The 72,089-nt window shown below is 39.0% G+C and overlaps 2 protein-coding genes across 7 annotated transcripts; one reads left to right on the plus strand and one right to left on the minus strand.

Annotated features, from left to right (window-relative positions):
* Positions 1–19,829: 19,829 nt before the first annotated feature.
* On the minus strand, positions 19,830–33,116 carry trhra (thyrotropin-releasing hormone receptor a). Its single transcript, XM_035399301.1, has 2 exons — positions 31,375–33,116; positions 19,830–25,038 (listed from the first exon to the last, which is right to left on the minus strand). Exons 1-2 carry the CDS (start codon positions 32,161–32,163, stop codon positions 24,613–24,615), a joined length of 1,215 nt encoding a protein of 404 aa, XP_035255192.1. The 5' UTR covers positions 32,164–33,116; the 3' UTR covers positions 19,830–24,612.
* A 25,791-nt stretch (positions 33,117–58,907) lies between these two features.
* LOC118223329 (transmembrane protein 74) lies at positions 58,908–61,696 on the plus strand. 6 transcript variants are annotated; one of them, XM_035409738.1, is made up of 3 exons: positions 58,908–58,949; positions 59,428–59,590; positions 60,336–61,696. In XM_035409738.1, the coding sequence occupies exon 3, from the start codon at positions 60,405–60,407 to the stop codon at positions 61,257–61,259; it is 855 nt and encodes a 284-aa protein (XP_035265629.1). In that variant the 5' UTR covers positions 58,908–58,949; positions 59,428–59,590; positions 60,336–60,404; the 3' UTR covers positions 61,260–61,696. The 6 variants fall into 6 exon arrangements, with proteins under 6 accessions (XP_035265629.1, XP_035265620.1, XP_035265639.1 ...); XM_035409748.1 differs by lacking the exon at positions 58,908–58,949 and adding an exon at positions 58,968–59,283; XM_035409721.1 differs by lacking the exon at positions 58,908–58,949 and adding an exon at positions 58,968–59,279.
* Positions 61,697–72,089: the final 10,393 nt, after the last annotated feature.

Raw genomic sequence — 72,089 nt, forward strand, 5'->3', positions numbered from 1 at the left:
AAATGTTGCCTATTAAAGCAATTGCATGTGTAGCCTACTTTCAATTATGAAATAAAGGACAACTGTAATGCTGCCTTTTTTCCATCGATGCTTGTTATAAAATGTTAACTGTACCACATATGTCTCTCTCCCTTCTTGACAGTAGCTGTACCCTACACTTTCAGCTTTCAGCAGACAGGTCAGAGCTAGTAGGAGAGAGGGGGAAGAGTGAACCCAAGGGTTATGATACTGAATGTACTCTATTAATCTTTTTTATGGCGGTACAAATACAACTAATGTTGATTTTAAGAGGCAGACCATACAGATTCAGCAAACAGCCTGTTCATATTTTTGTCCTGCAAAAACACTATGAAGTCATCTTGTTTCGATATTGTGGTGGTGGGAACCATTTGCTTTCAATGGAAAAACGAGTGAGGAAATATATGTGTATTTGTGCTATCAGCAGTTCTGATTACATACCAGTAGTGGGGGGCAGATGAGAGAATTGCAATAGCATGAATTGCAATTGTGGCACAACAGTAGCCCATTGGCCCAAAAGTGAACCAACCCACCTGGCAACCCCCCAGAATTTCCCAATGGCCTGTCTGGCCAAGGTGGAAGTATGTGCTTAAGCAGAAGAGTGATCAGTACATCTGAACAAGTACATCTGACTGCAGGATGCAGGAGGGGCGGGGCTGGAATGTTTCTGAGTGGGGTATGACATTCATCATCACCCATCGACACGTGCAGTTGGTTAAGAACAGCTCTCTCTTTCAAAGCTCTGGATTAGACTAGGGGGTAGGGTGGCACATCAAGTCCTACCCTCCCGCAGCCTTTTTTAAAAGTCAACTCGTTGCTTCCATGATTATTGGTGGCCACAATCCCCCCCTGACCACCGTGCCCCACACCATGGTCCGCAGTCATACTGAGGGCAGCAGAAAGGCTACAGTCATGCCTGAGTGAAATAATACAACCCACAGATGGGGATTGAATCTGGACCACGATGGTGGTGACTGGCACTGAAGGGTGCCATGCAATTAACTGTGTGCATCTGTCTGACCTGTTTGGAGCTTCAGAGCCCTGGGCTAATAACTGGATTAGTTAAATAGAGACTACAGCCTCAATGTTCCATGGCAGCCAATGCTTCAGAAAATGATAAGGGGCAATTTGCCATCTGAGCAGCTGCAGATTATGCAGGGAATTCAGCTGCCTCTGAAGGAGTTGCAAATTAAGTGGTTTGTTACCAAATGTCAGATATCTGCATCTGCTCAGATTTGGGCAATACTGATTTATCTTGAGTTTGATCTGTTCTCCTTCAACCCCTTGCACATCCCCCCATGGCATGCTCTTGGCAAAGCATTCTAAATGTAACAGTAAAAGAAGATGATGAAGCGTTAAGTTTCCTGGTCTCGCTCAAGCTGGCCTAGGTGGCTGGAATCACCTTGTTGGACGGAGAGTTTGTGAGGAGAGAGGATCTGGTTTGATTTTAACCAATGTTGACTTTGTAAGATGTGCTGCAGCTCGTGAGCCTGTGAGGCTGTTCATTAAACCTCTCTGCCAGGTGGGCATAGGAGGCCCCAGCTGACTGGGAAGTGGCAGGTGAGAAAGAGCGAACTAGCAGGTCTGATGAGTTCACTGCCGATGGAAGGAGCCTAAGGAGCCATCGCCTCAAGGTCAGTGATTATAGGCCAACGTGGGCAGCATGCTAGCGCTCTCTTTCAAACACCTGTGATTGTAATACATTCTCATGATACACAGACCTGCGTTCAGCAGTGACATTTTGATTTGCTCCTTGATAAGCAAGCAGTTATGAAGAGTGTGAATGACCAGCTCTTTATAGGGTCATTGACATGTCACACTCTTCATGCTCTTGTGAAAATTTTTTTGATTTTAGTCAGTGAGGGCTATGAGAACCAAATCTTCTCCCCCGTTTATCTGGTTCCATCTGAAAGCCGGGGTATGTCAAAACTTTTTATTCAGGGTTTTGAGTCAAGTTTATTCACTTCTTGTGTTTTGTATAATCAACTGAAGTAGTACCATATGGCCTTGTTATGTGAACATCATGTACGTCCCTTCTGATTTTTCATCCATATATTCTGAGATATGAAAGAGTGAATGATGACTATATATTCAATTTTTCTTATTTAATTTTGTCTCAGTTCTTTTCTTAGCATACTTCACTCTCTATTATTAGATGGATGGATATCAATCCTGTAATACTTATTCTTGAAGACAAAAGACAAAATAAATTGAAGACAAAAATGGTTTTATGAATTCATATCTTCTCCAACAAATAAATGGAGTCATGATTGCAATTATTATGAGTCTAGGTTTTTCCTTTGAGTCCTTTCTATTCATGAGCTAGCTAATAGATTTTGTCAAGGCTACTCATTTTTCAGTAATATATTTAGAAGAATGGAGGATGAGATAGGGAGTGACAGCCTGACCCCTGATAAGTACTGTTTCTAACAACGGTCTTCTGTTTATGAATTCTATTTTTGGAGACACTACTCCTATCTATCTATCTATCTATCTATCTATCTATCTATCTGTCTGTCTGTCTATCTATCTATCTATCTATCTATCTATCTATCTATCTATCTATCTATCTATCTATCTATCTATCTATCTATCTATCTATCTATCTATCTATCTATCTATCTATCTATCTATCTATCGTCTTACAAAGATTTTTTGCCACAATCCACACACAGAGTAAAGTTAAAATGCAATTTAGAAGGATAACTTATTAGTTACACTATACACCTTTTTCGGATATCATATGAGTGTGTTCCTGGTTTAAATAAAAAAGGTATCTTCATTACTCTTGACACAGTTAAAGAGACAGGCATTTAATTGTGTTTTCTGCTTTTACTTTCCCTTCAGCATGGTCAGAGAGCCACAGTGTTATGGTTTCATAGTAGGTAGGTGCAGTGGTCAATTTACATCATAATGTATTTACACCATTTACATCGACAATATTTGGGGAATTTTACACAAGGCAAACTGCGATTCATTATTTTCTTTTCTCCACTGTTTGAATTTCCAAGGCTGCAATGCATGATTTATGAATAGATGTTGGTACAACAGAAAATAGATAGTGGCAGTCTGTGGTTTCCATTAAGCTGAATGTGAAATTGTGATTGTGATTTTTTGTTGTCTCTTTAGGTTAAATGCTTTTTGTGTCTGCAAAAGAATAGGTATATACCATAGTATTCATTTTTACAGTAAGGAGAAATGTCATCATACTGCATTAAATAAGGATATGGTAAAAATGATCCTTTCATTTCAATCATTGCTGAACTTGCCACATAGAAAATAGCTGTCAACATTCAAGGCAAAATGCTGACTGAATCCTGGTCACTATTTATTTGTCTATCCATCTATTTTTAGAAGGGCCCACTATAAATAATACTGTAGGTAGGAGAAACAGTTCAAACCTGTAAGCCTACTGTTACTTGGTGGTCATGTCCTACATAACAAGATATATTTCCAGTTTTTCTGTAAAACATCTTTGTGACTGTGTCTCTGTAAACTGTGCTATGCAAATAAAATTGAATTGAATTGAACTTGCAGTTCCATCATTTGACAGATGCTTTTTAGACAGTGACTTATAAAAGTGCACTTAACATGGTAACATCACTAAAACTAGAGATGAAAGTTATAATCAGTCAGAAAAATTGAGGTGTCGTCCAAAAGCATGAGTATTCAGACATCTGAATCTGTGGGTTTGGATTTGCATAGCTGACTGATTGGGGAAGATAATTCCAGAATTGTGGGATGAGGGGAGAAAAGACTGAGGCTGCAAGGAGTGGCTGCCGGTGACTGAAGAGATGGACCAGCTGCTGACAGGATGCTGAATTCAGAGGTCTGTTTAGAGCATATGGCATGATCATTGCCTGAAGATAAGGGGGGACAGTTTGCCATTTTGTAGCCTGTTGTGCCAAAGTGAGTGATATGAATTGAATTTTGCCAGCCACCAGATGCCAGTGAAGAGTGTTCAAAAGTGGCATGGAATTAATGAATTGAGTGAGGCTGACGATCAGGCAGGCGGCTGCATTCTGGACCAGTTGTAGTGGGCTGTGCTTACTCTCCATCATTCCCACTGAGTTAATTAAATGTACCCAGTGAAATCGAAATTATTGCAAAATGATTGAAATTGTCGTGCCATTGTACAGGTAGTAAACCAAAAAGTTGAAGGATTCTAATAGTTCCCATATATTCACATATGACCTTCACAGTCATCAGACTTGACCCAGTTGATTAAAACAGTACCTCCCAGAGAATTCCTAACTCTTGCAGACTGTATGCCATGGCAGAAACAGGCTGTATTTGCCATACTGGATGGCTGGACACCATTTTAAGGTACCTCCCATTGTTGTTTCAATTATTTGGTTTGGATAATTCATAAGGTTCCGGTCTCAATATCAATATTTCAATACAGAAAAAGAAAGGGCCATATTACACTGCATATACAGTACATACAGTACAGCCTGCATAATGTACATTTCAAGAAAATGAAAACATATATTTGTATACTCTCTCTACGGGGTCAGATGGAGGCCATATCATCTGTGCCACTCGATTCAAAGAATGGCAGTCATTCCACATTGTAATGCAAACGAAAAAGGATGTAAACATGTTGCGCCAGCCAATGTGGTACGAAGGAAGCCTGCGGGTTATGTTGTTGTTGACAGGTCCTTTGATTATTAGATTAGAAAATTTGCTGATTGCAGAAATTAAATGATGGCTTGTGTGGCCCTGAGAGGGTTTCTGATATATCCACACAGTGAATTACAAAGTAATAGATTTTTAAATAGTAAATTATGTCGGTATGCATGCTTTACAGCATATTGTAATAATGTTCGTTTTGATAGATCCCTGACATTGGTTTGTAAAAGAAATGTTGGTTGAATGAAGTTACTGTATGTGGACTGCTTCATTGTTTGAGCAGTTGTGTCTAGCTTACATTCACTAGTTAGATAACAAATGTATGTTTAATTTTTTGGTTTTCTGAAGAGAGGGTGTCTGAGTGGCATTTCAGACCTGTGGAACACAGACAACAATTTTGTTTGAGCCAAGATGAGACATCCTATACTATACTCATCTATCTTCAAGTCTGTTTCTATTTTTCTCACTTTTAATTTAGCAAATTATCCATATGGAAATTTCCTTTCTCCTGGTTGAGTGCTTATCAGCTTTTATGCAAATCCCTGAATTTAATCAACCTTACATCAGTTGTATTTTAATTAACTTGAATAAATTGTACAAAGGTTATCTATTGTGGATGAGTTTTATGAAAAATGAGTAATATGGCATTGCATTCTAAGGTGCTTAGCTGAACCGGGGGGATTTACATTAAAATATTTGAAAACAGGGATCGACTAACTCAAGTTAACTGCACTGAAATGGACCCTGAAATAACGAACTACTGAATTTACGGAGTCATCATCCTGTATTTCTCCTAAACTATATCCATCCATCAGTGCAATCTAGACACTGTATGTGTTAGATGATGTATAACAGCTATACTGTCATATATATGTGTAATCCCATAGAAATATTGTGGAAAACAGTGTATCAAATATGTGTGTGCATGCATGAATGTGTCTATTTGGCCTTCTTCCCATTCAGTTGTGCGAAATTACATCCTCCCTTCTTCCCTTTCACTTTAATGGGCATGCCCTAAAAGTTACTGTAATTTGCTGGCAGCAATTAGCTTGTAAATTGCAGTAGTATATTTCACAGCATGTCTACTGTAATAACAATTCATTGGACTGTGGGGAAAACTGGAGTATCTAGAGGAAACCCACACAAACTCCAAGCAAAAATCCCACCTGAGATCCCCACATAATGCTGTCCACTGCACCATTGTGCTGCCCCCCATTATTTATATAAATCAATTATACATAATAAGCAAACAATCCACCATCTTTGATCAGTAAGGGGGACTTCTTGGTAGGGTTTGAACCACTCCTGTAATGTATTTTGAAAGGAGGGTTTGCATTATTATTATAATTTTGTCAGGGTAGATGTGTGATGACATGGAAGCAAAATTGCAAGCTACAGTGGTTTTTTAATTTACGTCAGCCTTGTACCGTGAGAAGCTGGTTGGCCTTCAAACATGGAAAGTTAGATGACCAATTGAACTGTTATTTCCTTTTTTGTCATCAATCATGCGCTTACAAGAAGAAAATGTTAAATCAAATGTACAGATTTGATGTTTTCCATTTGCATTTTAATTATTATGCGGTTGTGGTATGGAAAATGGAAAGTCAAATGGACATTAAAATTGTCAGATAAAGTGTGTACGAAAATGAAATTGTAAACTGGGCTTTTGCATTAGAATTTTAAATATATCATGATTTTTGCACACATTGAATGGAAACGAAATGCAATTGCCAATTTTAGTTTGAAATATGACCAAGCTATGGTTCCACAACCCACCTCTAAGTGTGATGTAGTATGATCACACAACAAACATTTTTTCATGTTACTGCCACCTGCTGGTAGAATACTGAAATTGCCTATAGGTCTGGAAAGTGTTATTACAGTTGCACAAAATCTGTCTGTACACAAAAACAGAAAAAAAGAAAAAATATATTTACAGTAAATTTAACCCACCATCAAAGTTTTACCAGAATGCTTAGCAGATCTACATCAACTTACTGTATACAGATTCTACAGTAAGGATTTGTTTATTATACAATTATATTGCTCTGAAAACTACAGAAATAATTTACAGCGTTACAGCTAATTTTTTGTTTTACATGCGGCATTCACAAATATTCCATGCCCTGTCACTTAGTGTTCTGTGTGATTTGTATAATCCTTTCAATCTGTGCTAGAGGAGAACACAAAAACTGTGTGGGAAGGCTGAAATGTCAATTAAACAAATTCATTAACTGCCTGAAAAGTAACAAAAAATTTTTAATAAAAGCTGTCAAACCCATTTTATCTCTCTTATGGGTGACAGGTCTCTTGAAAGATGATTGGTTCTGTGCATGTTTGTGTTTGTATGTTTTGCAACACAATGTAAGCATAAACTTCACAAGTCTTTGTTGTGGTAAATTTAAAAGTTTTTAATTTAAATGTATCATTCTTGTGTCAAAAGCAAGGGCAACAATATGTGACATGCATTTAAACTCAGCTATTGGAACCTATCCTTTTCAGTGTTTTTTCAATATTTTTATAAGAATAAATGTTGAAAATACAGTTTATTGCTTACTGACAATATCAGCTAAAATTCGATTCATAATTTAAAGTTGCCCCAAGAACTTTCATCATTACAATAATGATTGCAAGAGATTTGGTTAATTTCTGATTTCTATTTTGTTGCATCAGACTCAAATAGTTGAATGGATGAGCATGCAATAATTCGGTGGTTCCCAACCAACCCTGAGTATGCTGGGTTTTTTTTCCAACCTCAATTGGAATCGCTGAATTTTAACAAGCTGTTACATAATATTTCTTAATTTGGTGCTTTTCATGTTTAGAGGGATTATTTACCTTCTTGAGCCACATTATATCAGAAACATTTATGCATGCCATGAAGAATACAGTAAAAGTCACATTGTGATATATTGCTAGCAATTACATAAACTGCATTTCCAAAAGTATAGGTCACCCCTTCTTATTAGTGGTTTCAGCTATTTCAGCCACACCCATTGCAAACAGCTGCATAAAATCAAGCACAGCCATGCAATTTCCATTGATAAAACATTGTCAGTAGAATGGGTCATTCTGAAGAGCTCAGTGACTTTCAATGTGGCAGTGTCATAGGACGCCACCCTTCCAACAAATCAGTTAATTGAATTTCTGCCCAGCTAGAGTTGCCCCAGTGAACTGTAAATGCTGTTATTGTGAAGTGAATACATAGAGGAGCAACAACAGCTCAGCCACGAAACAGTAGGCCACACTAGCTCACAGAATGCTGAAGTGTGTACCACGTACAAATAATCTGTCCTCGGTTGCAACACTCACGACAGAGTTCCATACTACCTCTGGGAACAACTGCTGGTCAAGAGCTTCATGAAATGGGTTTCCATGGAAAAGCAGCCATACACAAGCCTAAGATCTCCATGTGCAATGCCGAGCATCAGCTGGAGTGATGTAAAGCACACCATCATTGGACTCTGGAGCAGGGGAAATGTGTTCTCTTCAGTGATGAATCACTCTTCACTATCTGACAGTCTGATGGACAAATCTGGGTTTGTTGAAATGCATAGTGCCAGCTGTACTGGCCCGAATAGTGCCAACAGTAAAGTTTAGTGGAGGAGGAATAATGGTCTCGAGCTGTTTTTCATGGTTTGGGCTAGGCCTGTTAGTTCCAGTGAAGAGAAATCTTAATGATGCAGTATACCATGACATTCTAGAGAATTGTGTGCTTCCAACTTTGTGGCAACAGTTTGGGTAAGGCCCATTTCTGTTTCACAAAGCAGAAGCAAGGTCCATAAAGAAATGATTTACTGAGTTTGGTGGGGTAAAAGTTGACTGGCCTGCACAGAGCCCTGACCTCTACCACATCAAACACCTTTGGGATGAATTGGAATACCAACTGCGAGCCAGGCCTTATGCCAAACATCACTGCCCAACCTCACTAATGCTTTTTGTGGCTGAATGGAAGTGAATCCCTGCTATCATGTTCCAAAGTCTAGTGGAAAGCCTTCCCAAAAGAATGGAGGCTGTTCAGCAAAGGGGGGGGGGGGGGGTTCCAACTTCATATTAATGCCCATGGTTTTTGAATTAGATGTTCAACAAGTACATATGGGTGTGATGTTCAGGTGTTCACATATTTTTGGAAATGTAGTGTAAAAAGAGGTTAAAAAATATATATTTAACTCATCAAATTAAAGACTGGGGTGAATCATTAGATTCGTAATTCAAGTGTGGACACATGGCCACTAAAACTAATCATTTGTTCAAAGACAACGCAAATGATAATGAGCCAAATAACTGCAGATCAAGGAAAAATTATGAAAGAACACGTTCAACCCAATTAGGAGCCATCTGCTCCATGTCAGACTTTAATTTGATCAGTTAAAAAATTTGGTCTCATTTTAAGTAATTATGAGCAAAGCACAATGTGAATATGGGATTTTTATTTGCATAGGTATTTCTGACACTATGAGGCTTAAGCGGGTAAATAATTCCACTAAATATGAAGAGCACCTAATTAAGACAAATTAAGAGCTTGTTATAATTCTGGGACTGCAACTGTGCAGCTGTGGTCGGAACGAAAACCGGCATACACAGGGGTCCCCCAGGACCGAGTTTAGGAACCACTGTAATAATTAAACAAAATTATTTCCTTATTTAAACAGTAATTACAAACACAGATGCTTGGATGGAACCATATTTTTGGTAAGCTACTCAGCTGGGACATTTATCCAGGGTACGGTCAATTTATACATCTGGCTCTTTTAGGCCTGCTCTGTAAATACATGCTTATCACATTGCTCAAGGGTGCAGTGACTCCACCTGGAAATCAAAGTAGCAATCTTCGGTTAAAGTAAACCCATCCATTCTGGTGCATCAGAACTTATAATCTAATTTCCGCAATTAAACTGTATAACAAATATTAATGGTCTGTGTTTATGTGTCAATGTCTGTGTGTGCATATGTGTGTGTGAGTGTGTAAAAATCTCTTCACTGGTTGTGGCTTAGGTGTCATTCAACACGGGGATGACCACAGAGAGAACACCATATCCATGCCACTACTCTACTCTACTCTAATCACCAGGGCAATGACCCATACCTGCATTCCTTGTTTATAATGTACCGCCTATATATAATCTTCAATGCTCACTCTATTGCACGATCTCACACCAACCAATTGTTTAAGAAAGCACATAATAATTTTACTGATACGTGAAATATCCTAAGCACTACTAACATTGAATATTTTTCACTGGAACAGGAATGTTAATTTAAGTGGGTGAGTCACCGAATATCCATCACACTCTGACTTTGCTATAATGAAAAAATTAATTCAATTAAAATAATTCACTGTCAGGCTTTATTCAAAGGCTCAAAGCATGGACCACGCTGATATTCAATACTACAGTAAATAGAAGAAACATCAAAATTATGCGAAACATTTGACTGTATTATAGCATTTCACTCATTGCAATTGTAGTACATTAAATTAATTCTCAATAAGAAAATTGTATGTCATAGCACAGCCAGATTGTATAGAGTGTGGGGTGAGTCATGATATGGAATGGTATCGCAGTATATGACCTTGGGCACAGCAGCAAAGCAACACAAACCACCCATTCAGAAAATTCATTTTTGGAGGCTTCATAGAAATGGAAGTTCTTTTCATACCGTGAAGCTTGCATTGTCATCTCAAAGCTGTTTTCTCTGTCTGCTCTCATTTAATTTAATGTCCCACCATTCTCAGTATTTCGGCAAATCGTAGAACATAAAAAATTTTCTGCCCCGGTAAGTTTGAAAAATGAAAAAAAGATTTCAAGTAATTTTTATTTTAATGATTTCCTCACAGATGACAAAGACAAAGTGCTCTCACTCACCACATCCAAGGTAATGGGTCGTATTATGATGAACAGTAATGCTGAACAAAGTGTCCTCCATCCACCTACGGAGCACCCCAGTATGTGTGCTTGGCGAAGGGGGTGGGCAGTGGCCGCTGGTGACTAAGACTGAGGTGTGTGTCAGGCGGTGTGGGTGGTGAGCTGACAGATGAAGCTGCAGCATCTCTTATCTCTGCTCTCCAGTGGAGACGAGGAAGATGCTCTGCTCTCCCACCTTCCTCCCCCTCCCCAACCTCCTCAATCAGTATTGAATTGTCATGCTGTATGAAGTAGACAAAGGGCACACAGACAAATATTATATGGACCCGCAAGACACTTAGACCTGTCTGTCCCCTTACCAATCAAGACAATACATTCCAATTTGATGCATCTTATAAATATACGCTAATGCTAAGGGATGTGTTGAAGGACAGTACTGTAGCAATTGATTTTATTTATTGTAATATAGCACTCCTGTTAACAACCTCCCGTTGTTAGGAAGAAGCCTGGATGAACGGAACAGAAGGGCTGGCCATCTGGTTACTCTTTATAATCTTTGGTGCCAGTCTGGGTCGATACTCTTCCTGTACATGTCACTTTTACTGTCTCTATCCAGATGCTCAGATTCGTGGCCTAAGCAGGTGGAGATGGGATTTCTATTAAAAGGAAGCTTTTAGAGAGTTTCATGCTACATTAGCTTCCACAACCAGTCTTGATTTATTTTTCTGCTTTGGATACCCGGCTCCCAAAAAGTAACACAAGTAAACTACACTGAGGATGCTTATTCCCCACCATACTGTACACTTCTATGCAAATAATCACATGCTGTCACTGGTGATCGCTGAGGCATGGGCTACCCTGATTTAAGCGCTGACGTCCGCCCATTACGTGACACCCCCTGGGACCAAGCACTGCCATGGTCTGACTTTGCTGAAAGATGAATGCTCAGAAATGCCCAATGGACACAGACAGTTCCTCTGCAATAAATTCATAAACTGAACTGTCTTTGTTGCTGGTTCTGAGGCAGTGGTTTTAACATGGCTGATACTGCTATTCATCCACGAAAATGTACCATTACAGAGGGACATGTTCTCGATATGACAGGCCTTAAAATAAATGTTGCCTCTCTTCCATTATGAAGTACATTTGCCTCTTATCAGAATATTACTGATGGCAGCAGTTTTCTTCTCTCCCCGGAGCAAAGGGTAATTAATCAAGAGACAGGCCCATAAATTGAGATGAAAATTAAAGGTCTACATTAATACTTGTCAAATATGTATTTTAGAAGCTATCGTATTTGCGAGGCAGTAGGTAGAAAGAAACAAGGACTGGACTGTGAGTTCAAAGCTCGGGATGATATGTCCCCACGCTAAAAAGAAAAGGAAAAAGCAGTGCAGTTCATATTACTTCATGTTTTTCTGTGTACATTGCAAAATTTTTCAGGATTTTTGTTTTTATTAATTTTCAAATTTACTAAAATTGATTGAATCATTGCTAACTTAATTCACACAATGTATGCTCACTCTAATGGCAGGGAAAGTTGTATATTCGTTGGTTTTATATTGCGTTCAGTAACTACTGGCTAATGTGACAATGTACCAAATATCTACAGTACCCTCCAAAAGTATGGGAAGCATAGAGCAAAATCATTTTTTTTGCTGTATACTTAAGGTATTTATACATGCCCAAGCAGTTGTACTGTACATGCCCAAGCCATGACATTACCTCATCCATATTCCACAGATGAGGGAAGCAGCTTTGGGTCAGGGGCTGCTCCTTCTTTTTTCCATACTTTCGGCATTCCATTGCTTTGGTAATGGTCTCATCTGTCCATAAAATGTTGGTCTCATCTATTTGTGATATTTTGTTCCAGAACTCTTCTGGCTTGTCACAGTATTTTATTTGGCAAATTCTAATCCGGCCTTTCAATTCTTGCTGCTGATTAGACGTTTGCATCTAGCACTATAGCCTCACACAATTCAAATGCAATCTCCACATATGAAAACAAAGGCTAAATTGGCTGTTCTTTCATGTGAACAATCTATGCAAAAGCAAATGCCTGAGCGACACCTGTCTGTCATATGTTAACTTATTTTTCCACCGCTGAACATGGAGGGGCTCAACACTAAAACAGCTGCTTCTATTAAATGGTAAAACATACAGTATTTTCATCTAAATACCATGAAAAAGAAAGCTGATTATCTGTACTTTTATCTCAAATTCATCTTTTGGTCACAAAACAAAATGCCTTAAGTTTAGCCCAGAAATAATGAAATTTCGTTTAATGTTCCCATGCTTTTTGAGAGCACTGTAGCTTGCTAGATTCACAAAATTAATTTTATTTAGCACTAACGCTAACTTTACACATGCTTACTGGAAATGGCAATGACTGACTTCACCGTTTCTAACTGGATAGCGAACAGTGATAAAGCTGCAGGAAATAATGGATGGCCATCTATTCTCGTTGTCAGTGTATCATAGGGAAACATTAGCTAAATCTATTTTGAGTACAAAGTCTTTGTGTGGCTGCACCCTTAAATTGCTTCTAGCATGGTTAAATGCATTGGTGGCGTTCAGTGGAGGACATTTGGCAGAGATATAAAAGAACTCCAGCCCCAGTGCCTCTGGAGATAAGAAGACGGCAGGCGGAAGTTTACTGTAATATACAGAACTTGGCTGTACAGGAAGGCCACGACATGACCTCATCAGCTATGCCTGCCCTTTAATTCAAAGTTGTATTCAACTATGAATGGGTCCAGCAGTTTTGACTGAGTTCAATGATTGTATGAAACATTAGGGGAAGAAATTATATTTACATGGAATTGTTTATGATGGCAAACGGTGGGCAAGGTCTGACTGAAGCATCAACCTGCTTCATTTTATAAAGGCCTGTAAGTGGCCTTGGATTTCATTCAAATCTGCCCTTACAAACATACGACCTATTTTTCTTCAATTTGTTGATGTAATTTCAGTGATCACAATACTGTGTCTGTGAAGGAAAGTACAAACAATTGTATTGACTCATATGCCAAACTTAATGATACATGTTAACTGCATCCAGGCCAAAGGCTAGACAGAACCGCTCCAGACTATAGCACAAGATTCAAAGTAAGACACCTATTTCTGGATCTGAACTGCATAGACAAGTTTGGAGTACATTTGTGTGCTCATATATTTCACCTCAGGTTATTTTTTCACATCCAGAGAATGCCATGTCTGATGAGTGTGCTAGAGTGGCATTCAGCGTCAGCATCAGGCAGGCAGCAGGGTGATGAATGAACTTGTGCTGGTGTATTAACTGGGTATCAAATAAAAATCTCTTCCAAGCTTTTTTTGATATATAGACAAGGCTGGCTATAGATGGCGGTAAAGGAAATGTGGTCTGTGACATGAAAGAAAATAGAGCGCACATTATAGACTGCCCTGCCAGTGTGCTGCAGCGACAATAATTGATGAGCAGAAAGAGGGGGAAGCTTTTAAAGGATGATCAATCAGGGCAGAATGTGATGCCAAATTCGTGTCGGTGTATTTGCTCTACAAATGGCTTTTTAAACGCGCTGACTTTCCACTGCCTGACAACAGGCCGTGGGATACGGACACTCTGCAACAGCTGTGTAAGGTGCCCGTTGCCCCCACCGCTTTCCAAGTGCTTGGTTCATCCTGCGGTGCTGTGTTTGTGAAAGCAGGTGATGACTTCTTATTTTTTATTTTTTTTTGTAGAATGTGGACTTTGATCTGCTACAGCAGGAAGGAAATGGTTTTAGTAAATAAACCAGGATCCAGGGCTTACAACTAATGGTGCTATTGAAGTAGGATATTGACTGCCCCTACTGTTGCAGCTTTGACTGTCCCCTCCACCACTGCTCCAACCTGCACTGTCCCCACTCCTACCATCCCAGCTTCCACTGTCCCTGGCTGATTTTTGGTTGAATACATAATGAAATGGTTGCTGCATGTTGTTACATGAGGTTAAATGTATCTATAGTTAGGACTTGGAGAGGACTAGATGAGGGTTAGTTATGCCCTAATATGTACAAACATAGAATTTAAAGAGTATGTACTTTTTCACCTCATTGTACCTAATAGCCAAAAACCAGAAATGGCACCATAGAAATTAAAGAAAGGCCTAGAACAGGCTTATCCATGCACTTGACATGTCCAACCAAACCCTTTCCTTGAGTTGTTTTTTTCACATAGAATTCCCCTGGTTCCCCTGCAACATCAACTATTGTCATCTGAACCTAATGTAATTATTATTTTTTATTATTAAACCTTTATTTAACCAGGAAGGTCCCATTGAGATACAATATCTCTTCTGCCAGGGAGTCCTGGTCAAGATGGCAGCAGGAAAATAAAAGTTTCATATTAAAAACATACCAAAGAAAATAAAAAATAAAAATATATAATAAAAAACAGACATACAAGGATCAGGAGCTAAAAGGCACTTGTTGCTAAAAGCAATAACATTGTTCAGTAAAAACAGATTTTAACATATTTTTATACATGTCAAGAGAGGGTAAGGATTTTAGATTAAGAATGCCTTGTAACTCATTCCAGACATGCGGGGCATGAAAGGAAAAGGCTGATTTACCCAGTTCTGTTCGAATACTTGGGACCATGAGGAGAATTTTCTCTGAGGATCTAGTGTTATGGCTACTGGAGTAATATTTCAGTAAGCCGGATATGTACTGCGGTAGTTTACCCAGTAAAGCTTTAAAAATAAAAATTAACATATGGGTTTTTCTCCTTGAATACAATGAAGTCCATTGAACCATTTCATATAAGTTACAATGGTGCGTATGTACACTTGCACAAGTTACAAACCGCAGGGCAGCATGATAGACTACATCCAGTTTTTTCAACAGAGATGAAGATGCATGCATATAAATTTCATCACCATAGTCTAATACTGACAAAAAAGTACTTTGAACCAATCTTTTTCTAGCAGTAAAAGGAAAACATTTTTTTAAACGAAAATAAAAACCTAACTTTGGTCGAAGTTTTTTTTAGAAGGCTATCAATATGGACGCTAAAGGTCATCTTGTCATCAATCCAGATGCCGAGATATTTGTAAGAGCTAACCCTCTCTAGCTGAGTACCATCTAGTGTTAGAACTGTACAGTCAGTGGGTGATGAACGGGAACGTGAAAAAATCATAAATTTAGTCTTTTTAGAATTTAAAACCAATTTTAAATTAACAAGTGACATCTGCAATAAATTAAGAGCAGTCTGTAGGGAATCCATTGCCACTTTTAAAGATGGCGCTATAGTATAAATAATTGTGTCATCTGCATAAAGATGTACCTTTGCTGGATTTAACCCTACCCCAAGATCATTTATATAAATAGAAAATAAAATCGGTCCCAAAATAGATCCTTGCGGAACACCTGCCTTTACAGTTAGAGGTACAGAATTATAATTGTCAATAGACACACACTGAGTTCTCCCTGTCAGATAATTTGAGAACCAACTTAGCACAGGGTTACTAAATCCTATACAATTGAGTCTTTGCAGGAGAAGACCATGATCCACTGAGTCAAACGCTTTGGATAGATCAATAAAAAGTGCAGCAAATGATTTTTTATCATCCAGAGCAGTAATAATATCATTTGTAACTGACATGGCTGCAGTTATAGTGCTATGGCCTTGTCTAAAACCTGACTGAGTTTGACTTAAAATTTTATTATCAGGCAAAAAATGTTTTAGCTGTTCGTTTACTAGGGATTCAAATACTTTAGCTATAACGGATAGTCTGGAAATAGGGCGATAATTATCCAGAACAGAGGGATCTCCTCCTTTTAATAAAGGAAGGACAAATGCTGACTTCCAGGAGCTGGGGATCAAACCGCTGGTTAGACTAAGATTAAAAATTGAGGCAATGGGTCCCGCAATCAGATCTGCTGCTATTTAAAAAAAATAAGGCTCAATTTGGTCAGGACCAGCAGACTTTTTACAATCAAGACTCGATAGAGCTTTATAAACTTGAATGGGAGAAATAGGGGAAAAATTTAAATTAAAAATTAAAATTAAGTTCATAGTGTAGCACTCTGGTGCTCCTTCATGGTGTGATACATTTCTTTTACTTATTTATGCTGACACATTCTCAATTCAAGCAACTCTGAAAATTAGGTGAGATGGTTGACTGATCAAAATGATTGAGACAACAACAAAAAAGAGTAACAGTAGAACAAAAACATATTTCTATATATTTCCATGAGGCCTTATCCTGAGATGCTGATACCACTGAATAGAAACAATGCATTTCATTGATTGTGGTTCTTCGACAGGAGAGAAAATAGAGTTGTGCAAAAAAAAAAACACATTGAGAAGGACCAGGTGGCTTGGTTCAGTCTCTTCTTCCCAGCTAATCGACATAGACAGGCTTATCAATCATACCACATGTGGCTACATGTGGCACATACGGTTATAAGGGATATGCATGGGGGTCTGGGTGTGCGTGGAACTAAATACTGTATGCCGCTGCTAATGACCAGATATTTACTCATATGTGAACATGGTTCTCAGACAGCGAAAACACAGAGAAGAAATACTTTTCTTTGCCTCTGAGAAATATCATGATGACAGGCACAGGTCATAACCAGCAAAGAAAAAGTTGAAGCAAAATAAAAAAGGCAGGATGGAAGAGCCCTTTGCCCTTGACAGGTATTTAAAACAATGCTAACAAAAAGTGAATAAATGTATTCTGCTCTAAGGAATGACAGGCTAGTATACTAGAAATGCTATTGGTTATGACAATGCATATGCATGCCTTTCAGAGCACTCTACAATATTTACTTCTCTAGACATCTAGGGTGATTTACAGAACTTGCACAAATACCTGTTGACAACTTCACCAAGATGTGAAGTGAAGAAATAATTGTGAAGAAAGGTATATAAAAAAAGCCAAACACTTGGGTTTAATGGCGGGTCCATTTAATTGTATTTGACAACCACACTGCAGGAAATGACGTTGCTTGTATGCAATGTATGTTGAAATAAACGTAAGAGCATTTCTTTTTACATGACCTCAAAGCCCAAGGCTGACAGCATCAAGGCCCAGAAGGGTCATAGCAATTTCATTACAGATTCTGCCCAGAGCATCATAGTTATGTGTATGTGTTCTTGGAACCTCACTTCAGTGAAACATTTCTTTTCACACCCAGGCCCAGCACTGGTGCCAGATCAACGTGTCCCATCTCTGTTTGTTAAGGATAGCCTCAATGCATCTGCTGTGGGTATATGGCCACATTTATTTTCCTAAAGAGATTTGAGCCTGGGCAGGCAGAAGAAAAATTTATAAGCATCTTGGACCATTTCATTTTGGGAAGTAACATTATTACTTTTCTTTTCTCTGAATCATTTTTATCATAATGAAAGAACATTATTTTCCAATATTCTCAGCATCTTATACAGGCTTTCCCCCTCAACTTTATCAAGCCTGCATGTACTTTTGGCGGTGACGTGTATAGAGTCTTTTGACCTTTGTTTATTTAAGTCCTAAAACTATCGGTCTGTACAGTGTATGATATTAAGTAATTGCAGAGTGTAATAGTACTCTCTCACATTTAATCAGTTCTCTTGCTCTCTCTCTCTCTCTCTCTCTCTCTGTCTTACACACACACATACATACACACACAACATCAATATCATTATAATGTCAGCACATGACAATAAATAATTAATAACCGTGCAGCTACAGTACCCCAGATCAATCAAATGTTATTTACAGTATGTTGTGCATTTTACAAAGAATTTGTCACAATATGCTTCACTGTATACTTTGGCCTAAACCTTGCATGTGCAAAAGGGGTCACAGCTATTGAGAGCTGACAGTAATCAAAGTGTATTGCTCCATAATACACTATGGCTACACATTTCTCCAGGCTTGTGTCTGGATTATAACTGATTACAGGCTTCACTCTAGAGGAAAATTCTAGATTTCAATTTTGGGACTGTCATGAGGAGGCACCAAGCTTTGTTTTGGGGATGTTCTCTTGAGAAAAATCTCATGAAATAGGCACATTTCTGAAATACAGTTGTGGCTTATGCAGAAACCACAGTGTTTTTAATACCCTGACTGTATTACCCTCAGTACACTAAAATGCTAATAGGACATTTGTTTTTACTTAATATATCTTAATTTAATATATCACATAACATAATCATTTTCATTTGAAACATATGGTTAAATAAAGATACAAAAAAATTCATTTTACATTAAAAAAAAAAATTAATAACACAGTCGGCTGGGCTTGAACAGTTGTCTAAAATTGATTAAAGCAATGAAGGTTGTTGTGTACATCTCCATGTGTCCTTCCCTTGTCTTCTCTGACCTTCCATCTTAGCTGGCCAATTGTGCACTTCTTACGTCAGACAGCTGTGTTCTGTGTCTTCAGAAAAATCCTTCACAGAAACCTGCATCTCTCTGAAGGCATATTATTCAAGTCTATGCTTGCAGGCTTTGCCCTCCTCTTTCCCCTTGACCCTTGTACCATCTAAAATTATATTGATTAGCTGCTTCTCTGCAAAGACTGTGCACTGTACATGTAAATGCAAGGAATCTTGAGGGCTGGGGTGGTGACAGGAAGCATCACTGGGGTTGTCTGCTAAATGTACTACCAATTAGAAAGAGAGCTCCAGTACACTCCTGGGACCAATTCTTAAACATCCAAAACAAATTTGTAAAAGTAAAATCACCATTGCTCTCATAAAAAGGACAGATTCAGTTATGCCTTGATGGTCTGAAACGTTTTTATTTCTTTCTGCCCGATCAATGTTTTGATTTATGGCTGTGTTCCATATATATGTTATCAAAGTTAATAGCTTATGCCTCAGTAGGCACTATATCCACCAAAATAATGATCCACTAATATAAATGAGGCCAGATAAGGAAAGAGACAACATGTTGTTCAATAGCATATGCCCCAAATGTAAAAGTGAAAAGTACTTAATTATTAAATCTCCTGAGTTATATACAATTCAGTATCAAAGAAAATATAAAAACTAGGGAAAATCTGTTGTCTATCACCTGAGTCAAGAAAGTTGTATCCTAGCTACCCTTTGTGATAACTGGCATTTAAAACCCAATTATACTGAATGCTGTCTCATGAGGGGATTAAAATTATATATAATGTTGCAATGAAAGCTGTTACTTACAAAATTGCAATATGTAAATTATTACTCAGTAAATAAAATGGTTTTCATCTTATTATGCTCCCAGATCAAATTATCATTATCTCAATGGGAGGTTGCCAACCACAATCTCCATTTGCATCTCCTATGTACTGTATAGTATGCATGAAAATGACAGGGAACTCCAAAACATTAAGAATTTATTAAAGCTTGCTTACAAAATATAAAACACCAACCAACAAAGCAACAAAGATGTACCTATGATGCACAAAATGTTTGAGCACTAGACAGGCATGACTTTTAATTGGTTATACAAATTATTTGTTTCACAAAGACATTTCCATTTATCATAATGTTTTTTTTTAAATGTGCCAGTCCATCCTTGAGCTATTGCATTAAAACCCAAGATTTGCTGCAACCTATTTCCAGGGTTATGTATTTTCTCCCAAAGAAACAAAAGAAAACATCACAGCACGTCCTTTATGCATGAAGAAAACTTTGAATGGTGTGGGCAAATAGAAAGAGGAAAGTTCTGGGCCAGCAACTGCAGCTTGTCCTCATTGCACGAAAGAAAAGCAGAAAAGAAATGATTTCTTCAAAAGTTTTTTTTTTGACATCTCAAAAATGCTGTTGAATAGCTTGAAATATTCAGAATTCTGCCCCTAGAAAAATTCAATGACTGCCACAAAAACACATCTGGCTTACATCACTCTTAGTTTAGAACACAGACTGCAATTTAAACACCACAATGAAACATTACAATGACTTTTTCCATTATAACACTACAGGAAAACAGTTGTACTGGATTTGAAAAACCTTTACATCAGTTCTAGATTGTACAGCACAATCAACAATAAAAAATGGGACAGTGCAGTAAACACATTTTATTTCTCTTTTTTTAAACAGCTAAATTAATACTGAGTGGTAGAATTCCAATTACTATTTATCCTCTAAATATAATAAATGACTGATGATGCTTCTACAGACTGCAGCATATTATTGTGTAAATGATTTGTTTTTGGCCATGTTAATATAAGCTTGATTATAATGCTATAACTCATCCCATGCCTGTTTGTCATTCAGATACTCTATCTTGGTGCTGAAGCATTATTTGTGCTGACACCAGTGTTTAGTGAGATGTGTTTAGAATACATGTCAGCAGAGAGATCAATCACTTTGATGATGTCTACAATGCATCTTAAAATAATGCATATCTACTGGGCCAGCCGGCAGAGAAGTATCCATATGTCAAAGTGATCCATGTTAGTCTGCTCCCCTGCAAAAACATTTCAAAACCACATTTAATATTGTGTACAGGTGTACAAATTGTTGATCTATTCACGGCCCACTGATGTTTTTAAACAAAGGAGTTAAAAATGATTACTGAGGCTTTTAACTGTGTTATGGCAGGGGTAACCCAAACCTTTTAATGTCTAGGAATCCTTACAAAGATAACCATCCTCTGCCCAAAGACAAGCCGTGGGCTAATATGCAGTGGCAATGTTGTGTCAAATATGAAATTATGTATTATCAGATACGTGTTAAGCACAATAGGACACAATACATTATGAACTGAAAAAAAGTGTTTAATCACTTACAGTGACAATAATGTTAGAAATTGCATGTAAACTTTATATACTTTGTTTTATTTGTAAATCTAAAATATGTACTCTATAAAACTGAGTGCTATTCAAAGGGGAATTATTTTTCCACTTTGCTAATGACTCCTGTGGTGTCCCTGTCCACCAGTTTAGGGAACCCTGTCTTTTGGTGTCTGCAACCATGTTCTGTTGCACCAGGAACAGCTGACTTGTATGCATTGCTAACTGATCTCCCACTGTAAGGGAACTTTGACCAAATCTACTGTATGTAAATACAAATACAAAAACAAAATAATAAATAGTTAACAGATTGTAACCATCTCTGAGTCACTACATTATCTCCACACAGTTAAGCCGCTGAAACATCCAAAGCTTATATGACAGACCCATTGACACAGAGCATTCAAAATTACCTGTGGGGCAGTTTTCTGACTGCCAAGTTCCGATCAGCAGTCCTAACCTGTGTCACAGTATTTTTTCTATAGATAAATACTGGATGTTCCTGGCCGTGCTTCATCATGGCATCTACCACACTGTTCAGAATCCCTTCCTGAATGGTGTTTGCTCAGTCTGTGTCCCATTAGCCTCAGGTAATCTAGGCCCTGCTATTGAAGACTTGAGCTCTCTGACTCTTTCCAGCCTTGCAGAGATGCGTCTGCAAAACATTTTGGCTGCTGAGGTGTAGGCTTGGATGCGGAAAAACAAATGAAGCTGGCAAACTGTACGGTGTGCAGTGAGAAAGTCACACTGTTATTCATCACAGAGACAACTGTGAAGCTCATTCCATGTCCCAGTCCCAGAATTTGCTGCAGTCAAAGGAAATGAGTGATCCAACGTTGTCCTCCAGTTAAGAGTGTGGTAGTTCAATCAGGGTTCATTCAACAAACATCTAAAATGAAACATTTTAGCAGTAATCTGCAAGCAGACCATGCACCACGTCTCAGGCTTATAGGTCAGGACAGTTAATAGTTGTTTAAGCTTCTCCCTGATTTTTTTCTTGAATTTGCTTTGAAGTTTTCTGTTTGAAATGCACACGTGTGGTTCCTCCTTCAGCCCTGTGTGCAAGCCTAACGCCCACATGGGGGATGAGAGCTTCACCTCATCTCCTGGCTTGAGTGCCTTTGTGGCCGCAGTAGGCTGTTTCTCTGTCCTTAAATTGCACGAGGATTGAGAGTGCAGTGTTCCGCACGAGTGACACCTGGGGTTGCCAACCATCTGTAAATAAACGGTCTGCCCATAAAAAATATGGAACTCACAGTCCACAAAACAGCTAATTTTGAAAGAAAAAAATAGCTATTTAAAAGACTTGTACATTTACTCCTTGCCTCTGTTAATGTGATATGAAAGATATTGACCATTAGCCACATTTTATGTTTCCTGAGCATTTTCTAAATCCCATTCACAAAATCTACAAAACTACAAAAACTGTACAATATTATAGACCACTTTTATTTAGTGTCATTATTGACGTAAACTGTGTTATTCACAGATGACAGGTAGACAATGTCACTTAACAAACCTCAAAGAGCACAGCTATGGACATAAATAACAAATGTAGCCTATTTCAAATGTATATGGATAAGCTTGTTTATAAATAAAAGTTCAAGATGCTATTTCAAACACAACTGAAAGAATAAATATTCATCTTGTCTTTTGCGATTTGAGTCTCTCAACAGAAAGGCTTTGATAACAGAAACTATCTAAAGACTTAAGAATGTAAATAAGTTCAAGAATAAAAAGGATAAAAAGTCCTATAGACAAAAATGAAAAAAATTCACTATTAGCTCTGAGGTAATTTCTCGTTTTTCTCTTTGCCTTCTACCCAACGCAGCTTCACCTCCCAAACATGTAAGACCACCCTTCAACTGTAACACAAACAGTGGGAGGAATCTCAGAAATCACAACAGTGAAGGTAATATGATATAAATGACCAAAACAGAGAGTGGAGCTGACCATCCGAGTGCCACAGCAGTATAACCCAACACTCAGATAACTGTGCTGGCTAGTACAGTCGTTAGTATTTCTTCAATATTAGTATTGAAAGTGGCAGAAACATCTCCAAACTCTTCCCACTCCTGTTCATTTTGTCATAAAATAGTAATCAACGACCCCATGTGTACCCTGGTACAGTCCTTTACTCTTTAGTTTTGAGTTTTCACATACAAGACTAGGAGTGATGCATGATTTTCCTTTTTTAAATTTGTATTATTCAGTATTCATTACGATTCAGCCTCTAATAAGACACTGAATACCAGGATAAAATTTAATGTAATTGGAGCAGTAACTAGTGACCATGAGCAATAAAAATCAGTACAAGTAAATAAAGATTTTTTTTCTTTGAATACTATATTTTTCGGTAAGAACAACACTGTAATGTTGCCAACCGGTTTGAGCAGTTTTTGGATAAGACCCATTGGTGAGTCAAATTCAGGCTCCTTTTTCTGGTCCCATGTGCTGTATCTCTACAAAAAACTGTTCACCTTACAGGTCACATGACCCCTAGGGCAGGATGATCACTCATGGGACTTCGATTCATTCTCTTCAATGACCCTGAACTCAGTTTCACATCAATGATTGTTTTTTTCAACATATACAGATGAAAATATATATTTAAACATTCAATTCAAGTTACACTTCTCTTTTTTTCTTCTTTTTTACAAAACTGCAATTAAAACATCACCAAAAAATAAAATATTTACCATCTTAAATATGTACCTGAATGAATCATCATGTTAAAGCAAAATACGCAACACCATTCCCATTCGTCGGGCATTGTGTGGTACAATGCAACACATGCACACCGGTTTTCAGAATGTGAAATTGGTAGTCTTTTGCATGCAATTAGATAAATCTGGCACAATGACAACTGATGGAATCCATGTAATACAAAACTATAATTTTGTCCGTATTTTGATTTAAATCAGAACGGGAACATTGGGTTGAACTTTTTATAATTGCAGGATAGTGAAGCAATTCCCTGTGAGAAACAAGAACACTGTCTTTGTGATTGAACAGCAAACCCTCACCATAATTTATCAGTCTATCTTGCTTTTCAAATGGGATCTTTGCCACATGGCCTTAGCCCCATGGACATTTACAGACCCAGCAGATCAGTAATTTTATTAATCATAAATGCATGAATGCACACAAAGACACAATATAAATTGTACCTTCTACGTACACAGCCGACAAACATGATCAGTAGCAAAAAAAAAACAATGTCTACGATTCATACACTCCTAAACTACCACCAGCTGGCTTTAAAAAAATCAGCAGAAGAAAGCTCCTAAGTAGAGCTAAGATACTGATCACAAGACAGTGACACTTGGGCAGGATACATTTTAATGGCCACCCCTTCCCCCAAATCAGGCATTGCTGAAAGTAACCTTGCCTGACAGGTGACTGTCATCAAACGACAGTCTTTTGCTGGGAAGAAACTCCTCAGTGGCTGTGAGGTCATCCAGCTCAGTGGTGTAGTGGTCAGGGCTCTCCCCATTGGAGGTCTCCTTGATGACGCTGTAGGTGAGGGCCACGCTATAGGCTGCAGGCTTCTCCGAGCGCTGTGGCCCGCAGTTGCACAGCTTCTTGAAGGCGGCACGGAACTTCTGTGACATGGCGTTGTAGATGACGGGGTTGATGGCGCTGTTCAGGTAGATGCAGAGGCGGCAGAAGAGTATGAACCACAGGTCCAGGTATGCCGGATCCAGGAAGGAGTTCACCACCACCAGTGTCCGGTAAGGCATCCAGAGCAGGGCAAAGAGGATCACCACTACAGCCAGCATCTTTGTAACCTACACACAGAGGAAAATAATCACTCCAATCAAGACAAAACAGCAAAAAAGCTACAAATTACAGTAGCAACAAGCCCAACTAACAAAGTTGTAAAAAAAATAACACTGAGGAGCATTCTGGCAAGATTCACATTTGGTTCTTAGATAATACATTGAGAATATTTCACAAATACATACCCCTACCACCAGTCCCAGAGGGGTACTTCTGCACCTGCACCACCTTCCCAGACCTTATATGCTACATTTACACATTTGTAATTTGTCTTTTTAATGATATTAATTAATTTTAAAAAATACTTTTCCTCTCCACAGTTTTAGGCCAAGACACAAAAATAAACAGAACCCACGGCTGAAAAGCTGAAAAGCTGGCCAGCTATGAACGGTGAGCTGAAAAACTGCCCCTCGGTTTTGCTTTTTTTGGTCTATATTATTTCAGTTTGTTATTTTAGTTCAATGTTTTTGCCGGGAAACCGTGAGGGGGAAGGGTGAAGGTATTTGTTTATTTTATTTTGTGTCGGTGTGGGGGCGCTATCTCCCTCTCTCCATGCGACTAATGACTATCCACTCCTGGAATTGCCGCTTCTCCCAGGCGTGTCATACCGCCGCATTTTTATGCTTCCATCCTCTTTTTCACCCCAATTCAGAATACCCAATCTTATTTTTATTCACACTCATTGCTGCAGCCTCCACCATCAGTTTGGGAGAGCACAAGTATGTAGTGTCCATGTAATGTCATCTAACACAAGATGCAAGATGATTTATTATTTAAAGCTGGGACATCATAACAATAATAATAATAATAATAATAATAATAATAATAGGCATTCTTCAAAATGAGTGATATTTTGGACTGACTCTTCTTCTCATCTAAGCCAAAGTACCTCCATGGCAATTTACTTTATGTGTAGAATGGACCATGGCCAAGTAAACTTGGTTACTTTTACAGAAATGGTTCAATTTTTACTGCACTCTCATTTAAGTCTTAAGGTTAAATTTGATAAAAGCTATATTCAAACTGTGAGATGAAAGCTAAATAAAACATATCCATCCAAAGCAAAACAATGCAGCCCAATGAAAGCTCCAGTTGTATTGCAGTTTTGAATTATTATCATTAATACAGGGATTTTTTTTTTTTTTTTAGCAAAATGGCAAGACATGACCCTTTGTCTTGCCATTTTGTTACACAACAGATTATATATTTTTATGTTTACAACTGGTAATACATTTTTTGAATAGAAATGTGAGAAGAAATGATGACCAATGCTAAGACTTGAAAATTTGAAAGCTTGATGACTCAAAATTATACTATCTGCAGATAGAACTCTATAGTTATAAACTTCTTATTTCTGAATGTTGCCTGGAATTTACCTTAAAAATACAATTTTTTGCAGGCTTAAATCTACACAATATGAGTACCTGATGTAAATTCAGAAAAAGTAAACAAGCAAATATTAGGCTAGCCATCAAAGTACTGAAGCTGAATTGACTGATGCAATGGGAACATCTAAGATTGATACAATAATTACTACAAAGATGAACCTAGTCGGCTTTCCAAGAACAGAGCAAATATTGAATCTGGGTGAATGTTGATTTTATGCTAAGGCCTGACCAATATATTGGTCAGCAGATAATGTCAGCTGATATAGGGCATCCATAGATATATCTGAATTTGGGGAAATCAAAACGATAAAGCACCAATAAAGTCTCTTGATATGTCATTAAAGAAAAACCGCCTTCATGAGCATGACAGGCTAATATGGGGTATTAGAGGGTCCATCTGTTATCACACTGAATAGATTTGGTGAGTTAGAGACAACTAGGCTGGCAGAGTTGCATCACGTGGTGACTGCACTGCCCACTTGAGATGAGTACAACTTTAAACAGTAACCAGATCAGCAATGTTGGTAGCCAAGATATGTGATGTCTGACAGCATATCAAGCAGCCAACACAGAAAGACACGAACATAACTTTCATTTGTTCAAAGTGTTAGTCACTTGCATGGTAGGGTTGGGCAATATACCGTATAAATTCACACAACAGTATGCAGTTTTGCAATAGGCCACTGTCATCAACAGTATTTTATAGTTTTTAAACCAATTAATATTAAAGACTGTACATTGCAACAGAACAATAAGAATTTGCAAAAAAACTTTTTAATCATGGAATACCTTGAAGTAGGGCTGCGTGAACCATATTGATGATTATCAAATGTTTTTTAAGCGTAATAACAAATGTAATTTCTTTTTTGTAATCATGTGATGGGTTTTTGTCAATCACATCGAAGCTGCAAGGCCTCACTGTGGAGTGGATGTCATATCAACACCACAAACTAAAAAATACAGACAAAATGACTGTGATGCCACCCATTGAATGTCCATGGGCTTGCAAAAAGCACTTTGAAGCCACAGAAGTGCAGTTTTTGTGAAAATTGAAGTCAGAGACTGAACGGTAAGAAAAGGGGGGACCCTTATATGATCACAAAATCCAGGCCGGGTCCAGGTCATCCACTACAGTGTAAGTGTGCAAGATACTGCCCCCCCAAAGTGATGCACAGTGACTCGGCTGTCACTGTCCCTGATTGGCCCACTAAATATGAAAATATTGTCCAACTGCACTGGAGTGAACCGCGCTGGCATTAGAGAACGTTTCTCAACAAGACCAGGAAGTGAACTTCAAAAATAAAAGCTGGTTATGGCCCCTGGATCGACATCCAATAGATAGGAATGGCATTTTGTGAACTCTGAAGTTTGCATGTTTACTACCGCATCAGGTATGTTTAAACAAAAAGACAAAAGAAAGCCGATACGGCACATGGCGATGATTGTTTTTGCTTTTAAAAAAACATTAGATAGTCATCAATATGGTTTATTGCCCAGCCCTACCTGGAAGTATATTTTTCCATTTAATTTCAAACCTATATGCTTGAATATTTTGTATAGTAACATTTGCAGGTTGCACATTAGTGTTTTTGATGATCACTAACCAATTTTTGAACACTCTTCAATATTTCAGACCAGTTCAGTGTTCATGTTAAATAGGAGCATTTATTACTGTTTTGATGTATTCTTATTTTTCTAGAATTACTATATATTTCATTTCACTTCTGGTGTAATCTGTATTGGAAAGTCAAATACCATCAAATACTGTCATACCTTCAATAAAATCAGTCAATAATATAAAATATTGGCCTGGCCCTATTTTAAGCATTCCAAAACCCAATCAGATCTGAAGAATATCTATGTTTTGAAATTCACTGAGAGTCAGTGTAATGCATTGCTTGGGAAAGAGGCTGATGGCTGAGGGGCATTCTAGAATGGGTCCCATATTAAATCATGATGACCTTTGGTAATTTGATAAATTCCCAGCATAAGTGGTATAGATTACTGCCATGTTCTAAAGTCTTCAACCTCTGTGAATTCTCTAATGTCATTCCAAAGGCATATTGTGTGCCTGCAGTTCCCCCAGCCCCACCTCCACAGGACTAGGGGCTATGTCTCAACCTCATTTGTCTTATCAACTGAATCAAGGTGTGGAATAAGGCCACAGAGACAGTCCACTGTCTGGACAACCTATGGACAGATGACCTTCTGAGACATTACAGCCCAGGAGAATCAGACAGCTGATGTGCTCACATGGGGCTTAAGGTGGGAGTATGCTTGAACATCCAAAAACGGGAAACATAGAAGTGACTACATTCGCCACATCAAACACAACAATGGCTGCGGTAAAGATGCAGAAACTTCAACAAATGGACATTATTTTAAAGTTACTGTATTCTGTGCTGCAAAAATAAGAAAAGAAAAAGACGGTATGTTTGTTCGCTAGACCAACTGCAGGGACCTCCACATTGACATTGGTGTGCGAACACTCGGCTAGTTTGACCAGCAGGGATGTGCACACTATGGTGGCCAAAATTAATGCAGAGTTTTGTTGGTTTTTCCACAAGCATTTTACATCATTTAGTTAATACGAACTAGTCAAATTTTGTGTCTGCAACAAATGCACCCCCAAGGTTATACTCTATCTGATAATCGCAAGTCTGGTAGATCCTAACATAAGACTTCTCCAGAAACCTCTGCCAGCTGTTTAGATCCTGGCAAATACAGGAAATTGGCTCTCTCTCCATAACTAACTGTTTGTATTTAAATTCAATACAGAGCTGCTGAATATCTCCTCTTCTTTGTCGAATCAAATAATGGCAATTCATTCAAGAAATTTTAGTTTATTTATTTTTCATCAGGAAAGGAACATTTAGGAAAATATTGTATGGCACGCTGCAACAAGAACCATTATTCCTATTACTTATGTATAACAAGAGTATTCAATTAATTCTATGGCTGCTGTAATTGTAATCATATAATAAAACTAAAGTAAATAAATATAGGCTATAACTAAATAATCACATCGATTAATAAATGGAAAAGGTTACCAGACCATGTCACTCTCTGTGACCTTTCATTGGCACTTCAGTAGCAATAATGCAGTGTCTATTACTGGCTAACACGTGGAACTTTTCACGACATAATACTTATCTTCAATAGGTAAGCGCTAAGCAACGAAGTTCCTAGTTGGCATTCACATCCTTATGTTATCGCTCAGATGTCAAATTCCGACAAAGATTACAGCCAAGAGAAATAGACTGAGTTTCAGTCATGTATGGTAGAAACATTTTAGCCGAAAAGAATTTAGACCTACATTACCCATATAGTAGCAATATCTGAGTTGCCTATGCAACTTCCAAGTGCCACAACTAATATCTCTAGGTATCCAGCATACAATCTTCATCATATACGAGTTAAATGCAAAAGTATTGGGACAGTGACATAATTGTTGTTGTTTTGGCTTTGTAATCCAGCACATTGTATTTAAAATAAAGCAATGAGTACGTGATTAAAGTGCAGACTGCTTGAGGGTATTCCATACTGGGTGATCCCTGTAGGAATTATAACCTTTTTTATATGTAGTCCGCCAATTTTAGGGGAGCAAATGTAATGGGACAAATTCACATAATCTGAAATAAAGTTATCACATTTAGTACTTGGCTGCAAATCCTTTGTATTCAATGACTGCCTGAAGACCGCGACCCATAGACATCACTAAAGAAGGTCATAATTCACTGAAGTCGGCCCACTATCCATTTTTATCACCTTGCATTGGCACACTTTAGCATGACGTTCGCACAATAAACATTTCATTTTAAAAATAAAATGTATTTTTATTATTTTTTTAAATACCTTGCCATTTGTTTCTTTTTTGGGGATGTTCCATTTTGCATTTATCGGTGTGAAAGTCCCTTTTTCCCTACGTTGAGGCCTATACTGCAGCCATCTTCAGTTCCTGTTCATTTCTGGATCCTTCGGCCTTCACTCTTGCCTTCAGCAAGTGGAACACATGTTCAGTTGGATTCAGGATGAGTGATTGACTTGGCCAGTGAAGATCATTAAGTTTTCTGGCATTAAAAAACTTGTTTGTGGTCATTGTCCTGCTGCAAGCTGAAGTATCATCCAATGATAGTTTTCAGGCAGTTGGTTGTATCTGAGTAGATAAGATGGTTTCATGCACTTTAGAATTCATCCTGCTGCTCTGCCATCAGCAGTTACATCATCAATGAAGACGAGTGAGCCAGTTCCTGTGGCAGTCCTGAATGCCCAAGCCATAACACTCCCACCACCATGCTTCACAGATGGGAGGAGGGTGCTTTGGATCATGACCAGTTCCTTTCTTTCTCCACACTTTCCTCTTTCCTTCACTGTGGTACAGGTTAATTCTCATCTTTGTCCCAGAACTATACCGTTTTTTAAGTATACATTTGTTATTGCTGAGCTAACCAGTGCATTCTTGCTTCCTAACAATGTATCACACAGTTGATTTTGACATGATACGAAGACACATAGCTTGCCAAGAAACAGCTGAGCAGCCAACCGTCCCATTACTTTTGGTCCCCTAAAATGGGGGACTATGTATAAGAAGTGCTGCACAGATCGCCCAAACACGGATGCACATATCCTGAAATGAAAGCCAACGGGCTTTAACCTCATATTGTTTTATTTAAAAACTCCGTGTCACCGTCCCAAAACTTGTACGTTAGATTTCCAATATGCACCGAATTTAGGATGTAACGAATGTATGAATTTGGTCATACTTTGTGGTTTTAATGAGGCTCGGATATCAGCTGGGGCTTGGTAATAAAAAATTAAGAAAAAGATTATGACTTGCAATCCTGTTGCGATTTAAACCTAACCACAGACGATTCTAGTGACCAACAGATTTCCACAACAAACAAAATAATAATAATAATGGAATGGTTCAGTATTTGTAAAACACCAGTATCTTACCTGTCTCCGCGAGGCAGCTGTCGTGCTGCTGGTGCAATTGGAGTTTTTAGAACTAATTCCCATATTTCCTTGACTGGAATCCTTTTTCAACTTTTTTTTGTTTTCTTTGGGGTCCGAAGGTAGCGGGTTTAGAATAAGAATTCTTGCGATAAGACCATACAGTATAGTGGCTAGCATTAAGGGCAGTACATAAAATACCGCAAAATCCGTGAAGTATATTGGCCAGTAGAAGTTTCGGGACACTTTATAAGCGCAGTTGACAGTCGTAACGTTACCCGCGTAAACATTCTGTTCAATGCCCGACAGGTAGAACCACATGACACAGTAGAGGGATGTGAAAGCCCACACAAGCACGATTATCTTCTTCGCCCTGGAAAGTGTACAGAGAAATTGGGCTTTTATCGGGTGACAAATGGCGATATACCTTTCTATAGTGAATGCCGTGATTGAGCACGAGGACGCATTTATGCCCAAGTACTGGAAATAAGTAATGCAGAGGCATCCGGTATATCCGTACACCCAATGTCCGTACAGGCTGTCGGTGATGTTCGGTAAACCCGCTGCGATCAACACCATAAGGTCAGCGACTGCTAGGCTCACCAGATAACAGTTTGTGGGTGTCCGCATGTGCTTGGTCGTGAGGACCACTAAAATGACCATAACGTTGCCCACAATCCCAACCCCACAGATAAGGGTAACTAACAATATGCTCACCACTTTGTATTTAATACTGTATTCGGTCCAGTTGCCAAAAGTCTGATTCCCTGGAATGGAAGTAACATTCTCCATATTTTCGTTTTTTTATCTGATGTTCTCAGCGAATAATTTCAGAATGTAATGTTAGGACCGTAAAGTTGACGGAAACAATGAGCACACATTAGATGACTTGAAAAAAGCCTGGTCTTGCAAAAGAAGAAAAAAAGTGAACTAACTTTTTTTAAAATAAGGACAAATTACGAAAATGCTTTGAAACAACATTAAATCTAGACGCGCTTCAGGTGACGCTTCGTTTGTTTGTAGACTACATGCAGTTATACAACGTTTCGCCTACTCGCTTAGCTATTCCCTGTGTTTGGGAAAGCGATAATTGTACTTACTGCACGTTCTTGTAAAGCAGAGATTACTTGTTAAAACGTTGTATTAATTTCCCTGCCTCGTAACTCGAAAACACAAAAGCGCATCAAACTTGAAAATTGGCACGCGGAGAGACAAGGTGAATCAGAATGAACTATTTATGTTTCAAGTCCCAAAAGGTTTTTGACAGTCGGAGAAAGCGATGCTGTGAAGGCAAGATCTGACGTCTTTGTAAATCGCAGAGAGTGGTTAGGGCGGACTGAGACAGCCGAAGAGAGTGCGTCGGATCTGCTCTTGAGGGTAAAGGCGCTCCGTGCTCAGCGTGCACAATACACCACTCAGATGCATTCTGAAATTAGACGATGGAACAAGCCATTCGTCATCAGGGTAGTGGTACAGCGTTACCAGCAAAACAGTGTAGGCTGTCTGCAGAACTGTAATACATGTAGCCTATGATTACCATATTTACATACCGCGACCGCATTTCCAATAATAGTAGCCTACTTGACTACTTCTACTGTTACCGTTAAATGGTCACCGATACTACAAATAATGATTCATTTTAATTCTTCTCTCTGACAAGCACATAGGGATTATTCCTGGCAGTAGGGTCAGCACTAGTGAAAATACTAATAGTCAACTCAATGTATACAATGTTTCATAATTAATCTTCTGTCCACACTGAAACTGAAAATAAATGCAATGCACAGAAATGGTCTACGTGCTTCATTCATTCATTCATCCATTCATTCAGTCTTTTTTTTCTGCTGGGATTTTCATTATCATCACTGCTGTCAAAAAAGGATTTTTAAACCAAGGACTGTATCTTTCCTGTATGGTTTTACAGCAGATAGTTGCAATCATGTGATGCCATTCTAATGGCGTATTTTAGGAAAGCTGTAGTAAATTTGTCTCTGCACTGACTGAACATATTGATGGTGGTTTTCAGTTCCCACCCCAACCCCCGAACACACTTTTTACTTATAACCAACAACACCACTGCCAATGGTTTGTTGAACTGTGAATTTGAATAGGATAAATTCAGCAGAGTGATGTAAATATGCATGCTCATTTTCATACCATTTGTTATAATGGCAATGAGATAAGAGCTGCGGTAATGGGCGTGAGTCATTTCGCCTTTGCGAAGTTCTCTCATGTGTCATTATTAAATGTTAAGCTGTACTTCGGTTTAAAAAAATGAAAGGAAATGGCAACTGTGCTTATAATGGACTATCGTCATAATGTAATACCTATAACCTAGTTTTTTTCATTGCAGAATGTCACTATTTCTGACATTTTGTAATTTTAAAATACAGATCTTTCCTTTTATAAAAAGCTGTGTAGGCATTTTCTTTATTTTGTATACCATTTATGTGGATTTGTGCCATGTGTGTTAAAGTTTGTTTGATGATGACATTTGTGAGTTTTCTACTCATACCTGAAAATAAAAATAAACCAAATGATAGTCTTTCTTAAATATACAGAATAGTATTGAGTATTTTGCACATCGTAATACTGTATCATATTTACATACAAAAATATTATGAAGAATAGCTCATGGCTGAAATTGGTTGCACTGAAGCTGTTACTGTACCTCAGGGCTGCCTAACCCTGTTCCTGGAGATCTATTGAAGGTTTTAACTCTAATCCAAACAAAGCACAGCTCATTGAACAGCGAGAGGTCTCGTAGATCTGCTAATTAATAGAATCAGGTCTGCCAAATTAGGTTTGAAATGAAAACCAACAGGATGGTAGATCTCCAGGAAAAGAGTTGGGAAGCCCTGCTGTAAATAGTCACCCCTGCCACCTGTGTGTGTGTGTGTGTGTGTCAGATTAAGTATATTAGATGTGATGAAAAACACGTTTTCAACATACAAAAATGCCAAGTTATTCACACATACAAAGCACTGTATATAAGTCATTACTTAAAATCTAGGCCTGCCATTAAAAGTATTAATATCAAAATTGTGCCAAGTTACATGAAACAATTATGCCTATCTTAGTTCACACAAATTAAACAAGCTGTATTCCAAAGCAATGCTATCCAATGTTTCCTAAATTGTTTCAAGTAACTTGGCCCTGTGTGTACAAGCAGACAGTGCATTAATGGGACAAACATATGTGTGGATAGGTTTGTAAGATTCTATGTTTATTTAATAGGCCTCATTATGTGTAATTTTTAATCTGTATTTAGCAACACTCTCTAAAGTGTGGGTGTATTTTATTTGTATTTCAGAAATATAAAAGAGTTTCCCGCAAAGATTACACAGATGCAAGAGCAATAGTTTAAATGTTTTATTTTTAGTTACCCAGGAAGGCAGTGTAATGAGTGAGAGGTTTTCTTGAGTCCGAGGGGGGATTCGAACATAGCCTGTCACTCATCCAAAAGTGTTGCAGGTAGAGGCGCTACCCGGTGAGCTACTAGTCAAGGAGACACAGGAACAGCAAAGTTTTGCTCTTTTATGCAATTGCACTTCTATGTCATTTTGCGTGTGCATTTCATGTTTTTATTGGATGATGTATGTAAATGTCCAATGGTGAGACATATTATTTGTGGGCTTGGAGCATTTTGTGAGCATTTTGGCACAAAAAAGAATAAGGAAAAAATGCAAAATCCCCTGTTTTGGGCTTTATTGTGTGGACGTATGAAGTTGTTTGTGAATTCTGTCTATTGAAATGCAGTCAGAAGGTAGAGAAATTAATGTTTTCAAGGTCTGAGAGTCTGCATTTCTGTAGGGAATCCTGAAAAGTGCCAACCTCTCAGTGCTGTATTAGTATGGGGCATGCCGCCAGGCCAAAGTGTAACTTGGCAGGGTGGCATACCTGCCATCCCAATATCTAATAATGCTTGTGATGTAAGTATATGAATGGAAAATAAAATACTTTAGTGAGAACCAGAAGTGAAAACCAGAAAAACAAAATCTCTTTAAGTGTTAAATCAACAAAAACTGCAGTTTAAAATTAATCAAACTGCTATAAAAAATTCTCAAAGGTGTCATTGAAAGTTTGAGACAAAGAATCAGTACAACCACACTGAATCATCCCTTGGCTTCATGTTATAATTATGTACAGTCACTTTATTCCAGATGAGTATAATATAGGTTAATATAGGATCACCATGTATTGGATTTCAAAAAAGAGGACAGGGACAGGCGGCGTTATAAACATAATGCTAGGGTATTGTTTTTGTAGAAGGGAGCCTGTCACTCAATGGTCATTCATAATTTAACTCACAAATGAAGGTAATTGTTAGTTTCATCTTCATAGACACAGTTTGGCAAGGTCATTTTGGTAATTGCTGAACTTGCCAGACTGTGAGGAAAATAAATTATACATGAATATAATTGTGATGAAGGACAACATTTATTGAATCCGAGTCTATGAGTGAGTTAGTGAGTCCAAATCTGCATACTGCATACTACATTCTTTGTTTATACCCCAGACAAAGGGGGTATGTTCCAATACCATAATGGAGAAGATTCTAAAAAAGTACATCGGCGTGTTACACCTGAAGCTGTCCACTTTGAGTGAATTAGACTCTTGTATGACTTAAGTGAATGGCTGAAAACTTTCAGTGAGTGAGCAAACCTTAAATGGTTGCATTATTGGAGGTGACAGCTCAAACATCAGGAGGAATTCAAACATTACATTACATTACATTACAGGCATTTAGCAGACGCTCTTATCCAGAGCGACGTACAACAAGTGCATTAGTTCAAGGTGCAGAGGTGCAAAAGAAACATACTAGAGTTAAGTAAAGATCGTAGTGCCAGAAGTGACCACATAGATCAGGACTCCAACCCTGTAGAGTAACCTGTTCAGCAAACAAACAAACAATCCTGCCAAGTACAAACTAGCACTGAAATCACATTTGCCTAATCAGAATCAGACAAAAACAATCCTGCCAAATAAAAACTAACGTGATCAAACCAAAGGAGACCTCTTCTTTGGCTCATGACCAACCATTCCACAAAATCTTGTGCAAATCTGTGAATCCATTCGGGAGTTATATGCCTTTTTGTGATAGGCCACGCCCACCGCCACACCCCCTCTTGGTCAATCGGCCTTGAAAGCTACTCAGCTCTACCTTCGGTCATGACCAATGTCCATGCCAAATTTCTGCCTCCTGGGGCAAAAACTATGGCCGCTACGGGGTGGGACACTTTTTGTGGACCAACTGACCGACCGACAGACAGAGCTATAGAGCCGCGGTCCCAGCTAAAAATTGTGCAAAGGCATATCTATGATGCATTGGCAATCTAAGTCTTTACACACTTTAACCAAATTTGAGCACCTTTTACCTATATTTGTTATTCTAAAATGTGTTCGGGAAGTTTCTGTGCGGGGCATTCTTTCCTGTGTGGGACTGGTAGGCGTGGCTATCAGATTGGTGATGGTTTGGGATCAGATTCCAGCAACTTGTTTGTTGCTATTTAGCTGCTGCAACAGTTGACGTTAAGAAGACTAGATACAGCAAAGTAAAAAGACAAGCCGACAGCTAATAAAATTGGTAACAAAGGCTACTGAAAAAAACCATTAAATATTAGCTAGCTATGATATACCTATGGCCTACAAATATTACTTATTCCACATGTGATTCTGTGTTTACATCCCAATTCAAATTAAATGTAGGTGAAATCAGGGGGACATATTTCACAAAACAGGATTACTGAGTTAGATGGATAACTGCGCAAAGTAAAACCCAGAACAGCTCTTTTTACTTCAGTAATCTTTTTTTGCGAAACAGAGCCCAGAATTGCAACTCAGGGGTACACTCAGTGTAAAGATATAACACTGCATAATTATCTTTACCATCTATATAGAATCATTCATGTTGCTAAAAATGCTATTTTCAATATCTCTCACCTTTTCGCTTGACATTTTGCTTGTAGAGCTTGAGGGTGTGTCCTCAACAGACGTGTGGGTGAGGTTAAGGAGGAATGAGGAGACTTCTTTGTTTACAAATACAGAGTCTAAAAGGGCCACAAAATCCTACGTAGTATACCTTTAAATTGTCTTTATATCCCATTTTCAATTATATGGGCTTGGATAATCATACCAGAGGCAGCAACTATCCCATAAATATAATCATGCATAGCTCAACAATAATAATAATAATAATAATAATAATAATAATAATAATAATAATAATAATGACACATGGGCAAAACCCATAATTCTACAAACAAACTATTCTGAAAAGATGTACAAATATAATTTAGGGTGCAAGTCCAGTATTTACACAATAAGAAGTGCACTGGAGGGAAGGACCAGCTGTCAAATTAGATTCCGCTTCACTGCCCTAGCCGTGCGATTGCAGGGAATTTCAGAAAGGTTACAGAAATGCCTGAGGGTCTTGGCTTGCTCACAAAGATCATCGGGTAGGTGAGGAAATGAGGTAGGGTCAGGCACCAGAACAGGAAGCGAGCAGGCATTGTAGCTGAAGGTTTTTAATGAGTTTGTGAGATGCCCTGAGCAGTGTGTGGTGTGGCAGCTAAGATGCTCACGCTCTGAGCCCAAGGTCACAGGGTCGGGTCCCTGCTGTGATGACCCTGAGCAAGGCTCCTTTCCCCCAATTGCTTGGGTAAAAAAACCTGGATGTGTAAACAGGGTTAAATGATAGGAACATCTGATATGAAAGGAAAAACAGGAATGAAGTTAGGTAACTCAGGTAAATGTGCATTTTTCATTTCCGTTTTCTATTTGCTGAACCACCCTATGAAACATGCGGTAACTGCGGCACTATGGATTTTCATTGTGGTTGTTGAAATAAATGATGAATGGAGCAGCCGGAGACATGACTCAGAGGAAGACACTTCATGTGCGGCTGAACAGACAGACTCACAGGCACCTATTCAAGCAGCCGGGCTCACTGGTCCACAGGCAGGCACTGTGATCTCAGGAAAATGAAACCCTTCCATCGCTGGAGAACACGCATCTGGCATGTTTCCAATTAAATGATAGAATTTAGGGATTACCCCTGCAATTGAACGGTGCCTTAATTGAATGAGCCTCCAAGCAGCCCCCAAGCAGTTGATGTATGACACCTTTACTCAACAGAATACAGTAAGGGGACTTTTCAACACACCACCAGGAAACAAGCCTAATCATGATAAAGAGTATATTGCATTAAAGACATAGCTATTAATCACAATACACTGTAGATATTTAATCATTCTAATGATTCCAGTGGGCGGCACGGTGGCGTAGTGGTTAGCATGGTCACCTCACAGCACAGCACCCCGTGTCCCCGTGGGTTTCCTCTGGGTACTCCGGTTTTCTCCTACAGTCCAAAGACACACAGGTAGGCTAATTGGGGACTCTGAATTGCCCACAGGTATGAGTGTGTGAGTGAATAGTGAGTGAATGGTTTGAACCATTTTTTAATTAAGTAAATAGAATGATTTCTTTTGGAGTCTACTTTATTGCATGCAACCACTATCCAACATTTATTTTTTGAGTGTAGTATATAGATTTAGTATTCTATATATTTAGTGTTAGGCAGAGCTACTAGCTTTCCCTGTGGCCTACTGTGTGTGTTGAACGACTATAAAAAATCAAGAAGAATTGTACCTGCATTGGTATAACTGTAAAATCGTTAGACCAGTAGGCTATCATATCTGGACAAAGAAAAATCCCAGCCTTAAATTTAAAACACATTATCCATCTGATATTAAAAGCAAAATTCCCTGCCTAAAATCGACCAGATTTACTGTGTCTCCGCCACGACTGCCCTGTGCTACATAAAAATGTATTGGCAAAGTTTGTTCGTTCATTTAAAAATATAAGCCAAATTGTACAGATACCTGGCATAAAAGTGAAATCGTTAGACCAGTATCATATCTGGACCAAATCCCAGCTTCAGATTTACATCATTATTGTAGGATATTAAAAGCAAAATTCCTTGCCTAAACTGGACCAGATTTATCATGTCACCACCATGACCACTTTGCCCCCTATAAAATGCATTGGAAAAGTAATCGTGTTACTATCACATAATCAATTGTGTCTATATCATTAACGTGTGTGCTAAATGTAACAAAGTTATTAGGAGATTGGCCACATTTTATGTCAATCAGGTGTACCTGTCTGTCAGGCAGAAGCCATTGGAAAAAGGAATGAAACTAGGAAGAATTAGACTTTTAACTGATGCATTTTTTAAAATTACATGCAATCCTCCACCCTGGCCTCATCAATCGACTGGTCGATTGCGATCAACGTATTGGGCAACCCTGGTGTACAGTATACACCACAAGCTTGAAAGGAACCTGTTGGAACCATACCATATTCTTTAGATTACTGTGTTAATGTTGGAGCATTATTATTACACTGGGCTGTTGAACAGTTGAGCAGTGAGATTTCTTTGTGCGTTCAAAACGTTCTTTTGGGATCGTTCCATTGCCTTGTTGGACGGAGGTGTGAAATGCCTCTCCCCCTCAACAACTGTGAGGATGGCATGAGCATGCAAACAGTGATGTTAATATTCACCATGCCAAATGTCTTTTGACTTCATTGCTGCTTTTCCCTTCACATGAGTGGGGGGGGGGGGGGGGGGGGGGGGTAGGGCACCAAATGACTCAATTGGAACAGAAGGTGTACAATGGGTGCCTGGGAATTATCTCACAATCCCCCTTCTGTTGGTCCTTTTTGGTGAGCAATCATTACTTCACACCTCTGAAACTGAAAAAAAAAAAAAAAAAACTTGCGCCGTGAGAGGAATGAGAGTTTTAACTGCAAATTGAGGGTTTAATTGTACACGGAGAAATAATCATCATTTTATCTCTCTTAATCCTCTGCCTTCTGATACAGATTCCCTAGAAACACAAACCTAAACCTGGTTTATATGAAACTGGAGTTTTTTTGTTTGTTTGTTTGTTTGTTTGTCTTTTTTAGCTTTGTTAAATCTTCAACCCTCAGGGGTTTGAAAGAAGAGAGTTTAATTTAATACGAAGCTCTTGTAAGTGCAGTTTATCTGCATTAAATTGACAAAGATCTTCTTTCCCCTGTATTCCTTTGTTTATCTAATTGCATTATGCACCGTAAAAGGCCTCTCCTCGCTCAGTTTTTCAGAATCGCTGGCCGCTGGCAGCAAAAGGATGAACTGTTGTGGTTATAGGCCAGATCTGTAGGGACCAATGATCACACTTTCTGAGGTTTGTTCAATGTCACCCAGGGCTCTCGGATAATCATCATCACCCCTCGTGGACCACTGATCAGCCAGTTCAATGGAGGGCCCCAAATGTCTGATTGTCACCAGACTACTGTCATCAAGGGAGCTGTTCTCAGCACTGCCGCCACCTCACCAGAGCTCTCTCACAAGTTCCCTCTGGCATTACAGTGCCACCTGCTGCCCAAGCCTGAGAAGACAGCCTCAGGTGAGAGACATCATTCAAAAACATGAAACAGGTCAGGGTTTATAATACTAATAGCAAAACCTAGGTTAAACCTTTCATGTTTAGCTTAATATGTTGGTGAAATCCATCCATGTAAATACGTTGATTATAGATTACTGCTCAAGCATTTTGAAATTAAAACATTGGGAAGTTAGTTAAATTAGACCCCAAAAGAGTATTCACAAAGCCAATATAAAATCATCACAATAAGGCACTATTCGATTTTAAAACACACTCAATAGAGTCAATCATTTAGTAAATATAAGTAGTCTAATTTCATTTGATATTTCACACAACAAAATGATGTCACAGCATGCCTCGTGGATTACATTTTATGCAACGTCAAACAAAAAAGAGACATCCTAATGATTCACATCACTGGTAAATATAGTTAAAGTAAGTGTGTGGTGTGGGGATGGCTGGTTTAAGCAGCCACACCTGCCCTGGGTCAAGCTAATTAGATCTGGCCAATTGGATAATTCCTGACCAATTAGAGAACTAGCCAGGTCTAATTAGCTTGACCCAGGACAGGTGTGGCTGCTTAAACCAGCCATCCCCACACCACAAAGTGATATCGACATATAAATAATGTTTGATTTTTAACATCACAAAGGCAAGGAGGTTTATCCAGATTTTAAAGTCTAAAGTCTCATTTACTTTTATCTACAACATGTGATAATGTTCATAATGAATAGCAAATTAAATAAAATAACTGCTTCATATTATTCTTCAATATTAGTAATGAAAAAACCTACCCACTATGACTTAACCATCCTCAGCCATGCTCTAGTCTTCAGACATGGTATTTTACTGTCACCTGGTGGATGGATATTGAATGGCTCCTACAGGACTGCACAATGCCTGTTTAAATACCAAACGATCTATTGTGGTTTAAAAAGTTTCCCTCAAATTCTCTGGTGTAGTTAATTAGACTTAATCTTATTTGGATAAAAAATTACAACTTTATTCATATATATTTATTGAATTATCTTAATGAAACTGCACAGTAGAGCTGAGCTAGTCCACGACTTTTCAGTTCGGGCCCCTTAGAAAAATAACAGCAAATGGATCTCCATAAGCTATTTCATCAAAAACACATATAACAGTATCAAATCCCGCTTGTGATGGCATATATTTGAATTGCGTTTAGGTTTGTGAGATATGTGAACAGCAGTAAAATAAAACACGGAGACAGGAAGGTAATATTCTTGGAGATCTCTGAATTTCAGTGGAGGCTGGTTCATGCAAAACATCTTTGCCATGAGTGCAGGCTGGACCCTTTATCTGCAGGATCAAGTATTGAGTCTTTCATTGGCTGACAGTGATTGGAGGTCCACAGTGGCGAGATAAAATTGGCTTTCTCACCAGGAGTTGGGTGGGTGTAAATCAGCCAGGATTCCTCGCATTTCCAGTGCATTGCTGCCTCTCCACAATGTCAGGCAACCAGAAGCTATCAATTGCTGTCAGTGCAAGGTACACCTCTCCTACTGTCAGTGTTATCAGTCCTGTTGCGCTATGTGGTCTAAGGTGTCAAACAAATGCACAGTCTTCAATTACAGCTCTCCTTTGTGTGGATCTGTGAGATACTGTGGTGACTCCAGAAGCATGCAGTATTATTACTCATATTATGAATCATACTGATAAATGAATCCCAATATATTGCTTATAGTAGAATATTTGACCAATTTGTATGTTCTAGAGAATCTTAATTGAATTGCTAGAGGTGTTCGATCGTCAGCCTGTGCTTCTAATTCAGAAAATGTGTGCAAGGTACGTGTGGAGGAGGGGTGTGGTCTCAGCGCTGGTCGGAGTGGTTTATTCAGCCTGCAGTTGCAGCTGTAGGCATCTAGGTAATCATACATTAGATTTACAGTATGTGTTCTGCCTGCAGTGAGAATGAGGCAGAGGACTGGGCCACGCATACAGTTACAGAGGGCAGCGCATACCCCTGTCATATACTTTATGTGGCTCTAATAAAATCAAATAGAGTGGAACCCTCTGTGCTGCTTCATCTATCTTCTGCACTCCGAACCACAATGAACCTGATTACTGTAAGAAACAGAGATTATTCAAGTGGCTATGGATTTATGAATACTCAAATAGCCAAATACTCAGTACATAATACATCAATACATTGCTTTCAAGTAGCCTTCCATGCTGTAAATATTCACTACGCATTAGTACTGTACATTATCCACCATGGACCTCTTGTTACACTAAACTAAAAGTGTTTGCTTGCTACAGTACATTTCTCCTGGTAGCAGTGTCAGCAGACTACAAACGGCTTGATAGGTTCCATCTCAGGAAAGCAGAAGTATTGGCTTAAATTCAAGAATTCTTTCATTTTCTTAATGACCAGGGCCTATTCATCACAACATGTGCACTGACACCCCCGTCCCCACCCCTGCTCCTAGCCAAATGCACTCAATAATCTGCTATATCAAAATATTGTGTAATGTAACACAAAAACACAATTGTGTAACGGTAAAATGCTGCTCCTCATGCATGTGCATGTATGTATGTGTAGGCGGTATGGGAGATGTATGTATGGGAGACCACTGTTGATTTTAATTCCAAAAATATTTACATTCAGAAAACTTATTTGCAGAAAATGACAACTGGTCAAAATGCTATAAATGCACAGTGTTTTTATATAGGTAATAATGCAAACTTAACAATTTTATACCCATAAATAAATAATAAAAATAACAATGTTTTGGCATAGATTCAGAGTTCAGGTCTGAAGATTGGGCTGAACAGGTTATGATCTGGATCTGGTGTTCCTCCATCTGTGCCTTGACTGAAATGGCACAGAGCATTGTTCTACTGGAAAGCCCAGTCGTCAGAGTTGGAGAACATGGTTTGAGGAAACAGGAGCAAGTTTTCTTCCAGAACTTCCAGATCTTATATGCTGCTTGATTCATGTTTCTTTCACAGATGTAAATCTGCCCTGTTTCAGCTTTGGTGACGCACCCCCAGATCACCACTGATCCTCCACAAAATTTCACAGTGGGTGCGAGACACTCGTAGGCTTCTCTAGGCCTCCATCTTACCATCAAATGGCCAGATGTTTGGCACAGTTTCAAATGTTGCTAATCAGAGATGGTGACCTTACCCTAGTCCTCTATGGTTCAATCCTTGTAGTATTTTGCAAACCCTGGCCTGCATTGTCCCTGCTTCTAATCCACGAAGGGATTCTTCCACACTTTTTGGGACTTTAGTCGTGCTTCTATAAGCCTGTTTCAAACCGTGCTGGCTGTTTGCTTCATGCCAAGTTTCCCTGTTTATGTTAAGGTCACTTGTATCATCCTTTGATTCCTGACATCTTCTGTGACATTGGAAAGTTACTTCCATCCTCTGCCTGGCTTGAGTCTCCTGCTTCACACATTCTTGTGTACTGTCTTGAAAATCTGCAGCCAGGAAGCAACCTGCCACTCACTATAGCCTTCCACCAGCAGGACCAGGACAGTATCTTTTTTTGTCTCTCAGCCCCTTGGTCTTAGTCATGGTCAATGGTTGTAGCATAATGTATCTTAAGTCAAATTATTTTAAATGCGTTATTAAATGTTTTATGACATCCATTTAGTCCTAGTCAAATAGTTAAATCCATGACAGTGGTTCCAAAAACTTGCCTCGAGGCACCCCAGCCATTCAATGTATTTATTAAATTCCACCACTAGCAGACCAGGTTCAGCTAATCAGTACCTCATTAAGTTGAATAAGGTTTTCTGGTGGTAATACATGGAATGGCTGCCATAGAAACATGCAGATATTCAAAAAATATAGGCTTGTCTCAGAATTTTTTCCAGACCTGTATATAAGCTGTATATATACTGCCTAATGCATGTGGCATACCAACCCCAGGCATACATGTAGGCTTTATCTTGAGAGCATGTGGATGGATTGCCTCCCCCCCTCCACACACACACACAAACACCCTTGGTAAAGATAAGCAAAAATGGCCATGAAAAATTTCTGTTGTTTATCAGCATGATCTTGCAGCCTCACAATTATTGGTAGACCTTGAAATTCCTATGAACAAAACATTATAGTATATTGCCATTTATGTTTAACTTTCTTGAGTTCAACTGAGTTATAGGAACTTTTAAATGGTCACCTATGATCTACTGTTTCGCCAGGGCATAAATATGAAGTGACATATACCAAACTCGCTTTGCCATCCATCAACATGGCAAAGGTCAGAGTCTGAGAGAATAGAGAAATGAAAGGAAACAAAGGGCGATTGACCTTCATAAATCAGGCAATGCAATAAAAACAATAGCCAGATGCCTGAAAATACCCGTCACCACTAAAGGCAATAATTATGATGTTTAAAACAACTAGAGCTGGGATAAACCTTCTTTTGGGGTCAGTTATTGTCATTGTCCACATGAGGACCAGAGCTGTGCCAAAAAAAGTCAAGGAAACCATCATGAGGCTAGGAAATAAAAAACAATCAGAGATGTTGGTCAAACCTTTATAAAAAATCAACTGCTTGGAACATCATTAAGAAGAAAAAGACCACTGGTGAGCTCAATATTCACAAAGGGCCAGGTAGGCCCTGATTACTGTCCGTCACAAACGGAGGATACACTGCAAGTTGCAAACCACTAGATAGCTGCAAAAAAGGATGGCTAGGTCACAGTTTGCTAAAAAGTTTAACTTGTATCAGAGGGATGGCAAGAGCAAAGTGTGGAGGCCAAAAGGAAGTAATAATAATCTAAAGCATCGCCTCATTAGTGAAACATGGTGGTGGGGCTGTTAGGGTTTGGACATGTATGGCTGACACAGGTACTGGCTCACTTGTTTTCACTGATGATGTAACCGCTGATAGCATTAGCAGAATGAATTCTGAATTGTACAGAAACATCTTTTCTGCTCAAGTTCAAGCAAATGCCTTCAAACTCAAAACTTAGATGGCACTTCAACCTACAGTAAGAGAGTGATCCCAAACATACTGCGGAAGCAACAAAAGAGTTTTTCAAAGCCAAAAACTGGAAACTTCTTGACTGGCCAAGTTAAGCACCTAATGTGAATTCAACTGAACATACATTTCAGATGCTGAAAAGAAAACTTAAGGCAACCAGCCCCAAAAAAAGGCAGGAGCTGAAAATTGCTGCAGTATAGGCCAGGCAGAGAATCACCACAGAAGATATGCAGCACCTGGTGATGACGATGGGTCACAGACTTCAAGCAGTCGTTGCATGTAAAGGATATGCAACGGAGTGCTAAACATGACTGCTTTCATTTACATAATATTAATATGTCCCAAACATTATGGTGACTGGAAATGGGGGGACTATGGATAAAAGCACCGCAATTTCTACACAGTGAAACCAAAATTTATAAAAATACCCTATATTAAAAGTTTCACCATGAACTCAATAATTGTCAAGCAGCTACAGAAGGCCTGTCACTTCTTCCACTGCCCAAATTATCCTCCACTGGAGAGACAGCCAAGGTGATGATTCGGCATGTCTTCCACGTCCATGGCTTGCCCCAAGTCATAGTGCCCAGTTTGCTTCTCTGTTTGGAGATTTTTCTCAGTCTTAGGAGCTTGTCAGCTTATCCTCAGGTTTCCACCCCCAGTCCAAAGGATAGATGAAATGGATGAACCAAGACCTTGAGATGAGTCTCAGGTGTTTTGTGTTCTTCAACCCAACCACCTGAAATGAGTTCCTCATTAGACCTAAATATGCACACTCTGTGGTGTTCATCAGCAGTGGCAATCCAACCGCCATGGAGAGGGGTACTGTAACCGTTCCAGATCACTACCAGAGGGCTAATCTTGTGCTCATTCTTGAATCAATGATGTAATTATTGGTTGTGTATTTATGTTTCCCCAGCATGGAGTGTAAAACGTAAAGCAGAACACATCATGTTTTCCTGTGTTTTTTTTTTCAGATTTAGACTAAATATATGTATGTATAATATATATTTAGCCATCCATACCAGTCTTTTTTCCTCAGGTGAGAAATATGCTGCTTGACTATGGTCTGTATCGCTATAGGCTCATTGTTGCATACACCACCCCTTTTATGAGAATGTGTACAGAGCTTGATCAACAAAGCCTTTGTTCACTGAACAAGTTGATACCTACCTTGCGATTGTGGTTGTTAGGTTTTGTCAAGCCAGCTATTTATTTTATTTCAGTTTCAGGGTATATTTTGAATTGGTCCAGGCAGTTTTGTATAAGGAATGAAAGACATTTTAGATATAGAAGTTTATGAAAAGAAGCCAGATTTATAGCAGCTGGTATAGGGGCATTCATTCAGGGGATTATGGTCTAAAGCAAGAAAATAAATTTAGAGTAACCCCAAAGCAACTTGCACAGTGATGTTATACGTATATTATGTATTTTCTTGGCTTAGACAGTGAACCCCTGAATGCCCATATACCGGCCAGTAAAGCTGGCAAGTCATAAGAAATGTCTGTAACACATATAACATATCCTTTATTGCAAACAAAAACTTGTCAATGACAACATATTTTGTTTGCTGCAAGATCACCATGAGGGTCTGGTCTTATGCAGCCATCTACAACACATTTAAATCTCCTTCTGCATCATGGGAATTTGGCAAAAAAGGAACTACATTTATTGGTGGATGTACACATGCCAAGAATATGACCATTTTCACAGTGTTTTTTGTTGATTTATATTTTACTTTTTTTGTTGAGGTAAGTGCCATGGCTATGAGCAGAAGAGACCATTCCATGCCATGTGGTTCTGATGGTATACACACGCTCCTGCGGAATGGAAAAGACTGAGACTGTGCTGCTTTATCATCCCGGGCGTGAGTATACCTCATGAAAGCTGCATGGCTTTTGCTGGTGTATTCCTTATATACTGTATATAAACCTCACAGACAGAAAGACAGAAAGTATGGATATGTCAGAGCCTGCCAATTCAAAATTAATGTGACTATAAAGGGGAATGTTTCCATTGTGCTCTGAATTGAAAATTGACTGAGTGTTCTATGACAAATTGTTTCTTTGATCAGTTCTAACGCTCTAATGCACAATATTGTCCTCCATTAACACATTTGGTGAAATGATCTTGCATTTCATCTTCTTAATATGCGTTATAATATAAGGGGCTCTATCTTACACCTGGCGCAAAGCGGCGCCAAGTGCAACGCAAGTGTCTTTGCTAGTTTCAGACCGACGCAGTTGTCATTTTCCCATCCAGCGCCCACTTTGTTTAAATAGCAAATGTACTTGCGCCCTTCTGAGCGCCCATGGGCGTGTTGGTCTTAAAATGAGGTGTGGTCAGACGCATTGTTGGCACATTGCTATCTTGAGGCAGCGGAAAGCGATTGCGTGATTGACCAACAAAAGCCTGGTCTTAAGCCAATGGCGCAGAATTTTACATGCACAAGCAGATCCGTTTCCTCTGCAGAGAAGCATTCTTTCCTACTACTTGGCAAATCCGCCAGTATAATAGCAATCCGCCAAGGTGCAAGCGCACGTGGCTTTTAAAGGGAATGGGACACTCTGATTGGTTTATTTTTTGTTACGCCCAAAACACACCTATGATTAATTAAGAGACTAAGTACAACCCCTTTGGACCATGCGCCTTACTTTGCGCCCTGATTATCCGCCGTTAAACTAGCAAAAGTTGATTTGGACACGCCCTAAATGCACTTGCACCATACACTTTTGACCGTGCGCTTAGATCGTTAAAATATAGCCCATGGACTCAAGTACCGACATAAAAATATGCTGGATGAGGACATTTTAATTAATTAATTCATGTACATCGTTTAATTGCATGGAAGGGGCAGTTTATTCATGTGAATTAAAACTTATTTATAGCGAATATCTATTGATTTTTTTCATATAATAACCACTGTTATATTTATTTACAGAAATAGGTCGGTTGTACATCTTTAGTCAGTTTTATGTCCTCTAATGAACTGAACCCCAGAGCACTGCCGCTGCAACAGCGGTGGGGGGTTCCTAAGGGGAGATTTCGCTCCAGTGGCCAAGTCTGCCTTTTATGAACTCACTGACATAAATGTCAAACTGCCAGTGGTGGACCTGAAGGAACCTGAAGATTGTAGGCGAAAAAGGCTCTTTCCTATGTTCTGTGTCAGTTGGAGGAGACGGAAGCAGGGTCATTATTGTAACACATATCTGAGGTTTGGCATTAATATCTGGGTTTGTGGTGTCCATTTAGTAGTGGACTGAAGGTATTTTTAAATGTCAAATGTGACTGACGTAAATCAAACCCTTAAAAATGACAGCTAGAGCTGGTATTGGAAATATGTTTTTACCAGAAGTTGTCTGACCTGCAGGCTGCCCATATTCAGTGTTTTTTTTTTACAATAAGAGAAATATGTCCGTGCTTTGTTCCATTTATAGTCTACTAGTAATATCTAGCAACTGAACATAATGTTAAGTGGCCTGCAATTATTCAAGTTCAACAATTCTAGGACAAAGGTATCCCAAATTGGCCATGCGGTTGCATTGATATTCAAAGCAGACCAGCACAGCAGTGTAAATAGAGTGCTGGAATGATTAGATTAGTTATGCCTGGGTGGGCACGGATTGGCCAAAAATAAGTTAATTTAATAAATGAATCTTGTATAGTTGATTAAAATTGTGACATTAATTAAAAATAGATGTAAAGGACATCAACATAATACTCAGGGAAATTAATGAATTTATATACAGAGTTGTTCACAAATGTATGTAACTATGTATATAAATGTATATTTCACTGAATATTATTTCAAGCAAATTATTAAATTTAAAGCAAATTGAATGTAATTGTTCTACCAGAAAAAAAAAAAACTCTATTCACCGCTGTATTCAAACAGTAATCATTACTGTTTTAACTGCAGTATTATTCATGACCTTCATCATGTATAGAAGAACAGTACCATTGGAAAACTCAATATGTCACCTAATATTCATGTTAGCAGGTATAGGCTCTTGCTATTTTTTCAGCAAATGACACATACAAAATGCGTTCTTGCATGTATCAACATTAAATACTTCAGTAAATTACAAAAAAAGACAAATATGTATTTTATAACTGTTATGTAGCTTTTTGCATTTTTCTCCTAAAATGTTTTTCTGGGCTTGAACAGGCAGAATAGAACTATAATGTTACAGATTAACTGCCATGTCTGTTAACATTCAGTACTTCAAATAAAATTACTATGGCATTAACTGAGATTTACATGTTCTTTATCCAAGCTTCTGATCAATTCAATTGACTGATCCCCCATGGATTAGTGGCTTGAGTGTTTAATGAGTAAAGTAAATTATAACTAGCCATAAACAGATTATTTCATAGATTTCCTCTCTTGCACAATACAACAGTCTCTAAAAGATAACTATTAAACCATGCCCATAAAAGTTTATAGTTTCTCCATTATAGCTGATAGAAATAAATATTACTGAATTAGATTACTGCTTTCACAGCCACCTGTGTGTTGAATGAAATTCCATCTGTTTGTCTCCCTTGATGAAGGTAAACCCCAATGCACATTATAGCCATGACATGGAGCTAAACTAGAGTACACAGATGTCTGTAGTCCATGAAGGAGACTCAGGAAGAGTCCTCAGTGAAACTGAAAAAATTCTCCATTTAAAAATATTGTGCACAGGCCTATATTTTTATTTCAGACATTACGTATTTCAGAACTTCACATAAACTAGACCTTGTCTAGTTTACACATTCTTAACAATAGGGTGATCAATGTTGTTATATTTAAAATGCACTAAATAACTCCATCTTTAGAGCTAATCATACAGTGACATCCCATTTTATAGGTGTCATCTAAAATGTAGTGTAGTGATGTCCACAGCTATAGATAACTATTACATAATGAGTATTGTACTTTATTGAACCTGTGTTTTGTAGTTGTTCCAATGACCTTATTGTACGTCGATGAAAGTGTCTGCCAAATAAATGTAATGTAATGTCTTTGCTATGCAAGATATATGGATCAGAACGACCTTGAGAACACTATTATCTGAAACAGCAAGCATTTTCAGAACAAGGGAGAAAATCACCAAATAAGCAAAGTGGTGCATCGACAACATTGTGCCAAATTGCACATTTTCAATTAGCATTCATTTAATTCTGACAGGTTCTAATGTAGTATCCTGAAACAACGACTAAGTCAAATTTGCTTGGAAAATGCAGCTGTGGCTGAGCTTTTTTTGAGTTTCATGGCATCGCCCTCCTAAGTGAGCGGAGTATATTTCTCTAAGAGAGAGGAACTGGCGCTTCATGTCTATGAGCCAGTCATCCCACTCGGGGCGCAGTTGGGGGAGCGCAATGGAACCTGCAGCAGACCTGCCTCTGTTACAATGGGAAAAGGCTGGCAATGGAAATGCAGTGGTTGCACAACACACGTACCAATGCCTGGCACTGCACACTGACCCCCTCCCCCGCACCAGTAAGCAGTACAGTAAACTCTGGTATGCATATTATCCAGATGTTACCCTTTGCACGTGAGGCACTGTTCAAATAATGAATATCAGGGGTGAGAACAATGCCACTGAAAATTAAAGTTTAGCCTCCGCATTGGCTAGGAAAAAAAAAACAGGGCTCAGTGGCCTTAATTCCTCTTTCACAGATCAATTTATTTGATGAAAACATAATGCAGAGAGAAGGAATAATAGAGTTTCTTCAACTTTGTAGTATTATGATACTGTTATAATGCAGATTTTTGTTCACCCTCCCTCCCCATTTTCCTCCAATTTGTTCTATTGCAAGGTACAAGTAGACTCCTTCCTTAAAATATTCATAGTGCATACAGGAGGATATGTGCCAGCACAGGGTTCCTATGAAAAGTGTGCAGTCAGCTGCTGTGTCTTCTCCTGAGCTGCTGCAGTTGATGCATTGGAGGACAGTGCATCTGATGCAGCTGTCACAGGCAGATCACAGATGTCTGATTTGACAAGTACTCACCATTGAGGGGAGAGCATGTGATGCCCTTCCAACAGACTTAAGTCAGTATGTTCTTTACACTATCTTAAAAAACGGTATGAAAAAGTGTACCTATAAAGGTACAAATGCTTGTCACTGGAGGAGTGCGCTATAGGCACATGAAATTGTACCCCTAGCCAGCAATACATAATTCATTTGTGCCTTTTTTTTGCTTGTAAAAGGTACTTATTATAAAATAAAAATAGAACTGTATAAGAGTAGAACTGTATCTGAGTTGGCAAATTTGTTCCCCAAAGAACAATAATGTACCTCCACTGTACATTTATTTTTCAGAATGTTGTAATCCTATGGCCAATTATGTATTGTCTAGCGGGAATCATTGGCATTCGAGTGATCTGGAACATGTGGTGCATCACTGCATTAAGAGGATGTGCCTCGAAAATGTATTCCTTATTATTTTCACCAAATTAGACCCATAAACTGTGCTTTGCAAATTTGCATCTGTGCCAGCCATCCATGCTCAAGGGAGGGCAGCATCTGAAGTATATGAGCTCCGCTGATGCACTTGTTTGCAATACAATGAGTGTTTTCTATCCCACAGGCCACAAAGAACTATAGTACAATTAGAGACAATGGGAGGGCAGGCTTTTCTGTAGCAAATGACTGGTAGTCTACGAGTATGTGGTGCCTTGTTGGCAGGAGCTACTGCAGTGGTAACACAAGACTGACAGCCTCAAAATCCTCCTTCCCCTGGTCAAATAAAATCAAATTCAAACCCTATGGCAGTGAAGTCCTGGTCATGGCTGGGTGATGACATAGCCCTGCCTTCTGATGTTTGGACTGTGAGGCCCGGCCTGTAGTCGCAGTGACCGCAGTCACAGCCAACACAGCTGAGCCAATAGTGTACCCAATTATAATTCAAAAAATAATAATATTTAGAAAATTTAGTTTAAAGTGAAATATTTTTGGAACTTCACATTAGATTGCAATCATAAATTTAAGATTTCTGTGTTGGAAAAATCGTAGTGATGGTGATAGACATCAAAAAGCAAAAAACGTGTGCCTTTTTTGCATGTGCATGCACACGTGTACGTGTGTGCATGTGTGTGTTTGTAGTGGAAAGAAAAAAGAAGATCATCCCTTCAGAGCTTCAATAAAAGTGTGATCAGTTCCCAATTGGACAGCAGACCTAATACATTTACTGAACGTGTGATACTAGCAGTTTTTATGCTGAATGTACAGTTAAGAAAAAAAGGTGAACTGTTTCGCTGTGCTCACCTGATATGTGTATAAGCTGAATGGTAGTTTGTTCATTTATGCAGTAAGGCAGTGCAGGGTGTTCAATTGTTATTTGGTGGAACTGGTTGTATTCCTAGTGTCCTCCAGTAAAATATCAGATACAGTACCTTCCTTTTTCAAAACAATTTTTTCCTTTTCCCTCCACATTTGTAATCGCTAATTGTGACCCTGAAATTATTGCTGTTTTGCACAAGCATCGACATGAGCGCACTGCGGAAGAGGTGTGTGCGCTCCTCAGATACACTTGCGTTTAGATGACGCCTACTTCCCACGCTACAGGCCACACAGTAGCACAGGAGAACTAGCTCTAATCAGACAGTAGGCATACTGCTCACTTGACAGCTGTCATTTCAGAAGAGGGGAAATTCACATGAGCAGCATGGTATGTCTGCAACTTCTCACCTCAAAACATGACAGCTTGTTTCCTGTGGGATTCTCATCACTGGGGGAACATGAAGCAGTGGTAACCGGAGGAACCATGAAAGATTTAAACCCCACCCTCCTCCTGGAGTGATGAGGCTGACTGGGTTCTGCCCCTGTAGACTCTGCTATTTTCAGCTAATGCCCTCACTGAGGCTCTAACATGAAATGTCTTTTTAAAAAAGTAAAAAACAATCCAAAAAAATGAATACATTCCAATAAAATAGTGGGGGAGGGGGTAAGTATTATTTTTTTATTTATTTATTATTTGTACACACTTACATACTGGAACAACAAAATGCAATATAGGGGGGAAGGCAGCTAAGATACACTCCAAATCAGTCATACAAAACCATAATACAAAATATGTCCAGATTTCTTATATTCATGAGAAGAAATATGATTTTTAAAAATGAACTGAACGTACTCTGCTTCTTCCTGATGCTTGTGCCCTGGTCCTTGAGGTTGTTTTCCTTTTGAAAGGGAAAGATTCTTGATTCATTTCCAGAAGCAGCTTAAAAGCCTGATACATGCAACTCCACATGCACCTATTCAGTAGTTTATGGTGCCAGGGTGAGAGAGTAGCACAATTAGAGACCAAGTTTCAATAAACCTTCAGGGCTGGAGTCCTGAATATTTAATGCGTCATTCACCTCTCCCTCTTTGAGAGAGATTTACAGAGGCATTTCAAAGGCAAGACTGCAGGCTGTATGCACACTATTAAAATTGTTCTTGGTTTTGGCATATTTTGTCATGCATCTTCTTATTAATAATCCAAAGAGCAGGAATGTCACTGCTCTCAAATATATTGAGGTGTCTCAGTGGTGCTTGATCAAATGTATTTTAGATCTAAAACAAATTTGCTCCACAGCCATGGGTGGGATTGCATATGTTTGTGTTGGTACTGTGCGTGCCGAATCGACGCAGGAGGACAGGTTTATGAGCTTGGAAACACGCTGCTGTTTCAAAGGCAAATGTCTGCATCCTTCTGAGACTCACTTTCAAGTACAGTGAGCTGCTGCATCAGAAGATGTTTGTTTTATGAAGGCCATATTTGATGTATACAATATGTTTTATTTCAAAGAATGTCATTATATGGATAAGTATATATGTAACTGAACGCACGTATTAGGTGAACAAGATTGTGTTTTTTTATATACAGTGGGCTTGTTGTCACTTAGTCCCATGTTACACAGTTTCAGTATCAGATGGCTCAGTTGGTCAAATCAATTAGAAAAATGGACAGCTGCTTTTGGATTTCTGAAGTACCTTCATTAAGTGACAGTTTGAGTAGCCAGTTAGCACTTCCTCCTGTGGCTAACTTCCTGAAAGTTTGTCAGTGTTTACAGTCAGTTTAGTGACTAGCTAGGTTCTTACTATAGAAGACAAATATGGAAATCTGGGAGACATTGTTTGATTCTACCAGAGATTTGATTTACCAAGTATGGCACACACAGTTTGATAACTAAAACTGGCCAATACAACTGTCCAGAAAACTCTTTGTACAGTGAGTTGTTCTTTTGTTACAAGGATGTCCAAGTGAAGTATTTTAAAGCAAAAAGAGTATCTGTCACATATGCTGATCAATCCAAATATGTGTACTATAAATTGTAACAGGAGACTGGTTCACTGGAGACCTTTATGGCCAATGTGCAACTCAGGGATGTGTTGCAGTGGATAGTGCTGCTTACATTCCTTTTCTGCAGCATTTGTGATTTGTCTTATTAAATCATTGACAGGGTTATCGACAGGGCTCCTCCCTGCAATAGGGGTGGGTTTATCCCCAAATACAGAGCTTTTATGGTCAGGTGTTATATCTGTGTGGATATAAAACAGCCTGGGTCTCATGCATAACATAGCTGAAATCCACGTCTATGCTGGGATGTATACAGTAAACCTTGAAATTGTCATGAAAATAGACGCACCTCTATGCAAGCTCCAGATTAGTGCACAACTATTCTTTGTGGTGGTTCAGCTGTATTACAGCTACAGGGCATGTTTTTACATCCCAGTCTCTTAACATGCTTGATATTTAAAGAGCAGAAATTGTGTATGAATGACTGTTTAAAAGCAACACCGGTATTAAAATAATATAGACAAAATACAAAAGGCATTAATACCTACATGCCATTAATGTGGGTTGTATTAACATTTAAATGATTGAAAGGCAGGGTGGCATGGTGGCGCAGTGCGTAGCACTGTTGCCGGTTCGAATTTGCATGTCTGCGTGGGTTTCCTCCAGGTTCTTCGGTTTCCTCCCACAGTCCAAAGACATGCAGGATTGGTTAATTGTTGAGTCAAAATTGCCCCTAGGTATGAGTGTTTGAGTGAATGGTGTGTGTGCCTTGTGATGGACTGGCGAACTGTCCAGGGTGTGTTCCTGTCTCTTGCCCAATGCAAGTTGGAATAGGCTACAGCGCCTCCTGCGACCCTGACCAGGAATAAGTGATAATGGCTGGATGACTGAAAGGCAGACCCTGAAACAAAAGCTACCATTCACATTAATAATTGAGCCAAGACATTAAAACATTGTTTTAAATGAACAGAAGAGACACAAAGTGTGGATAGCTACACTGGACAACAAAATAACCCTAAGAAACCTGTTTGAAATCAATGACATGTGATAGCACTTGCAACTAGAAGAAATGATATGCTTCACAGTTGTGAAATATTATAACTCATTATAGACAGGACAATAAAAATCCACGTGTGAGCTATTCACATTCAAAGGACCATGCTGCGCTGACACAATCTCGTGAATGGAACGATACACGGAGCAATATGTGAGTGTGCTTTTAGGGACAGGGCAGATTTCCTTGCACATGAGGATGGATGTCTCATGAGTTAATACCATTTACCTAGAGCCATCTTGTCACAGCTTGCCAAGAAACATATTTAGTTTTTCTGGACACAGTACTGCTGATGGGACCAAAAAATAGTTGTGCTCTTGCCTGCATGTCTTCTAGCATTCAGATAATTATTTTTTACTTGCTTTTCTGCCATTACGTTTCCATATGTTATACTAAAATAACAACTGCAATATTGAGCAGCATTTTGCTGTAATTTCCAGGTGATTTATATTATGAAATAAGATGAACAATGCCTCCCTATAAGGATATAAGGCATTCCCCAGGTGGCATCATAAAGCCCGTTCACAAGCATACACTTTTAGGGATGTTTGATTTATAGATTAAATGTGCGTATGTCATTTACAAAACATTTTCATTCATACACAAATTTTATTAATTGTGCATGTGCACAATTTTTTAACTGGTCATATGATGAAATTTAGGATGATATCAATGCAAATTTTGTGCATGAGTTCTATGGATCACAAGTACATTTTAAGCAATTTCCTGGGACTAAAATGTTTTTTCAATTTCTATATATAAATGTTTATTGAGGTATTTTGATTGGAAAACTCTGTAGTAGTACATTTATAAATTATTGGGGGTTGGAATAATATTGGCATACATACAATGAGCTCCATAATTTTGGGAACAAAGACATATCTTTGCTTGATTTGGCACTGTACTCTGCAGTCTTAGATTTGTAATCAAACAATGAATATGTTGTCCAAGTGTAAAGTATGCATTCTTTGCTTTTATTCAAGGATTTATACACTGTGGCTACATACACAGCATCACCCCCCCCCCCCCCCTCCACATCCCCCAGGACCCCTGACTGCGTATGTGCCCCAATCTGATTTTCATAGCCACATGCCTCAGATCAAACATTGCACTGTATGTTTGAAAGACAGCACACACAACTTTCATCTGGCATGAAATGCTGTGAGTCTAATTCTTCTGTTTAAATACTGGTTTAAAATTTAGAACTGGATTTAATGAAGCAAACACCACACAAGTATATGCCATGAAATGTCTGACTGCACCCACTGTCAACTCGGGGAAGGCTGCTTTGAAGTTAGACTGCTCATTGTAGGAGAATATGACTGTGATGCTCACTACACTGTGTCACTGCATTTACAAAAGCAAAAACACAGCAGAACTCGTTAGGGACATGGAGGCATAGATTCCTTATCGAGAGACACATTAAAGCCCATTCTGTAGTCTGAAGTCAGTGGGGTATGTCATAGCAAAGAATGAACCATGGAAGATAATTGGTACGGGACTTACAGGGAACAATAAAATATTGAGTGCTGAATCAATGTGAATACTGTGTAGGAAATGGAAATACTGTGGTCGTATTCACGAGCAATTTGTTCGCTTCCTCATAGCCTGTGCTTTCAAGACCGGCTAACCACCGAGGGGTTTGCACTTGCAGTACAGCAGGCTTCCTTGTCTTCTTTTGCTTTAAATAAAGATCCCTAATATATCACTCCTTGCTTATTACTCTCCCATAGCAGAAATTCTGGAAACAACCATCGGCACAACACAGCTTCTTTATTTTTTTAAAGCATGTCTCTCATTTATTTTCTTGTTTATTTGATTTTTCCCTCCTCAAAGGCTGCAAAGGCATTAGCAGACACCAAAGCCATAGACCAGTGGGCCAGGAGCCGCTGAGGTGTGCTGTAACGATGACCCGTGGCTACCTGTACGAATGCTCGATTGTCTGTATGCATGCAGGATGCACATTCAGAACAGTGGGGGTGGGGCAGGTGGAGGAGCAGAGGAGGGATTCTTATGGTTGGGTTAAATCACATGAGATGGGCTTTTCTCTCTGGGCTTTTCTCTGGGTTTGTAAGGGTTTACAAATTGACATTCATGCAAGACATATGACAAGTCTATGAAACAATATGGTTATGTTCTCACAAGATATGCAACAAAGTAATGGTAATGTGTTTTTTTACTGAGCATGATTATGTGCCAAATGTGATTTTCACAGTGTTTTGGAGTACAATTTGACATTTGAAATTAGTGCGACTGTTTAAAACACACTGACTTGCTAGCTGAGTTGCTTTTGACAAGTAGTCACCTGCTGCAGAAGACAGTTGATACAGCATGTCTCAGATATGTTTTCATTTTTATTTCAACCTATTGTTGATTTATCCACAGTGGCATATATGTTCCTTGGGAAACTGTAAGAATGAAACTTGGGTATTGCACTTGGATTGGCTAAATCATATTTTGTACTTTCCTCAGATCCTCAGACATTCTAGCAGGTCCATGGTGGTTAGGTTGGGTGTTTTGTCAACTTACACTAGACATCACTGATCAAAGAAGTATACATGCGTGCGCACACACGCACGTACACACACGCACAGAATCACTCAATTTACACAACAAACGTTTTCTTTCAAATTAAATAGTAAATGCATTTAATTTTACAATAGATACATAGTCTACTGTTTTATGTTTAGAAAAGCTACATGAATAACTTATATCTGGAATATGTACATTGTTAATGAAAAATGACTTAAATGAGAAACCATCTCCCACTGAGTCGTTGACTGTTCTGTTTCATTACCTTCTGATGTTCATTGTGTTGTGCAAGACTCTAGAGAACAGATCACATATAGAGTAGGCTACATTTCGATGTTTTTTTTTTTTTTTTTTTTTAACCATCCGAGGAGAACTCGCTTTTCAAGATATGACGTGAAGTGTGATGATCTGTTCATTATAGAAGGGAAACAGGCATGCTGTGGTTTGCTGTATTTGGTGTTTTTGTGATATGTGACCTGCATGTTATTTGTTATGTTGTGTTAACTCGAGATTCATACAGACAAATTATGATCGCGTTTTAACTATTTAGCCGTGTTTTGAAAATACAATCACCGTTAAATTAATGCTACGTTCAACGGCATAATACAAATCCCGATTAAGCACGATTACTATAGGCTACAGCCTACAGTAGGTATCGATATTTATGTAACCATCGCACATTCATCTTGTATTTTTTGTATTATTATTGAAAGTGGTAGCGTTTGCTATACAATCGACTACGATTCCCATAATCCTGCCATTCATTTTCTTCCCCTTTCATTTCTGTTTTTTCGAGACATCGCCACAGCGGTCTGAAACGGCTCAAGGGTACCGGGAACTCATTTCAGCACCATAGCGAGGCAGCCAAAGCCTTGCGTGGGAGGGACTTGCAAAACCTTTCCATTCAATTACCCAAGGAACAGCAGACGGGAATGCTAACGCGTGGAGCTAGAGAAAAGGTATTTAAACGAGTCCGTATGTCGAAGTCTACGAAACGAATAGTTTTTAGGTTAATGGAACGAAACGTAGCCTAATTCAATTAATGTGATTTTATTTTTGTCAATGCGAATCCAAGAACACGGTAAGATAACTATGAAACATTGTAATCAGTTGGATGTATGCTTATACAAACTATGCTAACGAAAGGTCCGTTTATTTTGTGTGTCCTTTGCCCTCTGAAACTGAGTTTTAAGAAAGCGTTCTTTTGAAGCAGTTTTTTTGAATTGACAGAGGAGTGATACTTTTTTCTTTATTAGTCATTTCCTCCCTTGGGCGAGGAATTTTTCGTATCAAACGCAACTAAGTCCTCCTAACCATTGTAGCTATAGCCTACGGGTAGAACTGTTTCTTTGGCATACTCTGAGCGGAATAGACTTTGTTTGACTCCGATTAAGACGTTGCGTTTTAAAAGAGATTTAGGAATAATCTTTGGGTTTATGCGGATTGCTTCCCGAATCGAACAGGCAGCAGGCTAATCAGTCACTTTAATCGCATTTCACGGAGGAGGGGAAAGGGATCTCCCCCTAACAGAATGATTAACTTAATTCATTGTATTTATAATGCGTTATTGTATTTGATCTGTAGTGCCGGAGTCTGACATGAATAAACTAAACAGAGGATAGGTTATCCGCCTCGCATGTATCACGTCTGTTTATCTGAATTTAAAAATGTATGACAACTGATGTCTGTTTGATGTGTTGATAGGTATTCACGAAATGTCGTGAGACGCAACGTGGAAATTGCAAAAGGAAAGAACGGAAATAGCCTAATCTAATGGCTTCTCTGGAGCTCCTTTACATAGATAAAGAAGGCAGACAATCCGATTTTGAGACCAGCGATTTAAATCCGCTGCATATTCATAACTCAAGTAGTTCAGTCGGAAAGACAATTTCCAGAGAGCACCAGTTCAATTCGGCTCAGAGGGCATCTGCTTGCGAAGGACAATGTAATTCAGCACCAAGGACGGCTCCTCCGAACGGGGGGTTGTACAGCACGCACAACCAACCGGCCCCGGAGAAAGAGGTCAAAGTGTGCTGCGACGAAGAATTAGAGACATCTTTCACGTACGTAGACGAAAATGTCAACCTGCAGAGGGCCAGTCCGCAGCTGTCCGGGAAGAGTCCCCAGGGAATCTCATGCCACAGCTCCTCTAGCGAGATTCGTCCGGAAGGTTTCCAGGAACTCTCAATGATGTCCGACGACGAGCTCGCCTCGGACGCCTCGGGTAAATCAGTGGACTACGGGTTCATCAGCGCGGTCACGTTTCTGGTAACCGGAATCTCGCTTGTGGCTGTCTCCTATGCTGTCCCTCGCGACGTTAAAGTGAACCCGGAGAGCGTGTCCGCGAGGGAAATGGAGCGGCTGGAGAATGAGAGCGCCAGAATTGGGGCGCACTTGGACAGGTGTGTGATAGCAGGGCTATGCCTACTTACTTTGGGCGGGGTGGTGCTCTCCACGCTGCTGATGATATCAATGTGGAAGGGCGAAATGTACAGGAGAAAGGCTTTTGCATATTCTAAACAGTCTGCCAAACTGTACGGCTCTACCAATCTGAGAATGCGATCAAGCCCATCTCGGGCTCCTTCACAAGTGTCAATTGATGAGGCGGATGTGGACACACTAACCTAAACTCTCTTATTCAGCTAGTAGAGCACTCCCCTCCATGTAAATAACAAACCCCAACAATAAAAAATGCAGGCTTGATTACTTTCTGTGAAAACATACATAGAAATACGGTGTGTAAAACATTTGAAGAAGCTTATTTATAAGTATCAATGCCACAGCATTCAGCTAATTGGTTGTGATATTTAATTGAACTTTCATAAAGGTTCCTTATTAATTGCAGGTCAGTGAGATATGTGACACAGAATCTATGTTAAAATTATTTTCACTGTTACTTTCTTTTGTGCATGATAACAAACTAATTATGTGAAATTCTGTGCAAGTTGCATTGGAGACTCAATATTTCTTTACAAAATAGATTGCTTATTGAGGCAGCTTGTGTTTTTTTACTGAAGATGTCATCACTGGAGAGTGGAATTCATTATTAAAAGTATTCATTTTAATGTGAAAACATAATGGCATCATCCTACACATTCAGATCTCTCCTAAAAAAAGTCAGCCCAGCCATTTTCCCTCCTTATACATACACCAAAATACTTCCACAAACTCACACACAGAATGCCCCTAGGAGGCAATAAACGAGTGCCATGTATTAATATTTAAATATTAGGGCGCACTACCTCTGTCATGTTTTTTTAAAGATGTCAAACAGTTCTAAAAATTTGGATTTATGTGAGAACAGTGCCTAAAACCGAACTGACTGTCAACAAAATCAATCATTAATAACCGTAAAGGATGGACTTTCATTTTAAAATGCCATTTCCCCACGAGGGCTGGGTCTGGTAATGTTAGTGGCACTGTCAGTAGCAGCTGTGCTATTTAAAGTAGCACACTGCAAGCTGGTCAAAGGTGTTCCAGAGAGTCCATCCCCTCTGGTGAGAGCAGAACAGGAAGTTATTGAAGTTCAGGAGTATCCTGATCCTAGAAGATGTCCATTACCACGGGTTCACTCGCATTTCAGCAGCCTATGATCCAGGGTCTGTGACCGCTCCACTCTTCTCCAAAGTTCAAAGTCGTGCAATTTTTCACATCAGATGTTCCACAAACATCCCCATGAGAAAAGTCCGCATTTTTTGAATTGCCAGTACTCATAGTATTTCCTCTTTGCAAGCTAGGCTTTTGATCGCCTCAAAAATAAATAAATAAATAAATATATAAATAAAAGTTGGCAGCATGTCTGCTATATTCCCAGACTAATTTAATATCAAGGGTGAATGGTGATGATACGGTGGATGAAATTCACATGCCCTTCTGCAGTTTGCTCAGTCTTTGTGACCTCGTCTTTGTGCAGATGGGGGAGTCTTTGCGGAGAGACACACAGGGCAGTAGCTGACACGTCAGTAGCTCCGCACTAACAATAGTCCCTGAACTCTGGGAGCGCAGTGCAGCTCTGGAGATCAAAGTGCTCACCGGCTGGGAGATTAGATTATCTGTCTGCACTGAGGGGCTGCAATTACGCCTCGCCAGCACCTCCAATGCGCTCTGGTGCTGAATCCGCAGGGGTGAGGAGGCTTCTGTGCAGTCTCCTGTCTCGTCACAGACACAAACTGACACAGTGCTTTTACCTCAGTAAATTCTGGAATGTTCTTTCATCACAGAAATTCTACGTTTGGCACAAATTTTCCAAGTGGGGGAACTGATGTGGTGAGGCCGTGATGCAGCCCCCCCCCCCCCCCCCCCCCCCCCCCACATCTGATTCCCTGTCCCCCAGTCCCCTCCATGCTTAGTCAGGGACATTAATCACAAGAGCTGGTGGGAGGAAACAGAATCGATGCAGAGGTCACACAGGGTCACAGGCAGGGGCATGGCAGTGGACTCCGGGGGGGAATAAGGTGCTAAAAGCAGTCCAGGCGTTAGGCCCGAGGGGCTTAATAGCGTTCCCTGGGTCTGCATCCGTCAGCATGCTCAAGGGACCACAGTGCTCTCAATCAATCACCGCAACTCTCCTGTTCAACAGGGCTGGGTTTACTGTACAGCTAAGCTTACAGTATGTGGGGATGGCAAGCAAGTCAACTGATTTGTCAGAAGAAAATTCTGAAACTCCAAAGTGTTCAAAGCCTTGTATTGGTACGGTGTTGGTATGTTTATGACTGCTTGCTACCATCATTTTTACTGTGATGCATTGCTGCATAGCTGTGACAGAAAATAAACAGCATATCTGTTGTAGCTGACACATTTGAATCCTTCAAGGTATAAAATATTGCTACACAGCTCACCCCATGCCGACTCAAATCCGTGCCATTTTTCTGTGCACAAATGATGACGCCTGTTATTGTTACTCAACCACAAGCTCAAATATATCAAGACAAAACAAAAACAGTTTGGCGTATGCATTTTGTGTATAAATATTTAATTTCTCATCCAAAATAATTCATTTCTAATCGGCCTCTGGCTAACAGAACTGGCTCAGACCTCTTAGATGGTATTACCTTGTGCATTACATCATCCCCTTCGCTGGAATAATATTTTGTTGGACTTGCAAAGTAACACTTTTTGAGATGCATGGTTTTGTTATGACATTGAGGATATGTGCCGCCCTTATTTAATGGCTGGATCGATATCCTGTCTTTGGTCCCTGGACTTGGTTGCATAGCAACATTGGGAGATCTCTGCTAATATACTCCAAGGCTATGGAGAAAGCATCATGGAAACAATCCTTGCGCTGGAAACTAATGGCTTCATTTAATAAAGGTTTTAATAAAACAAACAATGCACTGTTTCTGGTACAGGAGAAAGATGTTTGACAAAGAATAGTTTGTGATTACGCATAATCTACACATTCATAGTGTCCAGCTTTGCGCAATCCTAGCATGACATTAGTGGCAATGGCTTATGCACTGTATGGCCACTGTCCGACACCTTGAAGAACACCCTGTTCATTAGCATTTAAGTGCTTGATCATGTTTTGAAATGACCCATTTTAACCATAATAAGCTTTGAATTGTATGGTAAACTACTAGTGAAAATGGCAGTTTCACAAGTGGGCATGTCTAAATACTTGAGGATGAATCATCAAGACTGATTCAGAACAGAATGATTCAGACAAAAAAGAGAATCAAAATAATTTGCTGTCAGTTAACTGCCGATATTGTTTGACTAAAAACTATGTTGTACAGTAAAAAAAAGTACAATAGATGCACAATAGAAAAGAGAATATTTCAGAGTTAATCAAATGCACTAAAACTGGCGATGTGTGTGTGTGTGTGTGTGTGTGTGTGTGTGCATGCGTGTGCGTGTGTGTGTGTACTCAAAATCACCTATGAAGCCTCAGTGATGGTGTGTATATCTTTTTTGTTTCACCCAATGAATATTCACATGCCCAGGAAGCACAGTCATAGTTCAACTCTGAAGCTGTCAAATGCAAATTGCAATTATATTTTAAGCTGTTTTAGCAACAAATTAGATTAAGTCACATTAGTCACACACAGTAGCAAATAAGCACATCAGTATATACTATGTACATTTGTAGTTTTTTTAAAACATATTTTAATTGTGATTCAAGATAATTTAATAGGAATAAAGATAATACACCAAATCCACTAATTCATGTTATTTTATATCTTCTTTCCATTTGTGTGTATGTAACTCTACTCTGATCCTTTGCATCTTTCATTCCATGAAAGATCTTTTATGATTGCTGAGTTATGGCATTTAAAGCCTTTTATGGTTTTATCCCCAAGGCCACAGAGAGTGTGTATGTGTGTGTGTGTGTGTGTGTGTGAGAGAGAGAGAGAGAGAGAGAGAGAGATAGAGATGAATCACTATACAGTATTTCCTTGAGTTTTACCTTGATGACCACAACAAGCTTTAAAATGCAGGAATAAAGATCTGATGAAACATCTGATGAAATACTGTAAATAATAAGTTATAACTAACACAAAGTTGTCAACCAAAGCAGAGAAATCATATTCTTAAACGTTTGTACTGGTGTCACATTCACGTCAGGCTCACGCAGTGATGGTGGCTAGGTGAAAGAAGACGGGCCAAACTGTGGGAAAAGCCACGTCAGTGCCCATTACTCCTCCATCCCTCCACCTCACTGCTGCCCTGGAGAAAGGGATGCAACTCAATAACCATAGAAACAGGGTCGCCTGGTTGCTAGGAGAAATTGCCGTGGGAGCACATTTTAGAAAGTGATGAAAATAATGAGCAACATTACAACAAAGTACTCATCACATGCCTGCATCGAGACCCACACAGATTCCTTGGGTGTAGACAAGCTATGCACCAGAGAACACGAATTTCTCTGTTTACCCTACTTCAGGAATTAAGCAGACAAACTGTGCAGGAAGACTGGATAGAATGGCAGATTATTTTTGGACATCACAATGCATTATTGCCTCTTCTCTGTAAAGTGATTAACTCAGATTAGTATTCAGATCATTTTAGATTAAGGAATTAATCAGCAGCAGAGTACAGAGTGATAAAACCATTGGCAAACTAATTATGTGTAATACACACATTGGATAGATATTTGTATTAATAATTTCATAAGGGCTTGCAAGCAAAAGTGGGGAATGATCAAATCAATCCAGGTTTATGTTTATAATTTCACAATGGGATGGAAACATTAAATTTGTATTCATGATGAATAGCTATCAATATACACAAGTAAAAGCTGTGCAAAAATGAAAGCTGGAGCTGTGCCTCAACTCAACTGTGTCAACTCAATGACTACTGGGTGTTATATATATATATATATATATATATATATATATATATATATATATATACATACCTTGATTTAATTGTAAATTATGCCATGTAATCATACAGTTTTATGGCCTGTGTATTGGTTAGATGTTCCAGAATACGGTGATAGAAAATATGGTATTGCTAGTTTGCACCTCTTGTTTATGTAATCTTAGTATGCACCTCCATGAATACTCGCTTTTGAAAGGAATCAACTGTCGAAAGCATTTTGAAATGCATTTCATTAGACTTCTGCTGTGTCTTGCATCTTCAGAAGGACTTGAAGACTTTAAATCAGAGAAATTCCAAATTAATTTTCATGTCCAAAATAATGTTTATTAAATGCATTAAATTTGTGCAACTGTCTGTGAAAAGTATCAACAACAGCAATTAAATAGGCCTAATAAATAACGCGTGGCTGATGAATCAGCTCATCATCTTTCTCATAACGTCGGTTCAAAGTAATGCTTGATGTGTTACGGTTTGCGTGCGCGTATTTTTAACAGAGAAGGATTTGTCACAGGGCCTGCATCGAGAGGAAAACATCAAACGGCTCCATTATCCTTGGTCGTCTCGCCTGTCCACTCTTTTCCAGAGTTTCTTCGCCTTGTCAAGTGAATATGTTAAATAGACCGAGTTCCCCTGCTCGGTGGCAAACGTGGAAGCCTGGTTTCTTGGGCATTTATAATACAATTACCCACGAGAGCTGTGCGGTTCAGACACTTTCTTTAACTGTAGGCTACGCATTCAGGTTGTGTGTTGAACGAAGAGAATTGGGTTTGTGGGGGATGTGTCCAACTGTGTGCAGTAATTCTAGGGCGTGTATAATTGCGCAGGGTGAAGATACGAGATTAATCTCATTGCTAGACAGCTTTACTTGTCTGCTGTTTGATTTATGGCGCTATTATACATTCTGCATACCCCGTCACCATGAAGAGCCGTCTGTGTAGACCCGAAATGTTTCCATTTTTATTGATTGCACATACAGGCACACTATCGTAAAGCTCTCCAGGGATATGAAGTCATCGCTAACTGCTTTCAGCAGTATTAGCCCACAGAGGGACTTTTTTTAAAGAAGGACCACATATTGGTTTTTTGGAACTCTTACAAGCTGTTATTTACATTACTTTCAATATCTCATTGTATTGTGAATAGCCTATAGTCCTCTAAACACTTTTCTTGGAATAGCTCGGCGCAGGCTGCACTTAGCTGCTGGCTCAATTCAGTAAGCTACATTGATCCTTGCTGGTCAATACATTATCCATTTTTATATTCAAGCATTTTCTGCACTTCTTTGGCTAGAGCCCATGGGAGAAAAATCCATTTAATGTGACGTAATGTAATGTAATGTAATTTTTAAAAATTATTTATTTCTTGTATTTATGTTTGTGCATTATTATTTTAAAATGCTATTGGTGTAAATGCACAGTGAAGTAAAAAGGCAGCAGAAGTGTTTCTTTGAAAAATCTTAAGGAAAACAATTGCTTGGCCATCAAGAATTTATAAATCAGTAAGTATTAGATGGCTGCATTCAGTTTCAAAAACAGCTGACGACCGCTTAGTTCTTGCCTTGCTTTCTGATAATTTGGCCTTTGACAGCATCAAGCCAGCCTTTCGCAAATGGAACAGCCAATGATGGCAGCGCCTCCGTCATGCTGGTGAAATGTCTGGGGTCGGCTTATGTTTGACAAGTTTGCCTGTTTACTTGACTAACGACCTGGTCTGATCACAAGTTGGATCGAATGTCCATCTGTGTCAAACAGATGTCAATCTAGCAAGTTACCAAATAAGTTGATCAAAAAATGTGTTTGTCCATCTCTCTTCCGAAGGGCTACCAGCTGTGACCAGGCTGTTGGAGTGAGATTTCTTATGTTTGCTGACCCTGTGGAGGGACAGGGTGGTTGCGATCACAGGCTCCGTTTGCCAATCATCTGCTAAAGACATCTGCTAAAGAGTAACATTTGACTCACCACCTCTTCAACACAAGTTTTCATCATCACTATCACAACTGGCAACCAGTTTACACCTACTGTAAACTGTGTTGCTTCTTTTGGTGATGAAAGAAAGGCTAATTAAGGCACCTAAGTAGGCAGCATCCCTATGATTACTACAAATTGGAAAAGAACGCATAAGTACGATTACTACTAAAGAGTAAAAATCCAGGGGTTCTACTACTACTGAACTAACTCAATGATTAGACTGTTGTAGCCAGACTATGGCATTAATAAACATATATATTCCAAGTCCCAAATTACTAATCAAAAACCTCTTTACACTAATTAGCTAGCTTGCTGTCTAGCTGCAAAGCAACCCAGTTAGCATCTGGCTAGTTAGCAACTTGCAGCACATCTATTGCATGTTCTGGGATCATAACAGTCTAATAAAGAATGATCTTTACATAAGTACACTCTAATATATTTAGCCTACCTAGACACATTGTTTTGTGGATGTTATGAGGCCACTCTTCACATAAGCAGCTAAACTTGAGTAGAGTAAATATCATGCAGGCAAATCAACTTGGACATAAATAAGCCTTTCTCAATGGTTTACGGAAAGTATAAATTTGAATACGTTCACATTAAAATATCCACTCTTCCTTGGCCAGATTCAAGGTTTCTGTATTTACTTTATTTTTTATGTTTAACATGTGAAAGTGTTAACAGGGCATGGTGAGTTGGGAAGGTAAAGTTGCCAATTTACAGCATGGATCCTCATCGTGGCCCTTTCTGTTTCATGTTCAGTGATACAGTATACCAACCCATAAGGAGTAGCACAGGCAACTGACATTACCAGCTCTCTTTTTATATATAGAATAGGGTGCCAAGTTAGCAAACTAATATTAGGCTACTCAGTTTTTCATGTTGATAAAAATGAAAAAAAGAAGAAAATAAATACTGACAGTTGTTTAACAAACTGTTTGGAAAAATCTTTTCTGAAGGTTATCACTAACTGCAAGGAATACATTGACTATCTTGCCAGGTATTTCTGCCTTCCACCTTTTGATTTAAATCTAGCAATTCTTAAATTGGTTTAACTAGATATAGCTGGCTAAACATTCCTGTAACAATGTTTGCAATGTAGTTGTGTACACGTGCATGCTTGGCCCTTGGGTGTGTATCGTTAAACACTTTCCATGACTTTGTCAAGTTATTCTACATCTTCCAGCTGAAATTAAATTTAAACTCATATCAACTCATAATTTCAAAGGTAGTACATTAAAAGTTTTGCAACAGGTTAAAGCCATTAATCAAGTGAGACTAATTAGCTCTAACAAAGTAATACAATATTTAAGCCAACACCATTCTGTGGAATATTCAATACCCTTGATGAAGCCTTGTTGTTAGCATTGGTATTCTTGCCTTTGTTTTTGTTCCAAAGGTAATTTCCAACTTACAAACTCAAAGATTTCAAACAAATATTAGGAGCAGTACTAGTATTATTTTGGAAGCATGAATGCTTCCACTTTATAATGACACATATTTCCCATCAATTTAAAATCATTTTGACTTAATTTAATCAATTTAAGTGATTATGATTGGCTTTTGGGTGGATTTAACTTCTGTATAAACCCTGCATCACATAATTAATCAAATAATTGGTTGGAATCCAGTTATGAGATGATGTAATCTTTTGAATGGTCATGACCAGCCTGGGCAAAATCAAAGAAAAACACTGAACTTCTTTATCGAACATTCTTTAGCTAATAAGAGGCAAGCATGAAATAAGAGGCAAGAGCAAGGCAATCTGAGTTATTTCCCCCAGTGCACAGCAAGGATTTTATAACCTGCCAAGACAACAGTCAAAAACAATCTGTCAGAGATGGGCCCTGTGTGACATCATAATATATGACATGCAGGACGCAGAGGACAGTGACCAAGTAAACAGAAAGTCTACAGTGAATGATACTGGCTGGAGAAATTAAATGTGTGTGACCCTTGGGTAGGCATCGCAGATACCTTTGTTGGCACTGACTTGCAGTATTCTGTCACAGTGCTCTCTGAGAATCTGAACAAGCATGCCAGAGTTCACTGATCTACTAGGCCTAGATGTTGCACATCCTCCCATTCATCTGAAAATGGTTCAACTTGGTTCCAGTCTGTTGAAAACTGAATCCATGGTATAAGTAGTACACAGGCATCATGATGAAAAATGCTTTCCTGCTGGAGTGTTGCCTTGTTAGGATGACACCACTGGAAGTAATGCATGGGGTCCCAGAATTTCCTTTGCATAGTTCTGTGCAGTCAGATCACTATCAGTAACTAGTCCCTGTCTAAGCCATAACACTTTGGTCTCCCTTTATATTGGTCTTTTGCAAGCAGAAAATAGCATACTGTACTGTATACTGTATGTGCAGTGCTACGGTTGGCTGGTGTCTGTCTGTGTTGAATAACATGTTGGCCAACTTTCCTGGTGCTCAAAACATGCACAGGGTCTGCTTGCTTTTGTTTTCACCCTCAAATCTGAAACCAGTTCGGTTAATTTACTAGGTGATGTGAATGAACTGTAAAATCAAAGTTAAATCAGATGATTAGACAGCTCACCACACCTGATGCATTAGGTCTAAATTAGATACAGACTTTAAGCTGAACATAAGCACCAACTATCTTTGTGGCTCATCAGGACTAGGGTTGCGAACCAGTGACTTAGGGAACTGCCAACTGCCTCCCATTCTCATCAGCATCAGTGTAGCTGTCTGGCCCATAAGAAAAACTTCCTAAAAGCTGAACTGCTGATGCAGGGGTTGTTGTGACAAAGCAGTACTGATGCAGTGGAGCTGGCAGTGCAAAAACTATTTCAAAGATGGAGTATGATGACAGCCCGGTCTAAATGAGGTGTTGTGACTCATGGTCTCTCACATCTTAGCCTGACATTGACTGGCTATGTTTAGAAGTAATGTCTGGCCAGGTTAGAAATGGGTGGCCGTGGACACCCAAGATGCCAAGCAGCAGCATTTTTACTTAGCCTTAGCTCCAACATAGATGACAAAGCCTGACGACATGTTCCCCAGAAAAGCAGAGTACATTGTTACTTTTTTATTTTCATCAAGCTTGATGTTCAACAATATAAATCACCTCATCACTTCACCACTGATTATCAAAGCAAGTATGCAGCAATCAGTCTCACAATCACAGCAAGGAAAGTCACAAATTATTATTTATGCATACATGCATAAAATTAGCAATTTAGATTATTATGAAGCGTGGTGCTGTTCTATGACCACTTAAGATCTCTACAAGCCAAGCCTAGTCAGAATAGGCAGGTATTGGGAACTGATTTCCATTCCTTACAGCACAAATCAAGCTGGTGCACACTGGACGAGTGGTCCATCACTGAATCCACAGATTCTGGAACAGAGAAAATTCACACTAGAAGGCAGAGTGAGGCAGATATTTTACACTCCCAATGCTGGGTGAGCAAATTAGACTGATCGAAATTTCACAGTCTACAAACAGCAGATGAATGGCAATATGAGAGAGGGCATTCTGGGGTGGGGGTGGGGATTCTGACCTGACAATTTTCCAGTTAGGGTAGATATGCAGGCCATATCTACTTTTATTTTCAGTAGGAGGCCTATTTTATGCCCATGTGTCTGCTTTGTAGTGTTAATTAATTTGCCAGACAAGTTCTGAGCTGTGCTTCGATGTCTGTTAGTTCAGCTGAATATTCAAATGAATTGTAAACAGTATAAGATGGCCAGTAGCAGGAAACTTGCAAAGACAAAGAATTGTAAAATATGTTAATATTCACTCTAATGTTCACCCAGAAGAGGAACAATTTTTTTATCTTTAATGGTTAAGAGGTTGATGCATTTTTGTCGACTGCTTGTGAATTTAGATTTGTGTCTTTTTTTGTGTACAGGTATTTTGTTCTCACTCTCAGTGCATCATCTTAAGCGAACATTATGGCATACATAAATGTACCATAGTTGTGTATAAGCTCTTATTGTGTTTTTTCTGTCATTTGATTCTGGGTAAATTTTCTGTCGCTGTTTATATGAGGCTTAACACTGGCAGAGTGGGAAGACAAGCTTAGAGACAACACGAGTCTTGAGCTAAAACTGGCTTGTTCATACTGCCCTCAGCGTTAATGAATGAAACACTAGTTCTAGTCTAAATGTCACATCAGTATCCAATTTTTCATATG

This window comes from Anguilla anguilla, chromosome 1 (genome assembly GCF_013347855.1).
Source record: "Anguilla anguilla isolate fAngAng1 chromosome 1, fAngAng1.pri, whole genome shotgun sequence".
Lineage (NCBI taxonomy): Eukaryota > Metazoa > Chordata > Actinopteri > Anguilliformes > Anguillidae > Anguilla > Anguilla anguilla.

Coding starts and splice junctions, on each gene's coding strand:
- trhra (XM_035399301.1), bottom strand. CDS start 32,163: ATGGAGAATGTTACTTCCATTCCAGGGAATCAGACTTTTGGCAACTGG. Junction 25,039..31,374: donor CAGCTGCCTCGCGGAGACAG/GTAAGATACTGG, acceptor CTCTGTGTGTAG/GTTACAAAGATGCTGGCTGT.
- LOC118223329 (XM_035409738.1), top strand. CDS start 60,405: ATGGCTTCTCTGGAGCTCCTTTACATAGATAAAGAAGGCAGACAATCC.